Consider the following 72,089-nt stretch of genomic DNA (forward strand, 5'->3'; position numbering starts at 1 on the left):
GCTACCTTTAAACAATTCAAAATTTATCATCTCTGATTTGTGTCATTGTTTTATAGCTCATGAGGAAGTATGTGGTGTTTATCTTTCAATCTTGTTGGGCAACTTTCACCAATGGACTAGTGGCTTCATCCGCTTATCCAATAACTTTGCAAAAAGAGCTGGCAATGGGATTCCCAGTCCCAAGTTAATTAACCTTCATAATGTTACAAAAATAGATACTCCTCGATGGTATGTGATTGTTGGACGGCACCCGAGGATTCGGTTAGTGATACGTCTCCGACGTATCGATAATTTCTTGTGTTCCATGCCACATTATTGATGATATCTACATGTTTTATGCACACTTTATGTCATATTCGTGCATCTTCTGGAACTAACCTATTAACAAGATGCCGAAGTGCCAGTTGCTGTTTTCTGCTGTTTTTGGTTTCAGAAATCCTAGTAACGAAATATTCTCGGAATTGGACGAAATCAACGCCCAGGGTCCTATTTTGCCACGAAGCTTCCAGAAGACCGAAGAGGAGACGAAGTGGGGCCACGAGGCGGCCAAACCCTAGGGCGGCGCGGCCTGGCCCTTGGCCGCGCCGACCTGTGGTGTGGGCCCCTCGTGTGGCCCCCTGACCTGCCCTTCCGCCTACTTAAAGCCTCCGTCGCGAAACCCCCAGTACCGAGAGCCACGATACGGAAAACCTTCCAGAGACGCCGCCGCCGCCAATCCCATCTCGGGGGATTCAGGAGATCGCCTCCGGCACCCTGCCGGAGAGGGGAATCATCTCCCGGAGGACTCTACGCCGCCATGGTCGCCTCCGGAGTGATGTGTGAGTAGTCTACCCCTGGACTATGGGTCCATAGCAGTAGCTAGATGGTTGTCTTCTCCCCATTGTGCTTAATTGTCGGGTCTTGTGAGCTGCCGAACATGATCAAGATCATCTATCTGTAATTCTATATGTTGCGTTTGTTGGGATCCGATGAATAGAGAATACTTGTTATGTTGATTATCAATTTATGTCTATGTGTTGTTTATGATCTCGCATGCTCTCCGTTACTAGTAGATGCTCTGGCCAAGTAGATGCTTGTAACTCCAAGAGGGAGTATTTATGCTCGATAGTGGGTTCATGTCTCCGTGAATCTGGGGGAGTGACAGAAACCTCTAAGATTATGGATGTGTTGTTGCCACTAGGGATAAAACATTGGTGCTATGTTCAAGGATGTAGTTACTGATTACATTACGCGCAATACTTAATGCAATTATCTGTTGTTAGCAACTTAATACTGGAGGGGGTTCGGATGATAACCTGAAGGTGGACTTTTTAGGCATAGATGCATGCTGGATAGCGGTCTATGTACTTTGTCGTAATGCCCAATTAAATCTCACTATACTCATCATAATATGTATGTGCATGGTCATGCCCTCTTTATTTGTCAATTGCCCAACTGTAATTTGTTCACCCAACATGATGTTTATCTTATGGGAGAGACACCTCTAGTGAACTGTGGACCCCGGTCCAATTCTCTATACTGAAATACAATCTACTGCAATACTGTTCTACTGTTTTCTGCAAACAATCATCATCCACACTATACATCTAATCCTTTGTTACAGCAAGCCGGTGAGATTGACAACCTCACTGTTTCGTTGGGGCAAAGTACTTTGGTTGTGTTGTGCAGGTTCCACGTTGGCGCCGGAATCCCTGGTGTTGCGCCGCACTACATCCCGCCGCCATCAACCTTCAACGTGCTTCTTGACTCCTACTGGTTCGATTAAACCTTGGTTTCTTACTGAGGGAAACTTGCCACTGTGCGCATCACACCTTCCTCTTGGGGTTCCCAACGGACGTGTCAACCACACGCATCAGTTAGCCATGGCTTGGGAAAGCAAAGGTGGGGAGGAGTGTCATCTAAATAAAACTAAAATAAAAAGGCACTCCTTCATGGTATGAGATTGTTGGCAGGCACCCGAGGATTCGGTTAGCCATGGTTTGTGAAAGCAAAGGTTGGAAGGAGTGCCACCCAAAAATAAAAATGTCTCATGGGAGCCGCTCTTTGAAGGTTTGTCTGGCAAGGGGGTTAGAGTGCCCACTACCATTCGTTGACAACAACAAACACCTCTCAAAACTTTACTTTTATACTCTCTTTATGTTTTCAAAATCAAAACTCTAGCACAAATATAGCAATCAATGCTTCCCTCTGCGAAGGGCCTTTCTTCTACTTTTATGTTGAGTCAGTTCACCTATTTCTCTCCATCTCAAGAAGCAAACACTTGTGTGAACTGTGCATTGATCCTACATACTTGCATATTGCACTTGTTATATTACTTTACATTGACAATATCCATGAGATATACATGTTACAAGTTGAAAGCAACCGCTGAAACTTAATCTTCCTTTGTGTTGCTTAAATGCCTTTACTTTGAATTATTGCTTTATGAGTTAACTCTTATGCAAGACTTATTGATGCTTGTCTTGAAAGTACTATTCATGAAAAGTCTTTGCTATATGATTCAATTGTTTACTCATTACATTTACCATTGCTTTGATCGCTGCATTCATTACATGTGCTTACAATAGTATGATCAAGATTATGATGGCATGTCACTCCAGAAATTATCTTTGTTATCGTTTACCTACTCGGGACGAGCAGGAACTAAGCTTGGGGATGCTGATACGTCTCCAACGTATCGATAATTTCTTATGTTCCATGCCACTTTATTGATGATACCTACATGTTTTATGCGTACTTTATGTCATATTTATGCATTTTCCGGCACTAACCTATTAACGAGATGCCGAAGAGCCAGTTGTTGTTTTCTGCTGTTTTTGGTTTCAGAAATCCTAGTAAGGAAATATTCTTGGAATTGGACGAAATCAACGCCCAGGATCTTATTTTTCCACGAAGCTTCCAGAACACCGGGGGAGAAACGAAGTGGGGCGACGAGGCGGCGACACGCCAGGGCGGCGCGACCCACCCCTGGCCGCGCGGCCCTGTTGTGTGGGCCCCTCGCGTCGCCCCTAAACCTACCTCTCCGACTATAAGAAGCCTTCGTCGATAATAACTCCAGTACCGAGAGCCACGATACGGAAAACCTTCCAGAGACGCCGCCGCCGCCAATCCCATCTCGGGGGATTTAGGAGATCGCCTCCGGCACCCTGCCGGAGAGGGGAATTATCTCCCGGAGGACTCTTCACCACCATGGTCGCCTCCGGAGTGATGAGTGAGTAGTTCACCCCTGGACTATGGGTCCATAGCAGTAGCTAGATGGTCATCTTCTCCTAATTGTGCTTCATTGTTGGATCTTGTGAGCTGCCTAACATGATCAAGATCATCTATCTATAATGCTACATGTTGTGTTTGTTGGGATCCGATGAATAGAGAATACTAAGCTATGTTGATTATCAATCTATTATCTATGTGTTGTTTATGATCTTGCATGCTCTCCGTTACTAGTAGAGGCTCTGGCTAAGTTTTTGCTTGTAACTCCAAGAGGGAGTATTTATGCTCGATAGTGGGTTCATGCCTCCATTAAATCTGGGACAGTGACAGAAAGTTCTAAGGTTGTGGATGTGCTGTTGCTAGTAGGGATAAAACATCGATGCTATGTCTAAGGATGTAGTTGTTGATTACATTACGCAGCATACTTAATACAATTGTCTGTTGTTTGCAACTTAATACTGGAAGGGGTTCAGATGATAACCTGAAGGTGGACTTTTTAGGCATAGATGCATGCTGAATAGCGGTCTATGTACTTTGTCGTAATGCCCAATTAAATCTCACAATACTCATCATATCATGTATGTGCATGGTCATGCCCTCTTTATTTGTCAATTGCCCAACTGTAATTTGTTCACCCAACATGCTATTTATCTTATCGGAGAGACGCCTCTAGTGAACTGTGGATCCCGGTCCATTCTTTTACATCTAATACAATCTACTGCAATACTTGTTCTACTGTTTTCTACAAACAATCATCATCCACACTATACATCTAATCCTTTGTTACAGCAAGCCGGTGAGATTGACAACCTCACTGTTACGTTGGGGCAAAGTACTTTGGTTGTGTTGTGCAGGTTCCACGTTGGCGCCGGAATCCCTGGTGTTGCGCCGCACTACACTTCACCGCCATCAACCTTCAACGTGCTTCTTGGCTCCTACTGGTTCGATAAACCTTGGTTTCTTACTGAGGGAAAACTTGCCGTTGTACGCATCACACCTTCCTCTTGGGGTTCCCAACGGACGCGTGTTGTACGCGTGTCACCACACTATGCACAAGGCTAATAGTCTATAGTCCCGGATCTCGAACGCATCCAGCTTCTTAGGGAGAAGAGTGACAAGGGCCTTGTTGATCTTGGAGAAACCGTGAGCACGACCACAATGAACAGCTGACTGCCATAATATCCTCTTTTATGACTGACCAGCAAGACTTGAAGAAACAGCCAGTAAACCCATCAGGTCCCGGAGCACGGTCACTTGGCATGTCCTTGATGGCAGCAAGAACTTCTTCCTCAGAGAACTCAGCGTCAAGGTGAGAAAGTTACCGTAAAAATGGATCACTTGCATCACTACCCAGCCCACTACCATGAGTTTTAATCAACGCGGGCACCATGCTACCTATATGCACGCACTGAACTAACTCCTCATCGATAAAAAGAGTGGTATGGTCCTATGGAGTAGCGCTCACGGTTTTGTAAGTGTAGTATACTTTCATGTTAAAAGGCGAATCCACTATGACTCCTTCCCGCTCGGTTTCTCGATGTCTCCCTTTCCACTGCCAGAGGCCCGGCTATAAAGATCGTCTACCGCATAGCAAGACATACCAAACTCCTCATTACCAGTCTCCCCCGCCCAAAACATGCCTCACCGCCTTGCAATTACCTATCTGATGTCGGCCACCACCGCCATCGGAGGAGAATCCTTTGGACGGCGATTCATTCGACTACGACTAGTGGGACGACAAGGAGGTGCCGCAGGAGCAGCATGAGGATGACGCAGGGTGGTCCGACGGGCCGGGGCCAGCCCAGCAGATCCGGAGTAGAATGCGCCGCACTTCAAACTTTGTAGTATAATAGAATGAAATTCGAATGGAATTTTTATCTCAATCCGAAAACAAGTGTTTCCTATGGAAGACGTGGCCAAGCTCGCCTCCCATACGTGGCTGTTCGCGCCTGCGCCCTCTATAAGCCCAACTTGGCAATGTTGCAGGCCATACAGAAAGCCCGATTGGAGTCTCGCTCCCGTTGCTCCCCCCGCAAGGCGACCGGGACGCCCCCGTCCCCCCCTCCTCTACCCCCACCCTTCCCCCCGCCGCCGGGAAAAGCCCGGGAGGTGCTGGTGGCGGCGGTTTCTCCTCCCACCGTGTTCCTGGAGGGCCCGATGGGGCGGGTCTCGCCCTTGTCGCGGTGAGGCGCGCCGGTTCCGGCTCGGTCTAGTGCTACTCCGGCCGTGGAGGATTGTGTGGTCGGTGGCTGCAACGTGGAGTGCTCCCGCGCGGTGCTGCTCGGTCCGCCGACGGCTGGGTCGCCTAGGGTTGGCGTGTGGTGGCGGGATCTAGGCTTGTGGGCCCAGATCTGTGCCTGCCAGGGCCTGGCTGGATCTGGCCATGTTGGTCTGCTCTCGGGCTTGATCTGGGTCCAGAGGGCCCGGATCCGACGACCTGGACATTCACTGCCGTTGGAGTCCGGCGTTCTCGGGGCTCTCCGGTGGTTTTGACGTTGCTTGGGGGCGAGGTTCTTGTTGGCTATCCGGGATGGGTCCCTGGGCTGGCGCATGCTTGCCGGGTTGGTAGCGTGCCCAGTACTGCTGTTGTTACTATGGCGGTAGTCTAGTTTTCCCTTCGACCAGTTTGATCGTGCTAGTGCAGTTGATGGCGGCCTGGGGATGGTGAGGTCACTGGGTTGCTGTCGATTTAGCGTCATTGACGTCTAGATCTGGGTCTGGCCGGGCATTGCCAGCCAGCGTTTGCGTTCACCCTGCGGATGAGTCTAGCTAGGGCTAGTTCATAGTGCGTCTTTCGTTGGGGGTGCGTCAGCGATTATTGCCTTGTCTGCTATACGTCCTCGCGATGGCGACCAAAATTTTGGTCGGGTTTGGACCTCAGCGAAAGCTGTACATGGTTGTGGCTTGTGCCGATGACGGCGTCACCTGCGGGTGCCCCTCCCTTGTTGAAGGTGTCCTGATGATGTCTCCTGTTCGAAGTGATGGACTATGTCCCTCCACCCCAATCTGCTCTCCCTGAGGCCCTCACTTTGTGCTTGCTTCTTTAGTAGTGTCCTGTGGATCACCCCGTGACCTCTCGCTGGTGTCGCAGTCCACTCGCAACGCCTTGGGGAGCTTTGCTAGGGTGGCGTATGGTGTATCTCTTGTCGGTGTGCTTATCCCAATGCCAGGGGAAGATGTGTTCTTGGTCTGGACCTTGCCCGAGCTCCAGGGGTGGTGGCTCTCGGATCTGGGTGAAAACTTTACGGGACCTTTGTTTCTGCCGACGACGATGACGCATTCAGGCCCAATTCACCTTCTTGGAGGCGTCGCCGCAAGACCCCCTCCTTTGGTTCCTCAAGCTCTGCTAGGTGGCTGGCTCGCCTTGAGTTCCCCGTGGGTTGCAGTCTTGGTGCGGTGGAGGTTTGTTGGTGTGGACTTGGTTGTGATTGCTCCGGTTCTGTAGAAGACAAGGCTCCCTCTTCATAGATTAAGCTAGCGCTTCATCCTGACGTTATCTGTTGTGGTTTCTTCTGTTTTTGGTTTCGTTGTATGTTTGGCGCGCGTGTGTTGTAACTTCTAGTGTAACTTCTAGCCGGCTGATGACTTCGTTAATTCAAAACGCTCATTTCGAGCCTTCCATCTGAATCGGGATGGAATTGACCGGCTAACCTTCTACGATCCTATAATACATGTATGATCTCACATGAGTGGCGCCAAGTCCCATTCATGTCGATCTCAGCCTCTTTTTTTTGCAACGTATAGCATCTGAAGATAACATAATGTAGCCCGCATCCATGTCAGCGTGGAGAGGGACGACCGATGAGACCGAGCGCGTCATGACAGGAAGATGGACAGCGATGCGTAGACCGGCTGTCGTCAACAGTTCCACGTACTTCCAAAATGAAACCGTCCTGCGCCATGGGTGGACGACGTTTGTTCTGCTGGGAAAGAAGAAGAATTCGTTGCGTGCGCACACCGTGTCGAGATATCTTTTCGCTCAAAATATAATATATATTCGGAATGTTTATATGTATGTGGGTATTTAATTTTAATTTTTTTTGAAACTAAAAGAATATGATTTAAAAAAATCAAGAGCACTGATGGCTTATGTGACAAAGGGACTTTTCACGGTTAGTTTCCTCGCTTAGACCGAAACATCTCTGTTTGAAAGTTCCTTGTACTTCCATGATTTTGTACTGGTGGAGTAGCCGGAGCAGACCACTAGGCCTAATACCAACAAAAAGCTAAAGATAATGTTCTGTAGGCATAAATTATTGCGTACTATAGGATCTAGAAACAGTTCGTTCGACGGAGCTGCCATTGTACTATACAAATGGCAAGTCATACTTGTTGAAAGAATACAGGTACAGAGTACAATACAACTAATTTTTTTGCGGGTATACAATACAACTAATTGTTAGTCTTGGATACGGTTACACCAACCCATTGGTTGCGTGGCAAGCAAAACAACAACTCAATGATCGTCGGTGTACACAACACACTGGACGCTGGAGCGAGTTTACGGCAACTTTTGCATTTCATCCAAAGGAAAACAGTAAGATACATGCTTCCAAAACCGAAAACCAGCCGCAGATCTTTCTAGATAGTGGGAGCGATGATCGCCGCTTTCTGCTCCCACTTCACGATCGTCAAAAGATGGCGAGCTCGATCGGATGTTTGTCCCAAAAGACACTGTGCCGGTGTTTTATTTGACTTTGCCAAATCTTAAGAGCATCTCCAGCTGCGTCTCCTAAAGCGTCCCCCAAAGGAATTTAGGCGCGTCGGACCAAAAAACCATTCCAGCCGCGTCCCCTAAAGCCCATTTTTGTCCGGCGCGCCCTGATACGGTGTCCGGCGCCCCGAGCCCGTCCCGTCCCACAGGGGACGCACCGGGGACGCCGGACAAACCGAAAAGCGAGGCGGGGAGTGGCGGAGCCGACTCGTCAGCGGCACAATAAATTTTAACCTAACCGTCGCCTACCTCGCGACGGAAGTTATTGGCACGCAGCGACGGTGCAGTTCCCGCAGCGACGCAGCGACGCGTCACGTCGCGCCTAGCTCTGCGTGCCGGTGTTAATGAGCGCCACCGCTCCTCCGCCTCCCTCCGGCCTATAAAAGGGTCGCCTCTCATCGTCCCTCTCACACACAAATCCTAACGCCTCTCTCCCAAACCCTAGCCGCCACCATCTCAACAAGACTCGACGCTATGTCTGGTAGAGGCGGAGGCCGACCTCGCGGCCATGGTCGTGGTCGTGGTCGTGGCCGCGGCAGAGGTGAACGCTCGCCGTCGCCTCCCACGCCGTTGGCTTCATCGTCGGAGATGGACGTGGACGGAGGTTTCTGCATGTTCGCCTCATCGGTAGAACCAACAAGGGCACCATCCTCACGCTGGATTTTCCAGTTTAGGTGACTGGGTGTGCCATCGAGTGTTCTTTCTTAGCAGCGAACACATGAAACCTTCGATGCACGGCCTAGTTAGGTTTAGTTTCTTTGCAAAATTTTATATTTGTGTCCACGACGGTTCAAACTATGTATTAGTTTGTGGAAAACCATGTTCCTAACTGTGTTTTCGTGTAAACCACGTTCCCAATTATGTATTAGTTTGTGGAAATTGAAATAAAAATACAAAAAAAAGTATTTTACATGTTTGGGGGAGGCGTTTGGGGGACGCGGCTGGGGAGCGACGTCCCCCAAAGGCGGCACGAACAAAACACGTCCCTCAAACGCTCAATTCGGCGCGGTTTAGGGGACGCTTTGGGGGACGCGGCTGGAGATGCTCTAAATTCTTAATAGGAAAATGAGATATTACCTAGCCTACCGTTTCGCGTAATACTTCCGTCGTGTCAAAAGGTACCACAGTGCGTGCTAGCTTTGGAGCAACTCCATATCCAGGATATTTACCGTTATGCGTTTAGCATTCTGGAATTCTACGGCGCCGGAACAGATACCCGAAATCCATACTGGATAATTTTCAAAAAGATTTGCGTTTTTTTCTACACTAATAGTTTAGTACAAACATCTACAAAAAAGTCTAAAGCCAAATTAGGTCTAATGAGGTATTAGAATCTAGATATTTAGCTAGATTCTTAGACCTAACCCTGGAACACCAGCTTTGCATCGTTGCCCTCAGCTGCGGACTCTAGAAGCCATTGTGGCCATCATCAGGCAGCCGTGCTCGATGAAAAGGCTCTCGAGGAGCGCATCCTGCAGGTCATGCTCCTCCTTCGCCTCCTTGAGGAAGAGCTTCCAGGGAGTGTCTGTGGGATTCGCCCTCGCTGCCTCCTTTGCCTCGACGAGGGCCTGCAACGCCTCCTGTCTTTTTGTGACACGTTGGAAGATCACCTTGTCGAGGACATCCCAGCCGGGTTGCGCCATGCCCTAAGATAACTGTAGGGACAACGTCGCAGGAAAGCTCCGGCGACATCGACGGTGATGCAGCACCGGTAGATGCACACATGAATGGCGCGTGCGTCCGCAGATTGAGTATCAGGGCGAGCACGGACGCATCGTTCCAAGGGGAATAATAATGGTGAAGCCGAGCCGTCGGTCGAGTAGGCTAAATTAACTTTAGCCCTATTTCACTCACCTTTGTAATATATATCAAAGTTTAAATATAACATTTCTGTCGGATTTAAGTGTTTTCATATAAGATTGAAGGAAGCGCTTTCCCAAATACGACACCACACGGGCAGCGTCTGCCAGTCGACCGATCCAACAGTTTTGGGTGAGGTTATTTGGGCACGACCGATTAGACCGAGCGCGTCAGGAGGTTAACCTCTACCGTGTCAACATCCGGACCGCAACGGCAGAAGTGCTAGCAGATAATGTCAGCATACGGATCGACTGTGCGCTGCCACCGACCGACAGGGATGCGTACACCGGCCGGTCGTCCGCAGAGGCGAGGCGACAGGCAAATATCTACAGTTCCAAATAGTACCAAAAGGGGTGGTCTAGGTTTGTTCTGCTAGAAAGAAAGAATTCGTTGCGCAGCGTCGGGAGTACGTGTGTCGAGATCGCACCAGAGACACCGTATGTTTCCACGGTTGGCCCAGCGCGTCGATCGTGTCCACTCGCTCAGGTCACGCGTCGCCATCCAGACGCTTGTACATGGATACTGGAGTAGAATTTAGGGCCGCAGTACAGACAAACATGTGCTGCCCTCAAACGAACAAGAGACAGATAGCCATATGTGATCGCTCTTCTTTCATGCGCTTCGGCGCCATTTCCTTGATTAGCTGATTTAATCCTATCTACCACATACACATTTATCTAAACATATATTCACCATTTCCTTGATTTTTTCGATAAAGGATGCTTTATTACTTTAAGAAGCAATTACATCCAGCCTCTGCATAACCAGGATGCACACATCCGTTTTGTTGTCTCAAGTCCAAAAAGATAAATAATAAAAACTAGGCGAGATACATATCGGAATGATGAATCATATAACGCCTAAGGTGTAGGTGGGGCATCTATCCGTAGATTATGCTGCCACCCATGTAGGGAAAAAGTATCCCTCGCCGTAGCCTCCAACCGTGTACAGACCTCCGTAAATAGGTCTCGGTTCTCCACTCTCTGAAGAGGTAACCATAAACGGAGAATACCTGTACATCTGTAGATGACCTAGAACAAAGAGCAATATATATAGAAAATTGGATCAATTAATTTGGTACGGAGGGAGTAATCCTTCCTCTCACAGTCTCACCCAAATGCCAAGTATGAGTTTCTCATGTCACGTGAGATGATACGGTGAGCGACGCCGAGTGCTGTATAATTGATCCATCCACAAATATACAAATGCTGGCCATGATGAGGTCAGAAAGTTTTTGCAGCGTCAGTGGAGGAATAAAAAAAAAGTGCCTACGGGGTCATGCTAGACGAAAACCGTGAAATATATACTTTGGCTCGGCGCGCGTACGTGGCCAGATTTTAGACGAGGTGGTGGACTAAAACAGTGCAATTATATGTTTTAGCGGCCGGGTTCCCAATAATGCAGCAACGCTTTCATGTGCAAAAGCAGCGCTACAACTATATATGAGGACTGACGCTGGCCAACAGGTATCTGACGCGTACGTATTTGGCTGCCTATATGAAATAATGCGCCGAAGCATTTTAATAGAGATGCCTAGTACAGCGCAGAACATGGTTTGTCTCCGTGCAGATGATGAGAGAAAAGATAAAACTTTAGATTTGATAGCTGATTCTCCAATCAGCGGATTGAACTGGATGCGCTCCACTATGAAATATTCTTCTGTTTCTTATTAGTTGCAGATGATTTAGACGTATCTAGAGACGATCAGCAACAACTAATAAAAAAATAAGAAGTACCAGTAGCATATGCGCTTTTTTATAAATAAATGTTATAAGACAGAAAAACTAACGTATTCTTCTCGGACCATACACAACAAAACCGATGATAATAGTAGTACCATGATGACCGCTGTGATTTGTGCTCTAACATGTTTGGAAAATTGGCTTAAGGGCCTTCAAAGGAGATTTAAAAACTAGATTATAGTTGGAATTTGTGCTCTGCTATGGGCAGTATGGCATGTCCGCAATGACTATATATTTAACAAATGAAAACATGTTTTTTTGCAGGTTATACCTCTGACTACTCACTGGATTCATTCGTGGTTATGTCTCCAGCCAGAGGAGCAACGCTAGGACATGGATTCTGGGTGCAATCGTTTGGAGACGGTCGCTCGGGATTTATTCAGCCGATGTGGTTGGCAGTTTGATCACAGGTAACATGTTGATACATTGGCGGTTGTTTAGTTTATTTCTCTTTAAGTGGTTGATTCATGTATCGACTTTAAGTGATCCGTGAACTATAACAAGATTATAACAATGTCTCCTCAGATATGCTCTAATAAAAATAATGAATGTCGTATACATCTTGTCGATGCAGAGGCTAGGGTGTTTTCCCCCTTTTCGAAAAAAAGAGACTAGGTGGCCATTACTATCTCCATTTTAAAATACAAGTTTTTAGAAAAGTAAGTTTAACTCTAAAATGGTTTATTTTCAAGAACGGATGTAGTGCTACCGTTCTTACCCACCAATTCGGCGAGCAGATTCTAGAAAACAATACTTCCTCCATTCTAGAAAAAAGTGCTCAAACTATTTTAAGATTTGAATGTGCCTATAATTAAATATAACTATATACATTCTTATCCAGATAAAGTTAAATAACTTTTTTAGGGACGGAGGGAGCACTATGATCTATTCTTTAGCAGGGTTTTAAAAAACATAGATGAAAACATGTGTGATATTTTGACTTTTGTGTATACTTGCTTCTTTAATTTCAAAATACATATTTGATATATTTTGAATAACAACAACAACAATAACAACAACAACAACAACAACGAGGTGAAACTGATAAGATCGTGACCAACTCATGGTTCTGGCACCTGGATAGCAAGCTTCCACGCGGTTCTGTCCATGGCTAGTTTTCTTTGGTGATACTCCAGTCCTTCAGATCCCTCTTTACAGACTCCTCCCATATCAAGTTTGGTCTACCCATCTTCTCTTGACATTATCAACACGCTTTAGCCATCCACAATGCACTGGAGCTTCTGGAGGCCTGCGCTGAATATGCCCAAACCATCTTAGACGATGTTGGACAAGCTTCTCTGCAATCGGTGCTACCCCAACTCTATCCCGTATATCATCATTCCGGACTCGATCCATCCTCGTGTGGCCACACATCCATCCCAACATGCGCATCTCCGCCACACCTAACTGTTGAATATGTCGCCTTTTAGTTGGCCAACACTCACCGCCATACAACATTGCGGGTCAAACCACCGTCCTATAGAACTTGCCTTTTAGGTTTTGTGACACTCTCTTATCACAAAGAATGCCAGAAGCTTGGGGACACTTCATCCATCCGGCTCTGATCCGGTGGTTCATGTTTTCATCAATATCCCCATCCTTGTGCAGGATTGACCCCAAATATCGAAAGGTGTCCTTCTGAGGCACCACCTGCCTATCCAGGCTAACTTCCTCCTCCTCGTGCCTAGTAGTACTAAAACCGCACATCATGTACTCAGTTTTAGTTATACTAAGTCTAAAACCTTTCGATTTCAAGGTTTGTCTCCATAGTTCTAACTATTGACCCCCGTTCAACTATAATCGATTAGGACCACATCATCCGCAAAGAGCATACACCATGGGATATCTCCTTATATATCCCTTGTGACCTCATCCATCACCAAATTAAATAGATAATGGCTCAAAGCTGACCCCTGGTGTTGTCCTATTTTAATCGGGAAGTCATCGGTATCACCATCTCTTGTTCAATTCAATGGCAGAGCTTTCAGTCTCCCCATTGAATAGCCCGTCGAAGTACCCACGCGACGCTCGGCCGGGCATGTCCCTAGAAAACGGCCGAACCGTGCTTTGGCTTGCTTTAAACATCGTGATGTGCAAAATTCCCATACGGGATGGGTTTCCAAAGGCCGACTTGTGGCCCAACAGATACGGGAAAAACCCATTGTTCCAAAATAAACACACCCAAAGTGTTACCATGAAAAACTCAACTTGTTCGTTTGTGTTCTGTAAAAAAGACCAAATTTGATGCTAAAAGTTAGACTTTTTGTGAGGATGCTCATAGTGAAAAGTAACAAAGGGTAGTAACATGCATATGTTACTACTCTATGTTACTATCTCTATAGTAGGTACTCCCTCCGTCCTAGAGTATAAGTCATATTCCCAAAAACTATTTGTCCCATAACCCCCATCTCTAAGGCATAATTTTATTTAATAAGGGAGAGAAAGGGGTTGCATGCACCAATGGGGGAGAGAAAGATAATGCATGCACCAATGAGAGAGAGAAAGGGGTTGCATGCACCAATGAGAGAGATAAAATGAGACCCAATCACCTAGTACCTTGGGTCAAGATATTCAAAAATTGTGACTTACAAATTAGGACGGAGGGAGTAGTATCATGGGTGTAGTAACATACAATGTCATATTAATTATTTGGTAGACTCATTCTTCCTTGAAATGTGTGATGTAATGGTAACATAGCTAGTTACCATGTAATGTCATCAAAATGCTTAGTTGCCATTGCATGTTGTTGATGTTACTATTTAGAGCATCTCCAACAGAGGCTCTAAACTTTGGCGCTGTAAAAATCGTTTGCAGCGTGCTCGATCTAGATACAGCGCGCGGCGGCGACGTAATCTTTGCTATAGGCTCTATTTTACAGCGCAATCAAGAAGCCAAAAATAACCCTTCACCGGAGGCTGTAAATAGAGCTCCACAGACAAGTTTCTTCAATATACATACAACAAACAAGATTAAACAAGCCACAAATAAATCTGAAAAAATCAACTAAATTTCAAGGAAATCAATCCAGAACCATCATTCATGTCCGATTGAAAAGGAAAAGGAGTGCAATCGATCGGGATTGCATCAATTGCCGATTGCTACTAGCAGTCGATCGGAAATCCATCAATTGACAAGCTAGCAGGGTCTGGCCGTGCTCGATTTGCAGGGACGGGTTGGGGAATCCACCAGTTGCTGCGTCAGGTTTTTTTTTCTCGGCCAGAATTTCCGAGATTTCGGCGAAAACCGGTTTTACCGGTTACCACCGAGAAAATTAAATACCAAACGAAATATTATTTATATAATTTAGTCAAATTTTAATTTTATAAATAAATTTTGAACAAAATAGTGAATTGGTTTGACAAATCTCGGCTGGTATTTGGCCGGTATTTCCGAAATTTCTGAGATACCGATATACCGGTACCCACCGATATTTTTTGCCTACCGAGAAAAAAAACCTTGTGCTGCGTCCCCCTACCCCGCGCGTCTCCTCCCTGCTCAGATGAGGTCTGCGGTCGGCTTCCCGTGTCCCGTCCTTGCTTCGGCAAGGCTCGTCTCCCTGCTCCACCGAGGCCTGTGGCCGGCTGCCCGCGCCGCCCTTGCTCCGGCAAGACGCGTCTCCCTACTCCACCGAGGCCACGTCTCCCTTGTTCCAGCGAGGATGCGTCCTCCTTGCTCCGCCGGAACCTGCGGCCGGCTGCCCTGCGCGTCGCCTGCTGCAGGACCGCCCCGCTTGACCCCGCACGCCCCCATCTTCCCCATGAGTGGCTCTCCGGCGGCCCTCCGCCGAGGACGGCGCAACGGAGGCCACGCCCCAATTGCCCATCCCGCCTCCGACACCCGCCTCCCTGCCCCACGGACGGCGAGAGAGGGAAGTTTCAGTGGCAGTTGGGATTTTCGCGCGGGTGAGTTTTTTGTGCGGGCTGGATCAGGAGCGGCACATTTACGGCCCATGATACCGCTTTTTAGCGCCTGCGCTAATTTTTTTTGCGCCCGCTCTATTTTAAGTATCTACTGGAGCTCTTTTCTTTGCCTCCCGAATCCAAAAATAACGGTTATTATAGCGTGGAGCGTTTTTTAGGTGTGATGCTCTTATGTTAAGTCAGTACATCGAACTGAAAAAATACCGATTTTTCTTGAAATTGTCAGAGATTTCCAAAAAAGGAGTCGTTGGGTCCAACAAACATGCGAACTCAGCTGTCCCCGGTTCTCTTCGTTTGAACTGTGTTGCTTATTTATCGAGTACTCCCAACGGTATTTTTAGTTAACTCGGATTTAGTGTAATTTTATTTAAATTGGAGTCAACTAAAAAAGATCACTGGAAGTAGTTACTAGTGAAAGAGAACCGTAACAATCTGCTTTGCAGTTATGAACCTGGAGAACGTTAACACAAACCAAAAGAATCGCGTTTCTTTCGTCTAGAAGGCGCTATCTCATAGCTACGGAAATATAGGACACGTTTGGTGGCTGCATGTGCATGTCCCTTGGCTCGCAATGGGTCAGCAATTTTCGATCCGTTTGGTTGTCTAGACTGACTCGCGTTGTTGCATCGCACGGTTCTCAAAGCAGTTTCGCCTGCATCTAGAGGACGTCCGAACCGTCAGTTTCTCCAGGGTCAGGCTCGTTGTCGCGCCACTTTGGCTCCACTTATGGAATGATTGCACGAGTTGTTGCTTATGGTCATTCTCCCTTAGACTACTCCACACACCCTCTCTCAAATGAACATAAATATAGTCTGAATCGAAATAAGCTCTACACGAAAAAGATGTGTGTCGATGATGCGAACCAATTCCTACAATCGGCTTCGAGTTTCGTCGGTAGTAGATCATCAATTTCGTGTATGAAGGTTTAAGCGTATTTTGCCAAATTCGTCGCACACGCTCAACCGTTTGAAATCCTTTGAGGAGTAGGTTCACCTCACCATTCCGCATGACTTCATGTTGACATGTTTTTATTTTGATGTACATACATTGATAGATAAATAAATGACAAGTATACTGTAATATGTACGCATGTGTTAGTAAGGTTTGGACTACTTTTGCTCAACTTCTGGCTCGCCTCTTCATGGAAGGCGACGTGGTGATGATATGTGAGAAGTGAGAGGTGATAATCCATGGTGGTGGAGTCATGGTGGTGTTCGTTTTCGTGGTCGGCGACGTGCTGTAACCGACGTGACCGATGGTGTCATGGTGATGTTCATCTTCGTGGTCGGTGATGTGCCCATGCTTGTGACCGGCGTGACCGGCGATGTCCTGGTGTTGTTCATCTTCGTGGTCGGCGGCATGGTGATGCTTGTGACCGACGTCACCGACGGTGTCATGGTGGTGTTCGTCTTTGTGGTTGGTGACGTGCCATGCTTGTGACCGGCGTGATCGGCGGTGTCCTGGTGGTGTTCGTCTCCGTGGTCGATGACATGGTGATGCTTGTGACCGGCCTGACCGACGGTGTCATGGTGGTATTTGTCTTCGTGGTCAACGACGTGCCCATTCTTGTCACCGACGTGACCGGAAGTGTCCTGGTGGTGTTCATCTTCGTGGTCGTCAACATGGTGATGCCTGTGACCGGCGTGACCGGCGATGTCCTGGTGGTGTTCGTCTTCGTGGTTGGCGACGTGCCCATGCTTGTGACCATCGGTGTCCTGGTGGTGTTCGTCTTCGTGGTCGGTGATGTGCCCATGCTTGTGACCGGCGTCACCAGTGGTGTCATGGTGGTCTTCGTCTTCCTGGTCGGCGATGTGGTGATGCTTTTGACCAGCGTGATTGTGGGTGCCATCGACGATGTGTTGAAGCTTGTGAACGGCGGTGCCATGGTGGTCTTGTCATAGGTAAGTTAAGGTCACCATGTTGCCATATAGGTGAGGCTACGAAAACCATGCGACCAGCCAATCAAAGTGTCACTTGGGTGCCACCCGATGCAAACCAGCCTATCAGACGATGTACGATTCGTGAACTGGTACTCGTTCGGAACGAGATGGGAGTCCCATCTCGCTGACACAATGAGCCATGAATCTCATGCAACCTACCAAACTCCCCCATAATCCCACTTCATTTCTCGGATCACGGAACTAGGTCCATACAAGCGAGGCGTCTGCTTCGTCTCGGTCTTCACGATCCAAGCACTACAGGAATGGGTTGATATGCTGAGGGCCGAAAACCCTCGGCGTAGCCTGTTTTGGCCGTCGGCATAGGCTGCACCGAGGGCCGCCCTCGGCATATCTCCTCGACGACTACCTCCCTCGGCAGAGTCACTATTGCCATCGACGTAGTCCGGCCCTCGGCGTAGCACGCTACGCCGATGGCAAAACCGTCGGCATACAAATTTTAAAAATTCAAATTTCCTTTTTCAAAAAAATTCAAAAAAATTCAAAAAAACATTTTTTGGCTATGCCGCCTCGGCATAGAGTTTTAAGTTTTTTCAAATTTTAATTTATTTTACACCATTTTTTCCATTTTTTTATTTTTTTACTTGTTAATCTTTTACCCAAGACACTTTTAACTATAAGTACACTTAATCTTAGGTCAAACTACAATCATGGTTAAACTTCCTAGTCGGTCACCCATCGTCATACTACTCCAGCCTCAGCACGCTTAACTTCTTGGTTCCATTCGGATGAGTTTCCGTTAAAGAATTGACGCCTTGGTGATAATAATAGCATATCAACCCTATTAACCATTCGACCATGATGTCACACCTCTTTATTTTTGAATTCCACAATTACTTAAGTAAACAACAATGAATATATAAGTAATAATAGTAATAAATTCAAATAACAATAAAATGATTTTGTTTTTTTCTATTTAATATGGAATAATTAATATCTTCAAATCGAAAAATCTAAATTCCACAAATAATAAGGGAAACTCCCACGTACAGTTTGTTTTGGGGGGGAAGGAGCCCGACAGGGTCCCCCCACTGACTTGGCCCGGGCCTAAGTGAAAGTGAAAAAGTGAAGTGGTGGGCCTACCCATCCCAACCTGGGGTATGCTGGGATTCGCGAAGAGCGGCACCTTACGATGTTCATGACCAATCGGATCTTGACGTACCAGTAGGTACCAGAGGAGATCGCTATGATCGTTACTGTATCCGTATCGAAGAGATGCGACAAAGTGTCGATCAGAAAAATAAGAGAAATCTAAATATAACATCAATATCATCTTTTGAACCTAAAAATTAGAGGAATCCAAATATGACGTCCAGTTTGCCATCAGGCCAAAATGGCCCGATGCGAAATGGCCGTCTCGGGCGCGCTGGTGCACCGTTTGCCAACACGCTAAATGGACAAAAATTAGCACATAAAGTGACGTGTTATAGACTTAAAAACATTTTTCTCAGAATTTATTGAGCGACGAAAAGTGTACACCTAGTTCAAATCCGGCCAGTTACCAACATATTTGGTGGGAGATTGCAGGAAGCCGCATGGATTCCTAGATAGATAGCGCACACATATGACATGAGATATATGGTGTGGAGGCGGAGTCCTACCACTACGCGGAGGTCTCGCGCAATACTAAATGCACCCCATGTAGCTGCTTCACAAAAAAAAAGTTTTGGCACCCCGAAAATAAAAAAAACCATCACCCATGGGTCGGATTGGAAATCCTCTCCTGGGGTCTTCCTTCCCATCCCAGGGACCACGCATGTGCCAAATATGACCTCGTCCGACAAACTATGTGTTGTCATAGGCCATTTCCTACTGATTTCCTATAAAAGCCATAGAACTCCGGATGTGATAGCCCTATTTGTGAAGGTTTTTCCAAAATAATTATCGTATCCTAATTCCGACTTTTGGAGTGGTTACTAGGACACATAAAATAACGTCATGCGGCTCCGCGTGATTTTCTGACTTTGTTTAAATTGCCATCTTGCCAAAACGGCCCCCACGGAGATGTTGTAAGGCATACCGGGCACGCTGGTGCACCCGTTCACCATTGCGCTAAACGGAAAAAATTTAGCACATAAAGTGATGTGTCGTAGACCTAAAAACATTTTTTCCAGAATTTATTGAGCGACGGAAAGTGTACCCCTAGTTCAAATCCGGTCAGTTTCCAACAAATTTGGCGGGACACCGCAGGAAGCCGCAGGGATTCCCAGATAGCTAGCGCGCACATATGATATGTGATATGTGGTGCGGGGGCCGGTGTCCTACCACTACGTGGAGGTCTCGCGCAATACTAAAATGCACCCCATGTAGCTGCTTCACAAAAAAACCCGTTTTGGCACCTCGAAAATAAAAAAACCATCGCCCATGGGTCGGATTGGAAATCCGCTCCTGGGGCCTTGCTTCCCATCCCAAGGACCACACACGTGCCAAATATGACCTCGTTCCGACAAATTATGCGGTGTCACTGGCCGTTTCCTACTCATTCCCCTAAAACCCATAGAACTCCGAACGTGATACCCCTATTTGTGAAGGGTTTTCCAAAATAATTTATGTATCCCAATTCCGACTATTGGAGTGGTTACTAGGACACATAAAATGACACCATGCGGCTCCGCTGGATTTTTTGACTTCGTTTAAATTGCCATCTGGCCAAAATGGGCCCTCCACAGAGATGTTGTATGGTCGTACCGGGCGCGCTGGTGCACCTGTTCACCATTGCGCTAAACGGAAAAAAATTAGCACATAAAGTGATGTGTCATAGACCTAAAAACACTTTTCCTAGAATTTATTGAGCAATGGAAAGTGTACCTCTTGTTCAAACCCGGTCAGTTTTCAGCGGATTCGGCGGGACACCGCAGGGATTCCCAGATAGCTAGCGCGCACATATGGCATGTGATATGTGGTACGGAGGCGGTGTCCTGCCACTAAGTGGAGGTCTCGTGCAATACTAAAATGCACCCCACGAGATTAGCTCCATATATACTGCTCGGCTCGGCTGGGGAACACCTAGCAAAACGACCATGCAGATGCAGGGAAATCATCAGTTTGTAAGTGCCCAAAGATACGTCACGCTTACTCGAGAGTGGAGACACAGAGTTAACGAATGAAGATTCTGTTTGGGTTGTTTCGACCGTCTTCCGACTCTCATGCACGCGCGCTCTATATCTTCTCCAAAGACCATATGTGCATAGCACACCACATGGTCTTCCGGACTGTTCTTTCTCCCGAAACGAATCGTCCAAGATGCTGTTTAATTTGGCGATTGCATTCTGTCAAAAGGGAAAAAAAACAGTAAGATGCCTTCGTCCAAAACGCTAAGCAGAAACGAACGCAACGGAGGGGGAAAAAGTGGCGGCATGCAGATCTTTCTAGTGGGAGTGGCGATCGCTACTTTCCGCTCCCAACTTGACGGTCGCCACAAGATGGCGAGCTAGATCGGATCTCTGTCCCCATAGACCGTACGTGTGGTGTGGCGGTGTGTTGACTTTGCCCACCCTTAACAGGAAAAACCAGGGCTTGCCAAGTACTAGTATCAACCACACCAAAATAGTATCATACTCCTTTTTCATGATTTTTTTTTAAATTTGGTTAAATTTAGATATATGTAAATGCTAATGTCTAGATTCATCTAATTTTTTGACAAATGTACGAGTTAGACCGAGGGAATACTACTTCTACCTCCGTTTAAAATTTACTATCATAATTTTATGTAGATTTAACTATATCTAGACAGATTTTAATGTGTAGATATATCTATATTTTAAAATTATTGCGACACTTTTAACGGATGGGAGTACCACTCACCGCTTCACATAATATACTCTGGTCGTGTCAAAAGGAGCCCATAGTGAATGGGTTTGCTAGCTTTATTCCGTGAAAGCTCTGCATACGGTTCAGAAATGTTAATCGGGATCAAACCATAAACCCGATGGATTTTAAGCATAAATTTTGAAAAACCACCGTTTTAGATTAATGGGCCATAATCCCACCATATTTAGACGAATTTTTTATAGTTTGCGCTAAACTCAAATTGAACCATATTTGACATCGTGTCCAACTAGTGGGACCTAATTGCCAGGGTAAATTTTGCTGAGGTGGACAATGCCCACATGTCAGTCTAACTAAAACAACTAAATACACACAAAAAAATCATAAATTAAGAAGGAGGTCGTCTCCTTCCTCCTACCCCGTGACCCCCCAAGTCCCATTCAAATCGATGGATCGATCTCAGCCTTTTGTGCACCATCTGAAGATAACATAATCTAACCCGCGCGCGTACATGTCAGCGTGGAGAGCGACGACGACCGATTAGACCGAGCGCGTCAAGACAGGAAGATGGATTGCATGGAGCTGCGTTAATCCGTTAGCCTCGATCGTGTCGACATCTCGACCGCAACCGCACAAGTGTTAGCTAGCTACCAGCAAATGTCAACATACCGATCGACCGTGCGCTGCCACCGCGGGAGCACCGGTAGCTCGCCGGGACGCGCGGTCGACGGCGATGCGTAGACCGGCTGTCGTCCGTACGTAGAGGCGTCAAATGTCTACGATTCCACGTACTACGTACCAAAGGGAAACCGTCCTGCGCCGTGGGCGGACGAAGTTAATTTGTTCCGCTGGCAAGAAGAAGAATTCGTTGCGCACCAGCAACGGCCGTGTGTCGAGATCGCTGCCAGTGAAGAGAGTACGCTTCCACGGCCGGCGCGAAAGCTCCGTTGGACCATTGGACAGGGCACCGGCCGGCCCGGCGCGCCGTGTCCACTCGCTCAGGTCACGCGTGGCGGTCCAAACGCCCGTACACGTACACGGATAGAATTTAGGGCATGCCAGATACGGAGCAGTAGTAGAGACAGGCACGTGCTGCCCTCGAATGGACAAGAGAGACAACCATGTGATCGCTCTTCTTTCATGGCCTTTAGAAAGAAGCATATATTCCCCCCCGCTTCAAAAATATGTGTGACAAAATTCGTCTAAATACAGATATATCACGTGTCTAAGTATCTAGACAAAGCTACAACGCTTATTTCAGAACGGGACGATACACCATCCATTTCATATATATAGATGCGTATATACATACGAATCTAGGCAAATATGCGACCGTTAATATGATTCCGAGCATGTGCTCCGACTCAACGCGTGCGTGGCCACATATTCATTCAGGCAATGAAGTGGACTCCTCCTCCTTCGATGTTCCACCCCAGAGGCGATGGGGTCCATGCGGTAGCGCCGTCCTCGCGACGACCCCCGGGCAGATCGGATGCGCCTTTGGGGCTTTGCGGTCGACACGAAGGTGGAGTTGGTGGCCTAGATGGTGGTAGGTGCGAGGATCTGCCGTTAACGGCGGCACCCATGGGCGTTCACCTTGTTGGGGGCGTTGGAGGGGCGTTTCTCATTCCATATGTTCTCTGGGGAAACCCTAGGTTCGGGCTTTTTCGGATCAGATGGTGGCGATGTTTCTACGCCGTCACCCCCGTATCGGCATATGTCATCTTTTGAGACATACATCGGCTGGACGAACAAGTGGATGGCTTCAATGGCTGGGTGCCGTCCTACGCGTGCTTCGTGTGCGGTGAAAAGGTGGAGCGGTGCTGCATTTACCTCATCAAACGGCGAGTCTCGCCGACTTGATGCAGCGAGGTCTCGGCGTCAGGCGTGACTTGATGGACTAGCGCAGGGAAAGGGGTCTGGCATCATGACAACGTTGGCCAAATAGTGGTTCCGCGGATCTCTAAACTGAAGATGGCTCGACGGTTCGACATCGGTGACGACTTCTGGAGCATGTGCATGAGGTGCACGCTGAGGGTCAGCTAGAACAGCTGCGGGATCCTGTTCACCATAAGGTGACTCGGTGATGCCCGGGTTCGTAGATGTTGGGTGTTGCTTGTGTTTTTAAGGCATAAGGTCTTGATTGCATGATATTCATTGTTAGGTTTATATGTTGTGTGGTGTGTTCAGATTATCTTAATGTACGCTCTTGCCTGATTTTTATCGAATCAAGTTTAAATCGAATCATGTTTAAATAAGCGTTATATGATGCATAGGACGGATCTCGACTTTCCTAAAAAAAATTAATATGGTATGAAGGGAGTAGGTGTCACCACTCCCCACTCACCACGTATAGGTATTTCACTCTCAACTCACTTGATTATACGGCGAGCGACACGGAGTGCTGTATAATTAATCCACGAAATATACAAATGCTGGCCATGAGGTCAGGAAGTTTGCAGCGTCAGTGTAGGTCTTCTTTATCAGTGCGTACGGTGTCATGCTAGACGAAATCCGTGGTAAGTTAGGTCCCGATATGGTTTGTCTCGGCGCGCGTTAAGCACAGCTCTTGGTCAGCATCGACAACGGGGCAAGCATGGAGTACAAAACAAGGGCTATATTTCAGAAGCGGTGGTGGATTAACAGTGCGAACGTGCGATTATATGTCAGCCGTCAGCGGGCTCCCAATAATCCAGATATACTTTCATGTGCAACAGCAGCGCTAGCAGCCTAGCACTATATATGGGGACGGACGATGCATGATCGGTGCACCTACTGGAATTTGATGCGTATTTGGTTGCGTAGATATAACTTTTTTTAATGGAGATGCCTAGCACAGCGCAGAACATGGTTTGTCTCCGTTTTTTTCGATAAAGGATGCTTTATTACTTCAAGAAGCAATTACATCCAGCCTCTGCATAATCAGGATGCACACAGCCGTTTGTTGTCTCAAGAGTCCAGAGTTACAAAAATAAAAAGGCGAAATACATATCGAAACGATGAATCATATGACGCCTAAGATGTGGGAGGAGCTACTATCCGTAGACTATGCTGCCACCCATGTAGGGAAAAAATATCCCTCGCCGTATCCTCCAACCGTGTACAGACCTCCGTAAATAGGTCTCGGTTCTCCACACGCTGAAGAGGTAACCACGAACGGAGAATACCTGTGCATCTGTAGATGACCTGCAACAAAGAGCAATTTTTGTCATTAAAGATCTTGACATTTCTACATAGCCAGAGCGTCCAGATAACTGCTAGCGTCCCCATCCTAAGAAGCATTTTAAACCTTGAGTTAATACCATGAAGTCAATTGCCAAAGACATTAGCGACACTAGTCGGCATGGTTTGTCTCCGTGGTGACCAGAGAAAATATAACATGGCATATGATGGTTCATTCTCCAATCAGCAGATTAAGTTGGATCCTATTATATATGTGGGGTGTTATTAGTTTAAAATCGAGCTCTGCTCGAGCATTAGGTCTAAAATATGTTGAATTCCATTGTCTCCGACTGGCCAAGTTAATTTATGATTCCCTAGAAATCCAGTATTTCAAGTTTATAAGTTTATAAGACATGTAGTTTAAGAAAAAAATAGCCATTAGTTTGATCAACAAAATATGAATTATATACCAAATTTATTTTAAATAAAAATTTAATGGTACAGCTTTTATGGCATATACTATCTCAAATTTTGTTGATAAAATTAGTGGTATACTACACGCATGCCTTATATGAACCAGAGGGGGTACTACTATATGAGTTCTGCATATATGAATATTATAGAACACACAAAAGCTAATATTCTCCTCGGACCATGCAAAACAAAAAATGAAACTGGTTATAATAATACTGTATAGTACCATGATGACCTCCGTGTTTTGTGCTCAAACAGAGCAGGTGGCCGTTGTCACTACAGTTGGGCAAGCAGATTCCATAACAGAGTACTAAATCCATACTTTATACTTCTTTGTTTAACGAAAGACGGAGACTTTTGCTCAGGACGGAAAACACAATAGTTACGAGATTTTAAAATATTATTAGGAGCATCTCAGTTTGACGCACCCTTTCATAAAGTTCCTTGCACTTTCATGAATTTTGTACTAGTGGGGTATTGTGTTTCAGAAAGTAGTCAAAGTATATCACTAAGCCTAAATGCCTAATACAAACAAAATGCTGAAGATGTTCTTTTTGAGGACATCTCGGTCCTTCGGAACCGTCCCCTCTTCTTTTGAAGACATATATTATAGCCTACCGTATAATGTAGAAACAGTTCGAGAGAAATGACATCATAGCATACAAATGCCGTGTAAAAAAAAAGGCATACAAATGCCTACCGTAGTTGTTAGGTTGAATACTACTACTCCCTCTGATCCATATTACTTAATACTATATAAAATAGATGTATCTACAACTAAAATATGTCTAGATACATCTATATTAGTTTCAAGTAATATAAACTGGAGGGAGTAGTACTAATTGTTAATTGTTAGTCTTGTATAGTTGGATGCACCTGCACCAAACCTATTGGCTACGTGCCAAACAGAACAACAGCCATTAAGAGCCTATTTGATTCAAATGACTTGTATAGAAAATCTTTCTAAACGATTTTTTCTATGACGCTTGTTTGATTTGTATGAATGATTTCTACAGGATTATATTCTAAGGAATCTTTTATACCAGAAAATCTTACATCTACTCAAAACTCATATCACTTTTTAGAATCATTTGCTTTTTTTTACGATAAAACCAAACAAATTTTAGTTCATATAAGTTCCTTGCCCTATTTTTTTGATAAAGGGAATATATTAATATCAAAAGATACCAATTACACCCAGCCTCTGCAAAAACGTCCCACCCTAATGGCAGTACGGATGCACACAACCAAAAAAGAGTAAAGAAAACTAAGAAATAAAAGTCCCGCTACAGCCTTCTAAACCTAGCAACAGCAATACAATCACCACCTTAACACTGCAATCCAATATTTTCCTATTCGTATGATTTATTTAGCATACGAATCAAACAAGCCTGATTGGTGTACACAATGCACTGGCGCCAGTCTATGGCGACGGTCGACGGTCGACGGAGCAGAATTCTGGTCAATTTTGGTGGGGTACTAGCTAGAGCGTGCATGAAGGCTGAAGCACTGTACTGTGTACTGTTCCTCATGTGTTGCCGTGTCTGCTTTGCCGCCTAGGTAGCTCGTCGCCTCCTGGCGATTTGCAAAAAATAATCCAAAAGTGAAAGAAAGCACAGACTGACCCTCCGGCGAAACTATTTCACTCATCTAACCCTTTTGTGTGGCGCCCCTCCCATAGGCGCCACACATGCCCATGTGGCGCCCCTGATGCCGGCGCCACAAACCCATCCGACGTGGGCTGTCGACGCTGAGCTGGTGATCCCGATCTGACGTGGAAGCATGTGTGGCGCCTTTCTCGCCGGCGCCACACTTTGAAAGTGTGGCGCCCGTGGCAAGGGCGCCACACATCCACTTAAGTTTGGCCGCGCGCGCCCAGCCCAGCCCGACCATCTTCTTTCTCCTCTCTATGTTCTTCTTCTCTCCTCCCAAAGGCGCCCGGTTCTCTCTCTCCCCCCTCTCCCCCCCACCAAATCCATCACCAAATCATCAGATCTGTCTGTGGAGATCGTTCCCAAGTCGTTGCTTGAGGTAATCTCCTTCGTTCCCCCTCTTTTCATCCATTGATTTTGTGTATTTGCTCCAATCTATATGTGAAACCCTAGATGTGGATTTGGTTGATTTGAGGGTGGAGATGGATTTGGTTGGATGTTAGGGTTGTTGAAGTAGGAGAAATGGTAGTGTGCTAGTTTGTATGGGTAGATTGTATTGATTATGGTAACTAATGAACACATGTGTGTATGTGTTGTTCCCATTATGCTAGGGGGATGGAAAGAATTGTTCATGTTCATCATGTGGACAAGGATGCTTTCTTGAAGGGAAACATAGAGCCGGACCCGGAAGAGGTTGACTTGGTGTTTGACCTTAGCCCTAGCTTTGCGGAGGTGGTAGCACAAGTGAGGGTTGAGTTGAATTGGAATGAGCCAAATGATGGTGTTGACCTAGAGGGAAGGCATAATGTGGGGTTTGGAATGCACACCCGTTGGAAGACAATGCGTATCAACTCCGAGCAACGTTGGTCCGTTTACAAGGAGACGGTGGCCGGGTCACAAGATAAGGCTTTGGAGTTGTTTGCAACCAAGACGGTTGATGCTCGTATCGAGCTTGACCTTAACCGGCCCTCCTCCCCCGTTCGAGAGAGGAGTCCTCCACCCATGAGCCAAGAATAGGCCACCCAATCTCCCATTGTCCAATCTCCCATTGCCCAACAACCTCCGTTGGATAATGAGTATGACGAGCATGACGATGGTGATGATGGTTTCGAGATGAATTGCAACAATATCGGTGATTTGGATAAATATTGGACGCAAGAGGAGATGGACCACTCCATTCCTTATTCCCGATGCTATGCGTCGGACTCGGATGATGATGGACCCGAAGAGGAGGTTGACGAGGATGGCTTGACGGCTAAGGAAGCCGAAAGAGCCGAGATCTTCAAGAAGGTAACCGGACGGGATATCCGGGTACCTCAACGCGGGTGGTCAAGAGTTTCTTCATAGACACCTCATATTTAACTCAAAGTGGGCAAGAGATTATGATGAGGATGGGAGGAGATATGGCCAAATGACAAGCAACATGGCCGAGTGCTTCAACAATGTGTTGAAGGGTGTCCGTGCATTGCCCGTGACGGCAATCATTCAATACACATTCGAGAAGTTGAATGTCTATTTCCAGAACTAAACCGATGAAACGGAGAAGGAAATTGCTAGGAATTGCGAGTTCCCTACGAAGGTTGAAGAGTTCATGGAATTTCAGGCGAGGAAGGCGGACTCCCAAACGGCTACATGTTATGACAATGTTGAATGGGTTTACCAAGTGAATGAGCCGGGAGGCACCACACAAGGTGGTGTCCAACACGGAGGCCGGGCTTTCCGTGTGTCCCTAAATACATGTGAATGCACATGTAGGAGGCCCTCTTTGCTTCATTTGGCTTGCTCCCACTTGCTAACAGCGGCACGCACTAGACGTGTCGACTACAATAACCCGCTCACCGTTCGGGAGTCCGAGTTCTCAATCGAAGCCACAAAGAGGACATGGGCTCCAAGGTTTTCTCCTTACTTGGATCAATCACAATGGCCGAAGTATCATGGAGTGCAAGTTTGGCCAGATCCGGAATGGAAGGTTGTGAAACGTGGAAGAAGAAAGACAAAGAGGTATCACGGAGATATGGATAGATGGGGTCATTCGGGAAACAAGTTATTCCAAGAGGCTCGCGAGCCAACTAATTGTGGATCATGCAATAGTAAGGGCCACAATAAAAGGAAGTGCACATCCGGCAAAAAATCAAAGGGCAACGATGCTAGCACAAGTCAAGCATCAAGTAGCCAACAAGCTTCAAATCAATCTCGAAGCCAACAAACCCCAAGCCAACAAACCCCAAGCCAACAAGCTCCAAGCCAACCACGTCAAACTCCTCCAAGCCAAACGCGTCAACCTCCTCCAAGCCAACAAGCTCCAAGCACACAAGCCCAACGGCAACAAGCTCCAAGCACACAAGCCCAACGGCAACAAGCTCCAAGCACACAAGCCCAACGACAACAAGTTACAAGTCAACAAGCTGCAGGGCAACAAGCCCCACAGCAACAAGCTCCTACGCAACAAGCTCCAAGGCAACAAGCCTCAAGGCATCAACCACAATGGCGACAAGCTCCAAGGCAACCAAGGATTCATGTAGGGCTTAGTAGAGGTCGGCATGGTGGCCGTCGCGGTACTAGTATGCTACGATACCTAGCGGGGCCTTATCCGTATGTGTCTCCAAGTTACTAATTGCATTGTACTTTCTATTTTCATATTCCATGACTAACTTTGGTTTTTCAATTTGGTTTACAGCTATGGCAACTCAACCCACCAAGGGGAAGGGGGCATGGGAGGGCAATGAGAAGGAGGAGTCCGTTTGGGAGGAGGCGGTAAGGATGGTGCGGAAGAAGGAGAAGGAAGAACTAGAGAGGAAGAGGCGGGAGGAGATAGCTAAGAAGAAGGAGGAAGATGAGCGTATGCAAAGGGGGTATGAGGAATACCTATTGCGCCACAAGAGGAGGAATGAGAAGCTGAAGGCCGAACGAGACCGCGAGGCACGGATAAAATTCCTGAGGAGCTGCCAACTTGAGCAAATTGCGAGGGAGGGGGCCAATAGGATGCACCTAGAGGCGGTGGCTAGGGAGGCTGAACGCATCAAGGAGGAGAGAGCTCAAGCGGAAGCTGCAAAGACGGAGGAGCGCCACCACTTCTTCGATTCGGTCGTTCAGTTGGCTCGTGACATAAGGGAGAAGGAAGAATTGGCTGAAGAGTGTAAGAAGAAGAAGGCGAGGGGGGAGGGAGCCTTTGCCACGCAGTGATGTCCCTTTGGCTATGTTCTTGTTGTCGAACCTTTATGTTGTGTGAACCTTGATCTTCTCGAACCTTCGTGTCGTTGAACCTTATTGTACTTGAAACCTTGATGTCGTCGAACCTTATTTGTCGTTTGAACCATTATGCTGTGTCAATGTGTGGTACATATTCAGTGCAATGTTCTTGTTGTCAAAACTGTTTGAGTATGGTAGGATTTTTTATGGTTTTAACACAAGTCAATGTGTGGCGCCCTCCACGGTGGCGCCACACATGCTAATGTGGCGCCCGTGGCATCGGCGCCACACATGGCAACATATATCAACTTTTGCGTCGAAAACATCCAAGGGCTCTGGACGATTAGTCCTTAGCCGTTTTGGCGAGGCTCTTTGTGTGGCGCCCGTGCCATTGGCGCCACACATGCTAGTGTGGCGCCCGTGGCATCGGCGCCACACGTAGAGGCTCGCCAAAACGACTAAGTCCCAGACGATTTGTCTTACAGTATGTTTTGGGCAATTACATATCGATGTGTGGCGCCGATGGGACGGGCGCCACACGGTGCAGTGTGGCGCCAGTGGGAAGGGCGCCACACATTGACTTGTGTTAAACCATGAAAAATCCTACCATATTCCAACAAAACTGCCATCATGTCAAAAGCTATGTCATACACACATCATATCAACAGCCATTTCGTACACACATCATAGACATAACATCATCATACGTAACATCGTAGCACATAGTTTCATACAATTTAAGATAGAATTCAAACAACACGAAGCAGCGAAGATAGAGTTCACAACACTCTAAGTTCTAACTATTGGTGTCCGAGCCGGATTCGTCGGTGTGGTAGTGCACGCGGCAGGCTGTGTCGTCGAACACCTTGACGATCATCTCGCCGTCCCCCTCGTACAGGAAGGTGAGCTGGCAGTCGGGCTCGAGGTCGAGGTCACGGGCGAACTTGTCCCACCCCGTGTGCAGGTACATCTTGCCGTGCCCGTCGAACAGGACCTCCACGGGCCAGCGGCAGAAGTTGCAGCTAGCCTCCCGTAGCTGCAACTGCGCCGGCTCGACGCCATCGTCGAACTCGGCGAACTTGTCCGGTAGCCGCTTGATGCCGAGTGGGTCGTCGTCGATGCGGAGGAGGAACTCGAAGCAGCGTTCCTCATGCGAAGACGAGGAGGGTGCAGGTGACGGTGACCGTGGGGCCGTTGCTGCTCCACCGCGGCGGCCCCTTCCCCGGCCCCGGGGGCGCCCAGGACCGCGGCCTCGACCGCCTCGCCGGCCACTGGGACCGGCTACATGTTTACATGTTTGAACCATATTATGACCCATTCCACTAACAAATATGAGTTACTCCATCACAAATACTAGGCATACATTTGGGTTCATACACATACACATATAGGGTTCATACACATACATGTGAAATTTCATATCTAGGTTTCAACAAATCTATGGTTCAAACACATGCATACATGAGGCTACCATCTCCAACACAAACAATACAATATAGAGTGCACAAAAAAAAATCCATGTCTAGGGTTCATGTCCAAATCTAGCAAGATCTATGAAATTAGTGGATGAATGGAGAAGATTCGAAGGGGATTACCTTGAGAAATGGATGGGGAACGATCTCCACGGACAGATCTGGTGATTTGGTGGTGGATTTGGTGGGGGGAGAGGGGGGAGAGAGAGAGAGCCGGCCGCCTCCCTGTGAGAGAAGAAGAAGAGAGGGAGAAAGAAAGAAGATGGTCGGGCTGGGCTGGGCGCGCGCGGCCAAACTTAAGTGAATGTGTGGTGCCCCTGCCACGGGCGCCACACTTTCAAAGTGTGGCGTCGGCGAGAGTGGCGCCACACATGCTGCCACGTCGGATCGGGATCACCAGCTCAGCGTCGACGGGCCACGTCGGAGGGGTTTGTGGCGCCAGCACCAGGGGCGCCACATGGGCATGTGTGGCGCCCATGGGAGGGGCGTCACACAAAAGGATTAGATGAGTGAAATAGTTTCGCCGGAGGGTCAGTCTGTGCTTTTCTTTCATTTTTGGGTTATTTTTGTGCAAATCGTCTCGCCTCCTGGTGAGGGTAACGACTTTCCGATGGAGTTTTGTGCTCGAGGGACCCGTGCACAAACACTTTTTACATCTTTACAGTAGTAGGAAAAGTAATAATAAGCTATTGATCACAAGCTGGGCGTGGTGCCGTATTAAAATTGGCGCAGGCCCCAGCCACGTGGACATGACAAACTTGCACGTAAAGTGCTACTTCCTCCTTCACAGTTTATTAGGCGCGCGCGTACCCCTAGGTCACCAATTTAACCTATATAATTTAAATTATATAATATAAAAATTATATCATTAGAAAATAGAACATCTGAACTTTCTAATGATATAATTTTTATAACATATAACTAATGCTAACTTGATCAAATTTGCGACCTAGGGGTACGCGCGTGCCTTATAAACTGTGAGAGAGGGAGTACTCAAGAAATCTTGGAACAACACTCGTGTCAAATCAGAAAGTTGAAAAGGGTGATACACCTCGCCTGCTGCCACTACCACTGGTCCGTGTCTATCTGCCGGTGCTGTGACCCAAACCAAGGTCGTCGATGGATTAAGAATGATTTATTTTCGATAATGTCCGTTGTATCTATTATATATTAAAAGTAAAATAAAGGTGTTTTTCGTGGCACCAGGTTAATCTACAGATGCTAATAAGAACGGCTTAACCCGGCGATGGCAGCCATGGGCATCTGAGGATTGCGGGCCTGATGTCGGCTGCTCATAGAGAGAAACTACTGCATATGGTGAGCTGTGAGCACGACGCAACGCGAAAGAAGGAATCGTGTTGGTCATGTCGCTGCTGGCGACGCTGAAGACTGAGTGCTCCTTCCAAAGCATAAGACAGAGAGGCTGCATGGAGACACGGGCATGATCGTCGACAAAGAGTAATTAGCTACGCGGTCGACTATATATGATCATGAGTGCAAGCCAGGTCCGGGGCATGTCACTATCCTACCATTGCTGCTCCTGAAGCTAGAATCGCTAAAAAAAATTACTTACTAGATAGCCGGTTTAGTTTCACGAGGAGGAACTGCCACTGGTAACGCACGGGTATTATGCTAGTTATTACAAAAGGTTTCAGCATTACACCAGCGGCTGCATTATTTACAGGACATATAAATTCAGTTGTATAAAAACAACAACACAAGTAATCCTCATAAAAACTGCAAAGGCGCGTAACATGATGGAGGGTCAATTCGAAGATTACGCTGCCATTTGTGTTGGATAAAAAAATATTCCTCGCCATACATTTCAACTGCATAGGCATCTTCATAAATATGTCACGATTCTTCATATGTCGTGAATATGATCATGAACGGAGCAAAATCATACACCAATAGATAACCTGCACAAGAAAATATTTGTTTACATTAAAACATTGTTATTTCTAGATAATCATAACGACCAAATAATGGCAAGCACTCCCACCTTAATAAGTATTTTAAACCTATGATCCACGACATTTAGCTAGTTTCCATGTATATTAGCAACGCTACATGACGTATATAAGATAAAAATTATTTATGATTGATCATACATATCTAAAAATTTGCACATGAAGAATAAGCGTTTGATATCTCGTCATGGTGCGAGAATACACACTTTTCTTTACTTCCGTGCCAAATGCTTTTGGCTAAGTTGCTTTTGGCGAGTATTACAGACCTACGAAGGTAGCACAAAAAAACATGTCTTTAGTTGAATCTTCATTTTCCAAATTTTATTTTTATTCTTAACTGACACCTCTACATGGAAAACCACACATATATTTCATCAAAAATTGTCAGTCTGATGCGTTAATTGGACCAAAAGCCAACCTATGACAAACTAGGTCTATTCTAAGCGTCACATTTGGTGGAGGTCTCCAAAACCTTAGCGATTGTGTCGCTGTTATGACGAACAATGTTGTACTTATCTAGATATTGTTCTGAGAGCATCACGGTCTTATACTCCCATAATCTAATTTCCAAGCCATCATTAATTATGAACGATCTATATGGAAAGAAGTATTTCCTCGTCGCCAATGGACCTTCCTGAAAATGGGAGTTCCCAGGTTTGCAATAAACTTGGGACATCGCCATTAGCCTATATATTTTATTTTCAAAAGAGTTTGCCACACCCCATCTTTGATAAGAATTTTAAACCTAGAATAGTTGTTGTTCTTGGCCTCAAGATGATGAATAGCAAATCCTCCTTGATCTTTGGGGGGGCGGACTACATTTTGTTTAGCTAGTCGATATTTTTTCTTTCACTGTTACTTTTGTCAAAAGAATCTTAATAAAAAATAATCCAATCTACGTAAAACTCATTTGAGCAACTGGAAGAAGGAAATCGTCCCTATGAAGTACTATACTACTTAGTACAGTTAATGTGAACTAATCTTTCTCCAAGAGAAGAGATAATAATTTTCATTTCAAACTACTCAATCTAATTTTAACCTCTCCTCGACGTGTTTTCAATCAATAATTGTGATTCTTCGCTGATATATCAGATGTCTAAATAGCTGATAGGGAACTGGCCTTGAGTATAGAAGAAAAAAGACGTGGCAAAGCAAGCAACACGAGTAAATAAGTTAAATTAAACCAGGACGGGGCTCACTGTCAATCCACAGGGAGAATAGCCTGCCAACATTCGAGGAAACTATTGGCATGCAGATTTGACAAGCTCGTCCCACGCACGAGCTCTTGATCCCTCGCAAAATGTTGCTCGCCGCATTGTTTTGCAATTTGCCCACGCTTCTGAGAAAATCAAACGCAGGGGGGGCAGTAACTGGACAAGTCACTCACCAGGATAGGTAGTCGGCAAAGGCAAACACGCGCGCGCGTACTGTGTATATCTATCCAAGATCGAACGCTGTGGTCTCATGATGATGAGTACGTTGAGAGGCACAGCGGAACAGGGTCGCGTCGAGAGAGAGCAAAAGTAAATGGGAGAAAGCTACAGCTCCTCCGCGTAGCTAGCAAGCAGCTTCCTTCCTTCATCTGCTGGTAGGATTCGCTGGACGGGATAAGGAGGACTGGAGGAGGGTGTGTGCAGAGTCTGCCCTTCCCAGGTGGGTGGACGTAGCTGTAGCCTATAGCGTCGCCGAGGTCGGCACAAAAGAAGTCTGAAGGCACCCACCGGTGCCACTGAGCCAGCTAGCCGAGCGATAGCACGGACGGCGCCGCCGGATTGGCGAGTGAGTCCAGGCCCGACCGGGCGAGCTAGATCTGCTAGAGACTAGAGTAGGAGTAGTACTTGACTGGCCAGTGAGCTCTCTTCCTTCACGTACTGCCAGTCAGGTCAGCTGCAGCCCAACACCAGCTCCATCCGACCGCGATAAATCTGCCCCCCCGTTTGCTAGCTACAGAAGGGGAAGGAGAAGGGAGGGAGGACAGCAAAAGGCTACGCAAGTACAGCCGTAGCTGTTAAGCCGCGTCGTCGTCTTCTCGAGGCGAAGCAAACCGCCACCGCCGGGGGTCACGTACGCGGGAGAGGAGAGGAGAGGAGAGGATGGCAGCCAGGTCCTCGCACCCGCCCAGGCGGGCGGTTGCGGCGGCGCCGCCTCGCCCATTGTCTCGGCTCGGGGAGACGCGGAGCCTCCCGGAACCCTCGGAGATGCCGAGCAAAGCCAGGAAGCAGAACCAGGTGCGTGAATACAGTAGAACGGACGTTTTGTCTGGTCGGGGGGATTCGGATCGATCGGTGGCTGTTCGATTGGTTTGTGACTGTAGCTGTTGCTCCGCTGTGGAGTGCAGGTGTGGCGCAAGACGGTGCTGCGGAAGTGGCTCAACATCAGGTCCTCGGATTCCGACTTCAGCGCCGACGAGGGCGACACCGCCGACGAGGCCGACAGCGAGTCAGAGTATGAAGGTGCGTCATCAGACACCCTCTCCTAGCTGCGGACCTCCTCCAATTCCGCCCCCTCCCCTCCCGCCCCCTCGAGCATGAACTCCTTAGCTAATAGCTACCCCCTCCGCCGTTAAGTTCATTTTTGTTCATACCATAAAGTTAATCAAGAGATGAAAAGCTCAGCCAATGCATCCGGCTTGGATTCTAATCCGGGTTGTTTATTTCCAGCATTCGTCTTCTTTTCCCAATTTCCTTTTTGGGGACGATTTGGGTGGATTGGTTCTTCCAGCATCACCTGACCCGCTTAGTTTAGTTTAGCCACAAATTTAGTCCCCAAGAATCGGTAGAGAATACGACTTAGCGGGCCTTTTCCCCTTTTTCTTTTGTCTTTTTGGCTATGGGATTTGGTTTCTTGACATTACTTCCTTTTCTAGATCTTTTAATTTCTCCAATGTGTTGTTGTCATGTCCTGTCATGTCCTAACACCTAATTAACTAATCATCTTGTTTCATTGTATTCCTCTTTTTCCCTTAAACACACTAGAACAAACGGCTCTTCCATTAGGTACAGAAAACCTTTGAGCAGATTCTGTGCTTTTCCTAGTGAGTTCAAATGATAAGCTCTGCCTTTACAGTCTAACTTTTTGAAGTGAAAAAATTGAAATAATAAGAAAAGAAAGCTCTATCCGTATTGCAAGAAATATAGTTGCAACATGTGTCTGGTTACATACGTGGAAGACAGCCTCTTTGGCCGCTTTCCTTTTTAAAATAATTGCTTCCTTTCAGAGAGTTACCTTAGTTTCTCGACTCCAACTTTGCATATTGATATGATCAACCCAAGTCAAATAGTTTACTTTGCTGGATTCGATTTTGTGCAGAGATGTGCGGATGGGAGAGGCTGGAATATGACCAAGACAGGAAATTACGTGGATTGGGTGCCCAGACAACAGGTAATTTGGCGCATTTCGTAAATTACATTTTGTCTTCTAGCACATGGGCTTCATTTCTAAATGAATTTTATTTGAAATACTCAAGAAGTATGCATGTTGGTTTTACTACCAAGATATGCACATCAAAATCAGGTGCAACCTTAATTGTTCTTGAATATCCCTTTGTCCGTGACTATTTAGTTCTTGAATCTTGATACCAACTTTCATCCTTCTATTATAAATTTCCTTTAGTTTTTCCGTAGTGTCCATTTCAAATCTGCCTGTGTCTGTTGGTTTGCTTATGGACATAGTTAGAACTAAGAGATGCAATTTCATTTTTTACCTCATATACTTGTGGCAAGTGACAGATTGCATCCACTACAATATTAGTATCTCTTAGGTGTGACACTGTGAGTCTGTGACTACTTTCAACCCCACTTTACTATTTTTTCATAGGTAACAAAAATAGATCCACTTGTTAGGACGACATGGCAGCTGACTGCGCAATTAACTCGGACGTGTACTTTTCAGAGGCATGACAAATAATGTCAAACTCCCCGTTTATCAGCATTAGTAAAATTCATGAAATTGTGTCAATTGTGCTGACCTGGTGCGGCTAGCTGTGCCACTGTGCTCCTGCGTCGTATCAGATACACCCATAGCTAGTACGAGCCTAAGTTCTACCCCTAGCCAGCTTCCATGTCTTCCTAACACATGGGTCTGCCATGTTAATTTTTTCGGAAAAATAATAAAACAGTGTAAAAGACATCACAAGGTCACAACTTAGGGGGTAAAATGTGGGAAACAAATATTTAATAGGTTAAATGTTATCATAAGATCACAAATACTAGGTGGAAAAAACTGGAATTTACTCGTGAATTTAAGTACTACGGTTGACAAACTAAGATATATACTTGTCAGCCCTTTCACCAGAATTTAGTGAGACTTTTCTCTGCCTCTGGAATAGTCTTGTTCTTGAGAAGGCCTACTTAGCTTTTCTTATGTGGTGACACGACCTATGAATATTGCAGACAGCCAAATGGGGGGCGTTCCATACGGATTTAATCGAAGGCGCAAATCAGAGACTCTTCGTGCTCAATATATTGATGTCAACGAACTAAGGCATGTACCTATTCTCAGTTTTTTTGCATTTTCTGGAATTCAACTTGCTAACTGTTATTTTCTTGTGTTAATTTAAGTCAAATAAATACTGCTGGTTGTTCCTTCAGATATCTGTCTTCCTTGCAGCAGGACTTGACTCAATAAAATTTACTATGTTTGTTATGTTACTGTATTTTTTTATAAATTGTTGGTTTAATATTCAGGGTCTGCGTAGGAACATGGAATGTTGCAGGGAAAGTTCCACCTCAAGATTTGGATATTCAAGAATGGTTGGATATGAAGGAGCCAGCTGATATATATGTTCTTGGGTAATTTGTTAAACCTCCAGTTATATATTTTGAGAACGGAATCTCCCATGTAAATCCATACAAAAAATATTAAGTTGACCTATTGCTTCATTTATCTTACATCCAAATGTTGCATGCGCCCATGATTTTGATCGCCTGCTCTTTATTATCATTATTTCCTTTCCATTTCTATGTGATAAGACTAGCAACACTTTTTTCATTTATGAGATGATTTTTTATTAAATTTCAGATTTCAAGAAGTTGTTCCACTAAATGCTGGGAATATATTTGGTGCCGAAGACAACCGCCCCGTTTCAATGTGGGAACATATCATTCGTGAAACACTGAATAAGATTAGTCCAGATAAACCAAAATATAAATGTCACAGTGATCCTCCATCTCCATCAAGGTTTAAGCCATCTGGTGACACTCTTGCGATGGAAGATGAGCTTAACAGCGATTCTGACAGCGAAATCGGTGGGGAAGTGCACCCATGGGACGAACAAGATTTAGTTGTTGATGATGATATTCAGAGCAACACACATGAAAACTCCACTTCTGCTCCTGATGAAACTATTCTACGAGACGACAACTTTAGCAGGTTGCCTTCACTGAAGACTTTCAATCGATCTCATAACATCAGTTTCAAAGATTACACATCTCATTTAGAAGAGCCTGTCAACCAAAAGATGTTAACCAAAACACTGAGTCACTCAGAGAGGCTTGGATTGATTTGGCCAGAACCGCCATTGGATATGTTGGCTCAGTGTCTTCCGGCCAGCACACAGTCACTTCCTTCAGGGAAGGCGCTAAAAACATATTTGTCTTTCAAATCAGTTGATGGAGATGCATGTGCTTTTCCGGAGGATAGTATACTTCATGGTTTAAACATTGACAGTGTCGTAGCTAAAGGGAAAAGACCATACTTTGTAAGGATAATAAGCAAGCAGATGGTTGGAGTATTTCTTACAATATGGGTACGAAGAAGCCTGCGGAAGCACATTCAGAATGTGAAAGTATCAACTGTAGGAGTAGGTGCTATGGGCTACATTGGGAACAAGGTAAATTTCTGTGGATCAGATCACTCACGACACCGAGTTCCAAAATGCATGCACATATTGCACGCAATCAGATGCATGTTTGGAAAAAAAAAAATGCATGTCAGGTTAGGGATTTTGGGACATTTCTATTCCTTCACTGGTTCTATGGTTTCTACCACCTACCCAAATACTGCGAGGAAAGGAGTGCATTTTTTGTTTAAGGCCGAATGCATTTCACCTTAACCTGTTCTTGTATTGATTATGGAGTACCGTGCTAATGTTTCTTATTTCAACATGTTCCAGGGATCAATAGCAGTAAGCATGTCGATTTATCAGACACAGTTTTGCTTTATTTGTTGCCACCTGACCTCTGGAGAAAAGGACGGGGATGAGCAAAAAAGGAATGCTGATGTGCAAGAGATCCATCGAAGGACAATATTTAATCCAGTTTCCAGAGCGGGCACGCCTAAGACAATATATGACCACGAGTAAGTGAAAAAACCTATCTTGTCTTTCAAGAATTATTATGTGCCACCCTCCAAATTCCTGATGCTATGTGAACCTCCACTGGTTGCCACCATGGCATGGTGTGCATTTTCTCAATGATTTAGTATATACAGATCAAGATGTTCCCTTATATATACTAGACATACGCTGTGTGGATATAGGTTTGGCTCTAAAAGAAAAGAAAAAACTTACTATAGTATCTCTGTTTAAAATAGCCGGCTAGCCCGGCTATAGCCTTTCACGAGGTCCGCGGCTATAGCTAGAGGCTTTAGAGGCTAAAAGAGAAATAGCCGCTAATAGCCCGGCTAAGGCTATTTAGCCTTAATTTAGCCTCATAGCCGCTAACTTCCCGCTCAATGGGTCCAAAATTTTGGACCAAAAATTTAAGTCGACCGGCCCATTTGCTTGGCGAAATAGCCACCAAGCTCTAGTTATGTAATTATGGGCATAACTAGTTATGTAATTATGGGCATAACTATGTCCTAAACTACGTAATGATGTTGTAACTAAGTATAAGTTTGCATTTTAACCTGAATGCTGAAACCAGCACATAACTTTTTCAGTTACAAAAAGATGCACAACTTTTTTACCATATATCAATGACCATGTTTGCATCTATGTTTTAACAGTTCTTTTTATACTTACTAGCAGCCATGTACTTAAAATGCACATTTTCGCATCATACGTCACGTGTCGACCCGACTTACTTTTTACCATATTCAATTAATTGGGCCCTAACAAGGAAATGTAGACAACTTAAGAAATCAGAAAAAACAATGATAGTCAAATAAATTCAGTGACGTGTACGGAGAAATCTATGTACTGATATTGTTAAGTTCCATATTTAGTCTGCAATTAGTGTTGAATTTGCGAACTTAATATAGTAAATTATCACTGCTTTTGCGTATTAAGCCCAAATTTGCAAGGTCCAACAGAGAATATGAGCCATTACATTGAAAGTAGATGGATGGTTGATATCATGTGCTTCCAGCAAACTGGTGTTTTTGTATTGGTACATAGATATGCATTTTAACATATTTTTTGAACAATATATTTTCATATTTATGCTAAGGAATAAATGATGAAGTGCATACCAGTGGCATAACAAAGTATAAGTTTGCATTTTAATTATACAGAGAGAATGTTGCTTTTAGCTCTAGGTTATTCTAGTTTAAGGTTGCTACATCAAAGTTTACAGATATCTAATATTTCGTATTGTTTCAGGAGGATTTTCTGGTTAGGGGATCTCAACTATAGGATAAACTTATCATACGAAAGAACACATGAATTCATCTCCAACCATGACTGGAATGGGTTATTCGAGAAAGACCAGGTAAACTTCAGCAGCATATATTTTTAATACTCCTCCATAATTTCTAGCTCACTTTTCCCCCACTATGATAGCTAAGATTAGAACTGAGGAAAGGACGTGTATTTGATGGGTGGTCCGAAGGAGTTATCAGCTTTGCTCCAACATACAAGTACAAGTTTAACTCGAAGAAGTACATAAGTGATGAGCCAAAATCTGGGAGGAGGACACCTGCATGGTATGCAGTCTGATCACCACATATAAATTAGTGCCAAAAGAACATATATTAGCTGCACCTGGACAAGCCACCGTTTCTTCATCTGCTAGCTAACATAAAACTTTCTTGTCTACCTCTGTAGGTGCGACCGTATTCTTTCCTATGGCAAGGGAATGAGGTTGTTGTCCTATGAGACGGTTGATATGAGGCTATCTGATCACCGCCCCGTTAAAGCCGTGTACACGGTGGATATTGAGGTTTTCAGTCCCAAAAAGTTGCAGAGAGCTCTCACCTTCACCGATGCAGAGGTTGAGGATCGACTCTCCTCTGAGGACGAATGCATCGCCGGAATTTACAGTCTTGGACTGTCATAACTTTAAGGTTAACCTTTGGGCCGTTTGTGTAGTGAGGTTGGTGCTTTTGTAAAGTCCCTCAACCCCGAGATACAGATGCGGCTGCTTAACCCTTGTCCAGCCATGGCCTCTTCGCTATCAGCTGAGACCAGCTGGGGGTAGGTAGTCATGTACTTTGCATCCATGCATCCTCTGACCATATTATGAAACCAGGGTGTGCCATGATGCATCTCGTTGTTTCCTTGTCATGTGCAGGAGTTAGTGAGGTTGATGCCCTCTATATGATCTACACCACTTGTAATTAACAGTTGAACACCGTAAACTTCCAGGCATTTTTTTTGAGTGGTCCAGGCAGATATTTTCCTTGTCAAGCTTAACCGTCTTGTTACATTCTCCCCTGTAGCCTCTAGGCTTCCGTATCTTGACTATTAGATGACCTAATGAGAGCCAGAATGAAGGAACACTATCTTGACTATCGATAACCCAAGGCTTGTCGATCGCCACACCATCCCGATTACAATTTGGCCGCCTGCTTGGAGGCCAACCAGGCCCTAGGGAGCCAGAATTTCGGGGACTGATGCCCGCACGTCTTGCTGGGCAGCATTAGCCTTAAAGCTTAAAGCTGCTCGTAACCAGACCTCTTAGAAACTGCTGAATCGGCCGTTTAGGAGCCATCTCACGGTGGTTAAATTGGAGAATGCGGTGTAGGAGCTAATGCAAATCATGGAGAAGGAGCGAGCTCAAGTGCTGCAACAAAATTGCGGCGGGAGCGGGGCGGATCCAGCCCAATTCAGGGGCTCGGCCTTTTCTTTTTTTTTCTACATTTTCTAGCTGATACTCCGTATATGGGTTGGACCAAATCTGAGGGTGTAAGGGCATCTCCAACCGCGCGACCCAAACCAAACGGACGCGCTGGACCGTCCGTTTTGGGCCGTTTGGGTCGCCGCCCGGACACGCGGACAGCGCCCCGCGTCCGCGTGTCCGTTTGGGTCGCGCGCTGCGCCCAACGCGCGGACGCATCGCATAAACCGGAGAAAAACGAAAACAAAAAAGAGGCAAATTTAAACGAAATTTCATTGAACATATGCCCTATTTTGGGCAAATTTAGTACATAGCCCTATTTTGGGCAAATAAAACTAACAAAAGAAGCCCCTATATGGGCTTTTAAATTTAAACTAAAATTTAAACAGAAAATAAAAAACCCTCTAGGGTTTGGTCGGCGGCGCGGTGGCCGCCGGTGCGCCGCCTAGCCCCTGTGGGCGTCGTCGGCGACGTCGTCGACGTCCCCGGGCGGCGAGGCAACGGTGGCTCGACCGCGCGGGGGACTCCGACGAGGAGACCACGGGGCCTCCTCCCACGGCGAGTGGGGTCCGGAGCCACCCGCGCGGCCCGGAGGCGCTGCCGCCTCTCTGCCGCCGGCGGCGCTTGGCCTCTGGGCGCCGCCTCCTCCGGCCGGCGGCACTGTCCTCTGGCGGCGCCGCTGCTCGTCGGCGCGGCGCCCGGCCTCCTCCCGCCGCGCCGCCTCCTCCTCCTCCTCCCGTCGCGCCCGGAGGCCCGGGCGTAGAGCTCCCAGCCCTCCGCGTCCTCCACCTCCCGCCGCGCCGCCCCCTCCATTTCGGAGGTGCGAATGGCCGCATGGAGTTGCGGCCATTTCGCCTCCTCCTCCGCCGCCGAGATGATCGGGGGCGGCGCGGAGGTCCGGGTCCTCCTCCGAGGACTCCGGCTTGGGCTCGATGAGGAGAGGCGGCGGTTGCGGCAATGCCGCACCGCCGCGGGCGGCCTCTCCGATGTGGAGGCCGCCGCGGTTCCCTCCGGCCCGCGCCGGCGGCCGACGCCGATCGCCGCCGGCCTCGTCGTCATTGGCTCCGGGAGCGAACCGTCGCTTCGGGGCCATGGCGGCGGTTTTGTTCGGGAGTGGAGTGGGGGCGGAGTGGAGGGCCAGATCCCCTCCAGTCCCCATTTAATAGACTCCCTGGTCACCGACGGGTGGGCCCAAGGGAGACGAGGCGACCAGCGCGCGGACGCGAGCGGACGGCGCGTGCCATCCGCGGCCACGCAAACCTAGCCCAGATTTGGGCCGGGTTTGCGTCGTTCCGGACGCCGCGGCCATCCGCTTTTGCGGTGCGTCCCCGCGTTGGGCCGGGTTTTTGTCCGTTTCGACCCATCCGGACGCGCGGGCGCGGGATGGGTCGCCCGGTTGGAGATGCCCTAAGGGCCTCTCCAACGGGGGCACCCAAACCCAAAAACGGACGTCAGATAGGTCCGTTTGGGTAAAACCTGCTCCCAACGTGCGGACCCATATTAAAAACGGACTGCTGTGGCGTCTGGCACGACCCAAAGTCGGACCAAATTTGGGAGCAATTTGGGGCGAGCCGGACGCGTGCGGGCATCTCTGGTTATCCGCGCGTGTCCTCCCATACCCCACATGCCAGCCACACTAATTAATTCACTCAGACTCCCACAGCCTTCTCTCTCCTCTGTCTTTCTCTTTCTTTTTCTGCCATAGATGTTGGAGAAGCTCCCCACCGGAATAGGGCTCGCCGGCCAACCGCCGCCGTCGAGCTCGCGTGGAGGCTCCCCGTTAAAAACGAACCCTTTTTTTCGTCCATGCCGGAGGTCGCCACGGCCGAAACGGAGCACGGGCGCGGGAACGGATGCCGGCCACTTGCCACGCCGTCGTGGGCGGAGCTCGCCGCGACGGGCGCGAGCACGGGCGGGCATGGGCGGGGACGGAGCTCTGGGCGAGGCGGGCATGGGCGGGGACGGAGCTCTAGGCGGGGACGGAGCTCTGGGCGAAGCTGGAGGCTCTCCTCGCCTCTGCGCCGCGCCGCGCGGGGCTCGCCTGCCGGACGCCGCCGAGGACGGGCACGGGCACGTGCGGGGCAGGCCGCGTCGGCCAAGGGCGGGCACGGGCGGGGGCGGGCGGGCACGGGCGGGGCGGGCGGGCACAGGCGGGGGCGCCGCCGGCCGCGTCTGCCACGGGCGAGGCGGGCATGGGCGGGGGCAGCGCTTGCCCCGACGGCCACGGGCGGGGCGGGCGGGCACGAGCGGGGCGTCGGCCACGGGCGGGAGCGGCCACGGCGGGGCGGCGCCGGCCCGATCGGTGACGGAGCAGCCGGGTGCGCACGGCGCGCCGAGCCGGCCGCGTCGGCACAGCGAGCGAGCACGGCCACGGGCGGGGCCGGAGCCGGCCGCACGAGCCACGGGTGGGCGAACCTGGCCGCGGGCGTTACCTGCCAGGACGCCGCCGAGCTCGTCGCCGGAGCACGGGCGGGGCAGGGCCGAGCTCGTTGTGCTGTGCTGTTTCTTGACCAAGTAGTACTAGTACATGGCTAGAGAAGAGGAACAGTGATTTGAGTCACTGGGGAATAAAAAAAGCCACGGACGTCCTCGTCCATCCGCGTCTCCGGAGGTCGACCCAAACAGCCAAAATCGGACGCGAAAACGCGTCCGTTTGGATCACGCGGTTGGAGATGCCCTAAGAGCTGCACCTTGCAGCTCTCGTTCTTCTTCCACCTCTCTCACAAGAACTCACACCGGAAAACACAACACTACGACACACGCACACACACTCAGCCAAAGGAGGAAGAACACCATGTCTTTGCCATGACTCTCTCTCAATGGCACACACGAAGACTACTGTACATTTTTCCCTTGCCCGCAGGCCTCCTTCTCTCATTCATTTGTTCACTCTTAAATAGGCAGTACAAGGTAGCAACTTGACCACAACGGCCACTAACACCACGCACTAACCACTAACTTAATTCGCTGCTGATCCGGAGGACTCAGCCTGCATGCACCACATCTAACTAACTTGGACGCTGCTAGAGCTAGTCTCACGCTGTGGCATACTCATCTTATCTACTTATCCTCACAACTAATTAAACAAAGCACTTTCAGCTTGCATGTACCTACAAGACCACATCTGTTGTGTGTACATGCCGCAGCCTACCAAGCTAACTCGACCAAACACATGCATGAACAAAACTTAAACATGATAAACTACTAAACAACAAGGTTAGCTCCAACAGAGGGTGGGGCCGCCCCACCCTTCCACCCACCTGGCTCCGTTAGGAGAAATCTAGTTACCGCTCACCTAAAATCAGGCCTCTATTTGTAGCCTCCACTCTCAAGGCATAAATCTAAATCCACAATTTCGCTCTTTGAGCTCCTTCCGCTTCCGAGTTCCATGGAGATAGCGCGAGCTTCTTCACCGGCTACACCCACGAGCATGACATTGGTGGTGGTCGGTGGCTAGCTGGCTTCTCACTCTTTCCCAACCTGCGTGCTTTTCTGGTGGCTGCAAAAAACCTCAAACCCTCATGTGATGTTTTACGGCTTCTTATTCAGAAGAGGAAGTTAAGAAAGATGTATTTCAGATGAAGCACAACAAGACACCTAGCCCACATGATTTTCCTGCAAAGTTTTTTTTTTTTTGAAACTTCTGGAATACTGTTAAGGATGATTTATTGGAGCGGTAAGGCGAGCTGCATGTCGGACAACTTGAGCTTTCCCGCATCAATTCTGGGGAGATTATTCTACCACTAAAAATTAATGGCGGTGAAAGAAACAGTTTAGGCCAATATGTTTTCTTAATGTTTTTTTTTTAAGATTTTCACTAAGGTGGCCACTATTAGACTCAGTTCGATGGCTGATCATGTGGTCAGGCCTACTCAGACTGCTTTCATGCAAGGTAGATACATCCTAGACAGTGTAGTAAGCTTACATGAAACATTCCATGACTTACACCGCAAAAGTTGAATGGGGTAGTTCTCAGAATCGACTTTGAAAAATCTTATGATAAGGTTAAGTGGTATTTTCTGCAACAAATTATCAAAATGAAAGGTTTCTTTGAAGAATGGCATGCTATAATTAATAACTTTATTTTTGGAGTAAATGCCGCTATTAAAGTCAATGATGACGTTGGTAGATATTTCTAGACAAAAAATGATTTTTTAATAATCCGAAATTACTATTTATTTCCAGGAATAGCACGCGTTTTCAAACCTTTTCACTTTTGTGACTCTGGGGACCGATTGGTCAGCTGTGGGCCGATCGGCCAGCTACCGCCCAATTGCATGTGGCAGGCGCATGCCGACCGACCAACACACCCTGTCAGCCACTTGCTGATCACTGCTTGTGCAGCGAAGAGTGTCGATCGCTGCTTCTATAGGAAAAAATCCGACAACGTGGTGGGAAAATATGGCGGGAGAGTGGTGGCGGGAAAATATGGCGGGTGAGCTGTGGCGGCAAAAAATGGCGGGAGAGCGGTGGTGGGAGATACTCGGGCGGGAAAATGTTTACCGGGAGATCGTTGGCGGGAGATATGTGCCCAAAAATATTTGCGAAAGAGATGAGAGGGAACCCTACACTAACCCTAAACCCAACTATGCAAATCATCGGCAGCAAGCCTGTCGGTCGGTAGCAGGCCGGTCGGCCGCTAGCTGACTGTTCGGCAAGCTATAGGCCGATTAGGTCTGCCATCTGACGCGGCAAAAGCGGCCGACACCCTGTCGGCCTTTTATAGGACGATCGGTCAGCAGCTGTCCGACCGAGTCACAAAATTGAAAAAAAAAATGAGAACGCGTGCTATTCCTAGAAATAAATAAAAAATCGTATGATTAAAAAAATCGCAAAAAAAAGGTTAAGGCAAGGTTATCCCCTATCTCCAATGTTATTTAACATTGTGGCGGACATGCTAGCCATGATTATTGAGCATGCGAAAGCTGATGATCAAATTTAAGAAGTGGACTATCTATTCTTTAATATGCCGATGATACAATCGTCTTTATGGAACATGACTAAGAAAAAACGAGAAATCTGAAATTAATATTAACAACATTCGAGCAGTTATGAGATTTTAAAATAAATTTCTATAAGAGCGAATTTGTCTATTTTGGCGGGGCTCAAGACGATGCTAACCTATATGCCAAACTTTTCGGATGTGGACTGGAAACTTACCATTCAATTATCTGGGTATTCCGATTCACCATTGGAGGCTCACGCTTCTTGAATGAAAAAATTATTACAAAAACGCCTTAGTAGTTAGAAAGGAAAATTACTATCTCTAGGTGAAAGTTTAGTTCTTATGGTGATCGCTTCGAGACAAAGTTGAGTAATTGGATTGGTAAAATGCTTTTGTATGGTGATCGCCTAGTTCTTATTAACTCGGTTTTAACTAGCCTCCCCACGTTTATGCTTTCTTTCCTCGAGATACCGAAAGGAGTTCGGAAGAGGTTAGATTTTTTTAGGTCTCGTTTCTTTTGGCAAAGCGGGCATAAGAAGAAGTATAGATCGACAAAGTGGAATATTATATGTCAGCCAAAAGATCAAAGGGGCTTAGGTATCGAGGTTCTAGAGTTAAAAACAGAGCTTACTTAGCAAGTGGTTATATAAGCTCTTGAACGAAAATGGCATGTGGCAAGATCTGCTGCATAAGAAATACCTACATTCTAAAACTTTATCTTGGATTTCAGCAAAGCCAACTGACTCTCCATTTTGAAAATGATTAATGAATGTTAAAGAAGACTTCTTCGCTAGAGGATCTTTTGTTATCGGTAATTATTGTAATACTCGGTTATGGGAGGATATCTGGTTAGGGGATAAATCGCTCGCTGATGAATACCCAACCCTATACAATATTGTCTACCATAAGCAGGTAACGGTTACAAGTGTCATGGACTCAACCCCACTAAATATAGGATTTAGAAGGAAGATGGGTGGTAATAAGTGGGATCGGTGGATCCATATTTTACAGCGACTCATTTTGGTTCAGCTAACTGATGTTGATGATGTATTTAGATGGAACTTGACTACTTCGGGGTCTTTTTCTGTCAAATCTGTAGGGATTCGTTGCATAGAAAACAAAAAATTTCCTACCGCGAGAACGCAATCCAAGCCAAGATGCAATCTAGAAGATGGGAGCAACGAGGGGATGAACGAAACTAACCCTTGAAGATTTCCAACGCCTATAAGAGTAGGCTCTTATTGCTGCGGTAGACGATCACTTGCCGCTTGCAAAAGCGCGTAGAAGATCTTGATCACGGTGCCACGATCGGGCAGCACCTCCGTACTCGGTCACACGTTCGGTGTTGATGAAGACGACGTCCTTCTCCCCGTTCCAGCGGGCAGCGGAAGTAGTAGATCCTCCTCGGAATCCCGACAGCACGACGGCGTGGTGGCGGTGGTGGTGGAGATCTCCGACAGAGCTTCGCCTAAGCTATGTGGGAGAGAGAGGTAGGAGGGAACCGCTAGGGTTTGGGAGAGGGGGCGCCGGCTAGGGCAGCCTTGAGGGGTGCGGCCATGGTGGTGTTGTGGTAGCCGGCCAGCCCCTCTCCTCCCCTCTTTATATCGGTGGAAGCCCGAAGGTTTAGGTCAAAGTGTCCGAATAAGACCCCAACAAAAACCTTCCATGTGACCAAACCTAGGGGGAGTGGGACTCCCCCCTTTCCTTGGTGGGGTGGCCGGCCACCATGGTGGGGAGTCCACTTGGGACTCCTCCTCCCTTAGGCTGGCCGGCCAAGGTGGGTGGAGTCCCCCACCTTCCATCCTTATTTCTTCCGGACTCTTCTAGAATCTTCTAGAACCTTCCAGAGAAAATACCAGATCATTTTCAAACCTAGAAAATGACTTCCTATATATGAATCTTATTCTCCGGACCATTCCGGAACTCCTCGTGATGTCCTGGATCCCATCCGAGACTCCGAACAAAACTTCGAACTCCATTCCATATTCCATATATACTTAAACGACATCAAACCTTAAGTGTGTCACCCTACGGTTCGTGAACTATGTAGACATGGTTGAGACTTCTCTCCGACCAATAACCAATAGCGGGATCTGGAGATCCATAATGGCTCCCACATATTCAACGATGACTTAGTGATCGAATGAACCATTCACATACGATACCAATTCCCTTTGTCACGCGATATTTTACTTGTCCGAGGTTTGATCATCGGTATCACTCTATACCTTGTTCAACCTCGTCTCCTGACAAGTACTCTTTACTCGTACCGTGGTATGTGGTCTCTTATGAACTTATTTATATGCTTGCAAGACATTAGACGACATTCCACCGAGAGGGCCCAGAGTATATCTATCCGTCATCGGGATGGACAAATCCCACTGTTGATCCATATGCCTCAACTCATACTTTTCGGATACTTAATCCCACCTTTATAACCACCCATTTACGCAGTGGCGTTTGATGTAATCAAAGTACCTTTCCGGTACAAGTGATTTACATGATCTCATGACCATAAGGACTAGGTAACTATGTATCGAAAGCTTATAGCAAATAACTTAATGACGTGATCTTATGCTACGCTTAATTGGGTGTGTCCATTACATCATTCATATAATGACATAACCTTGTTATTAATAACATCCAATGTTCATGATCACGAAACCATGATCATCTATTAATCAACAAGCTAGTTATACAAGAGGCTTACTAGGGACTCCTTGTTGTTCACATAACACACATGTATCAATGTTTCGGTTAATACAATTATAGCATGATATGTAAACATTATCATAAACACAAAGATATATAATAACCATTTATTATTGCCTCTTGCGCATATCTCCAACAGTCTCCCACTTGCACTAGAGTCAATAATCTAGTTTACATTTGTAAAGATATAACACCTTGGCCTTCCGATGTTTTATCATGTTTTGCTCACGGGAGAGGTTTTAGTCAACGGATCTGACACGCTCAGAAATGTATGTATTTTGTAATTCATTTGCGTCTTAACGCATCACTCATTTCCAAATGAGTCGGCATTAAATATGTTTGGTCTTCTGGTGGAACCTTAATTCCGCGGTCTGAAATATGTCACTAATATTATCACACACAATATAGCTTCAAAGTTCTGACTCTGTCGGAACTACACCAAGTTCTTAAAGAATCTCTTGACTTAACATCCTTTGTTATTGTCAAAACAATGACATACTCTGCCTTCTTTTGTAGAATCCGTCACAATATTTAGAACTCTTCTAAATCTAGCATAGACAACTTCTAGCTCATTGTGCTACCTTTTAAACAACACTTAGTTTAATTTGAGATTGAAATTTTATTTTCATATGTGACAAAAAATATATCGGTGCAACGCTTTACAGCGATTTGTTTGTCATTTCTCCATACAAAACTATATATATATCCTTGGTTCTTCTTAAGTACTCAAGAATATTCTTACTGTTTTTCAATGATCATCACATGAATCATTCTGGTACATGCTCATAACATTTTTAAGAGCACATGACATATGATTGTGTACATATTATTTGTGATCTATAATCACTCATGTGTTTTTACTCATTGAGTGTCAGATACACTCAAGTCTTGTTAAAACTTCACATGACAAGAACATTTTCTTAATATTTCTATATTGAACTACTTCAATATCTATTCTATGTACTTTGACTTAAACTTATTATGTGTTTAAATCTATCTTCATAGATCTTGTCACTAAATTTGTTTCAGTCCATATCTTTTCATTGAAGTTAATTTCTCAATGAAACCTTTTTAATCAAGTATATAATTACATCATTTATAACCAACTATATGTCATCTACATAAAGTATTATAAATATGTCTCAGCGCTCCCACTTAATTTCTTGCAAATGCAAGCCTCTTCATCGTCTCTGATGAAATCAAAAACTGTTTGACTATTTCATCTGGTGAAGATTCCAACTCCGCGATACTTACTTCATCCAATTGAAGTTCGTATACCTATCTAGTATTCTATGGACTAGCAAAACTCTTGGTTGTATCTTGTATACACCTTTTAATACACACTTCTGATAAGTTATGTATTTTGCCATCCTACTAACATATCTCATAAAAGAAATATGTAGTGAATACTAGAATAATCCACATAGACTACAAGCATTGCTACGGAAGATCTAATCTTATCGTAGTCAACTCTTTGAACTTTGTCGTAAACAACTTTTCGACAAGTCGAGCTTCTTCAAGGATATTTCATCCAAGTCCATCAAATTTATAGATCCATTACTTTCAAAAAGTATTCATTTATCTTGGATTTCATGGCGTATAGCCATTTTAACGGAGTCAGGGCCCATCATAACTTCTTTGTTTATAGTTGGTTTATCATTGTTCAAAATCAATCCTTTGTCCACAAATCATTTATTTGATCACAAAGTAAACCATACCTAGAAGGTTCAATATGTACTTCGATCTCCATGACTAAAACACTTTGTAGTCATGGGAGCCATGATCGTCGTGGCCGCTTCCGGAACCAATTCCGATGCTGCGCTATTCTGATCATTATGCTCAGGTTCATAAACTTTATCAAGTTCTATTGTCCTCCCACTCAAAAACTTTGCTAGAAACAATTTCTTGGAAATAAGAAACATTGACAAACACTTTTGTCTTTGTCTCCATAGTGGGAAGAATTCCCAATCAATTCTCTGGGATAACCAACAAAGACATTCATCCGATTTTGGTTGTAAACTTTTTTACTTATGCTATGCATACCAAAATTTAAGAAAGGACTATTAGGGTTCATACCCATACCATAACTCGTATGGTGTCATTTCTACGGATCATGATGATGCTCTATTCAGTATAAAAGCGGTAGTCTCTAAAGCATAATCCACAAAATTATAATGGCTTTATTTTATTTTATCTCATCATTAATCCAACAAAGTTTGGATACATCTCTTGGATACTTCATCATCACTATGATACTCCAAGAAACGTGAGTTGTAGAAAAATTTCATAACTCTCTTAGATGTTCGCTAAAACTCGTAATTCAAATATTTCCACCATGATCCAATCATAGATATTTGACTTTTCTATTACGATGATTTCCACTTCATGCTGAAAATTATTTGAATCCATTCAAATATTTTAAACTTCTTCCTTATCGAATATATCCACATATACTCAATTCATTGTTGAAAGTTTTCATGAAGTAGAAGAATCTCCCGCACACAACTATATCCAGTGAACCACATACATCATCATGTATTTTTCCACTAATTTAGTTGCCCGTTCAACTCTTGGCCTATGAACGGTATTTTAATCATTCTCTTTAGAAAAGATTTGCAAGCGCCAAATGATTCAAAAATCAAATGACTCCAAAAATCCATTTACATGGAGTTCCTTCATGCGTTCCTTTCTAACATGACCTAAATGGCGGTTCCATAAATAAGTGGAATTCAAATCATTTGCCTTATGGCATTTTAGCGTCAGTGTTATGTATGTGTGTTTCACCATTAAGATTTATAATAAATTATCCATCATACATGGAGTAATGTCATAATTTGAACAACTCATTGTTTTCTTTTGACCAGAGCAAAATAACAATTATTGAGTTATTTATTATAAATTCTAAGGGCTAGATAGAATGCCAACGACGAACATAATAACACTTTATTTTGTTCCAGATGTGTATTCCTATCATATTCCTTGTCAGTCACTTAGGCCATTGTATTCTTGTATTGTGTTTTTTTGTATGACACTTCATACCAACCAATATGGTACTAATACCCAAGAATTTCATTGTGTGACCTAACTAGGAATACAACCATAACATGTATATCATTTATATACACCTGAGCTAGACTTTCTAGTCTTTTCTTTTCTTTCTGCCAATAATCTTTTGTAGTTTCTCTTTTAGCTTTCCTCATTATTCAGAAAAACACTTCAACATTAATAACTTCTAGGTTTGTTGGTCAAATACCAATAACCTTGAGATTCTTACTTTGAAGTTGATCATCATATGACAAGTGTTCCGGAATTCACTATTAGTAACCTTGTAATATGATGAACAATTTCACTCATAATTTTATCCATTGTATCATGATGACTTTCTGAGACCATGTCTGTACATGCTAGGCTCATAAAGTTTAACCTTAGTATTCGCATGTGCAAATCTGGCTTGCACCCGTTGTATGCACACGTAGAATCTATAACACCCGATCATCACGTGATGCTTCGAAACGACGAGTCTTAGCAACGGTGCATACTAAGGACGATTACTTCATGGATATGCGAATATCGTTAGTGCCCCAATAGTTGGAGGATTGGGACGCCTTGCGTCTTCAACCTTCGTACATTCCCATAAAACTTATGAGTTTATGTAGTCTCACTAGATTATATTCTATCATCTTGCAATAAGGTCTTAGATATCACATATATCTCATACCTTGATTATTTCTGAAAAATAAATTTTCAGCTCCTTACTTTTCAAACAGATTTGAATGGAGACAATATAACTTTAGGTACTAATTGAAAACATAGCTTTTTGAATCAACAATGTGAGGTTTACTAAAAGTTTGCAATAGGACTTAATCAATTCTTGATTCTTTAACAATACGGTACCAAACCGTAAAGTTTCTTGTCAGATTTTAACAGTATTTCTATCTCAATTACAAGACTAGCGCATGGTAGAAAACGGATGCCAATACTACAAAATTAATTCAAAATACTACTAAGACTATGTTCATGATAATTAGTTCATGTTTTAATCTAATTACTAATGAACTCCCACTTAATACAACATCCCTCATAGTTGTTAAGTGGTACACGGTCCACATCCACTACACCAAAACCGATCATCACGTGAGATGATGTAGCTTCAATGGTGAACATCAACATGTTGATCATATCATCCATATGACTCGTGTTCAACCTTTCGGTTTCCGTTGTCCCGAGGCCATGTCTGTACATGCTAGGCTCGTCAAGCAAACCCAAGTATTCCACGTGTGCAACATGGCTTACACCCGTTGTATATGAACGTTGAATCTATCACATCCGATCATCACGAGATGCTTTGAAACGACGAACTTTGGCAACGGTGCATACGAGGGGAGAACACTTTATTATCTTGATATTAATGTGAGGGATCATCTTATAATACTACCGTCGCGTTCTAAGCAAAATAAGATGCATAAAGGATTAACATCACATGCAATTCATATGTGATATGATATGGCCCTTTAGTCTTTGCGCCTTCGATCTTCATCACCAAAGCATAGGCATGATCTCCATCATCAACGGGCATGATCTCCATCATCGTCGGTGTAGCGTCAAGGTCCATGGCGCCGTCTTCATGGTTGTTCACCTCATGTAGCAACTATTACAACTATTTTGAAATACTACTCAACATGAAATTTAAAGACAACCATAAGGCTCCTGCCGGTTGCCACAATACAATAATGATCATCTCATACATATTCATCATCACATTATGGCCATATCACATCACCAAACCCTGCAAAAACAAGTTAGACGTCTCTAATTTGGTTTGCATATTTTACGTGGTTTAGGGTTTTCGAGATAGATCTAATCTACCTACGAACATGAACCACAACGGTGATACTAGTGTTGTCAATAGAAGAGTAAATTGAATCTTCACTATAGTAGGAGAGACAGACACCCGCAAAGCCTCTTATGCAATACAAGTTGCATGTCGAACGAGGAACAAGTCTCATGAACGCGGTCATGTAAAGTTAGTCCGGGCCGCTTCATCCCACTATGCCACAAAGATGAAAAGTACTCAAACTAAAGACAACAAGAGCATCAACGCCCACAAAACCATTGTGTTCTACTCGTGCAACCATCTATGCATAGACACGGCTCTGATACCACTGTAGGGATTCGTTGCATAGAAAACAAAAAATTTCCTATCGCGAGAACGCAATCCAAGCCAAGATGCAATCTAGAAGATGGGAGCAACGAGGGGATGAACGAAACTAACCCTTGAAGATTTCCAACGCCTATAAGAGTAGGCTCTTATTGCTGCGGTAGACAATCACTTGCCGCTTGCAAAAGCGCGTAGAAGATCTTGATCACGGTGCCACGATCGGGCAGCACCTCCGTACTCGGTCACACGTTCGGTGTTGATGAAGACGACGTCCTTCTCCCCGTTCCAGCGGGAAGCGAAAGTAGTAGATCCTCCTCGGAATCCTGACAGCACGACGACATGGTGGCGGTGGTGGTGGAGATCTCCGACAGAGCTTTGCCTAAGCTATGTGGGAGAGAGAGGTAGGAGGGAACCGCTAGGGTTTGGGAGAGGGGGCGCCGGCTAGGGCAGCCTTGAGGGGTGCGGCCATGGTGGTGTTGTGGTAGCCGGCCAGCCCCTCTCCTCCCCTCTTTATATAGGTGGAAGCCCAAAGGTTTAGGTCAAAGTGTCCGAATAAGACCCCAACAAAAACCTTCCATGTGACCAAACCTAGGGGGAGTGGGACTCCCCCCTTTCCTTGGTGGGGTGGCCGGCCACCATGGTGGGGAGTCCACTTGGGACTCCTCCTCCCTTAGGCTGGCCGACCAAGGTGGGTGGAGTCCCTCTGGGACTCCACCTTCCATCCTTATTTCTTCCGGACTCTTCTAGAACCTTCTAGAACCTTCCAGAGAAAATACCAGATCATTTTCAAACCTAGAAAATGACTTCCTATATATGAATCTTATTCTCCGGACCATTCCGGAACTCCTCGTGATGTCCTGGATCCCATCCGAGACTCCGAACAAAACTTCGAACTCCATTCCATATTCCATATCTACTTAAACGACATCAAACCTTAAGTGTGTCACCCTACGGTTCGTGAACTATGTAGACATGGTTGAGACTTCTCTCCGACCAATAACCAATAGCGGGATCTAGAGATCCATAATGGCTCCCACATATTCAACGATGACTTAGTGATCGAATGAACCATTCACATACGATACCAATTCCCTTTGTCACGCGATATTTTACTTGTCCGAGGTTTGATCATCGGTATCACTCTATACCTTGTTCAACCTTGTCTCTTATGAACTTATTCATATGCTTGCAAGACATTAGACGACATTCCACCGAGAGGGCCCAGAGTATATCTATCCGTCATCGGGATGCACAAATCCCACTGTTGATCCATATGCCTCAACTCATACTTTCCGGATACTTAATCCCACCTTTATAACCACCCATTTACGCAGTGGCGTTTGATGTAATCAAAGTACCTTTCCGGTATAAGTGATTTACATGATCTCATGGTCATAAGGACTAGGTAACTATGTATCGAAAGCTTATAGCAAATAACTTAATGACGTGATCTTATGCTACGCTTAATTGGGTGTGTCCATTACATCATTCATATAATGACATAACCTTGTTATTAATAACATCCAATGTTCATGATCACGAAACCATGATCATCTATTAATCAACAAGCTAGTTATACAAGAGGCTTACTAGGGACTCCTTGTTGTTCACATAACACACATGTATCAATGTTTCGGTTAATACAATTATAGCATGGTATGTAAACATTATCATAAACACAAAGATATATAATAACCATTTATTATTGCCTCTTGGGCATATCTCCAACAAAATCAATGTATCATGACTTGCTCAATGACCATATTGTTTATCTTAGAAAATATATTTGGAAGATGAAAGTCCCATTAAAGATTAAGATATTCATGTGGTTCCTTCATAAGAAAGTGATCCTTACAAAAGATAATTTGCATAAAAGAAATTGGCAATGATGTACTACATGTTGCTTTTGTGATAAAGAGGAAACAGTACAACATCTCTTTATATCTTGTCCGTTTGCAAAAATGATATGGATGATTGTGTTTATGACTTTTAATATACCATCACCTTTGAATATTACAAATATGTTTGGGAATTGGTTCAAAGGGGTGACTAAAAAAGATAAAGGACACATTAGAGTTGGTGTGTGCGCTGTTCTTTGGGCGATATGGAAGGTCGGAAATGACTTTGTGTTTAGCAAGAAAATTTTCCCATCATTCAGGTTATCCCTATGGCTACCCCCATTGGGTCCATATGTGCTCCTATCTACAGCCGGCAGAAGAGCGACAAACTATGGATATTGGGTGCAACCGACTGGCAACGGTAGCATGGGATTTCTACAGCCATTGTGCGGTTGGTGTGCTGATAGACGGCTGACATGTTGATGCAGATGCGCTCCATGTTGCTGGTTTTTTTTAGATGGCTCATTTTTGTTGAGACCTTATGTGACCCATGATTTTGTAATAAAGCTCGGAGATAACATGTTGTACTGCTGAGTTATTAATAAAATAAAGCTGTATGCATCAATTGATGCAGAGGCTGGGGATGCCCCATTTCGAGAAAAAAAGTGAAAGTTTAGTTTACATAAATTCAGTACTCACAAATATGGTACTGTATATGATCTTCTTCTTCTAACTGACTAAAGGAGTCTTACATAGATTAGATTATTTTCGATCAAGATTCTTCTGACAGGGAGATAGTAAAAAGAAGAAATACCGGTTGACAAAATTGAGTGTTATTTGTCATTCGAGAGATCAAGGTGGGCTTGTGTTTATGATCTCTCGAGGTTAAAAACAAATCCTTGATTGGGAAATGGCTGGCTATGTTGTTAACTAAGGATGGCGTCTGGCAAACACTGTTGCGGAGAAAGTATGTTGGCTCATAAGCGGTTTCTCCGGTTGTGTGGAAATCTAGAGATTTTCATTTTTGGGCTGATATTATGGCAACTAAAAAGCACTTTTTCTAATATGGCTCTTTCTCCATCAAAGATGGGTCGGAGATAAGGTTCTGGGAGCATAAATGGTTGGGAGCAACCACCCTTCAAATACAATATACGAGTATATCTTTGTATAATATGTACGACATAAAGGTGATACCTTAGCAAAGGTGATGGAAATATCCCCACCAATTATGGCGTTCAGGCATGATCTTATTGGATCCCGGTTGGCATCTTGGAATGAACTACTTCAGCGGATAGCTTCAGTCCAGCTGATGCATGGGTCCAATGAATTCCTTTGGGGACTTATCAAAAAAGTTGTTTTCTCGGTAAGCTCCATGTATAAAGCATTATTCAAACCTTTTCAGTCTGTATTAAATAATAAATCTATTTTAAAGATGAAGATACCTTTGAAAACTAATGTTTTTTTGCTTGGTATCTCGGGCGTGGTGTTATTCTTACTAATGATAACCTTGGAAAATGTGTGTTTTTTTTCATGAAAGCGATACAATAAAACATTTTTTTTCAGTATCGGTTTGCTAGGTCTATATGATCAGTCATTCAGTTATGTTCTACCTTATATCCGCCATGAAGCATTGCAATATTTTTGGCAATTTGCTAAACGGAGTGGATTCTAGGTTTAAGTTACTTATCAGGGTGGGAGCGATTGCCATTTTGTGGTCGCTTTGGATATGTAGGAATAATAATATTTTTAATGATAAAAGTTCTTATCTTATGCAGGTCATCTACCGATGTATGAATTTTCTCCATTCATGGTAGCCGCTTCAGCGTATGGCAGATCGAGACCTCTTTACGGAGATGTCTACACAGTTGGAGGATACGGCGAAGAAGTTTATTACCCAATATGGGTGGCTGCATAATCGCATGATAGCATCTCCTCATGCCTAGTTTACCTTCGGTCGTTGTGGATGAATTGTGTTGGCTTTCTTTGTTGCTCACGTTTTATTTTGGATATCTTTTAACGGCTGTGTGCTCTTAGTTATGAAGAGGCTGGGTGTAATACTTAAAACTCTTTAAGTAATAAAGTGTTCTTTATAAAAAAGTTGTTGGTAGGATATGTATGCATTTGATGGAGCTTGTTACTGGTGTGTATATTTAGGTGATATGCAAGCATTTCCATAATTTCCATGATTACAATTATTATTTAGTTGCGCGCTAAAGATTGTATGTATAGTGCGTAGAACATTGTATACTAAGATCCCATTGTTCTCGCTAGCAATTAAGGTTATATGCAATCAATTTTTCATGCTTACCATTGATCTTGCTAGCAGTTTAGCTGGTATGCAAGTGATTGTCATGCTTACCTTGCATACTATAGTTGTGATTGCTGATGATCGATGTGGGATTTTAGATTCGTGTTAACCTATTGTAGGACTCGTGCCAGCTAGCTCTTCCAATTTGTCTACCCCTCAGTGTTGCCTGACATGTCGTGGATGAAACCTAGAAATATTTTCCGGATCCAGCTATTTATGTGCACAAACTTGCAATGATGTGAAAATCTTCTACATCAGATTTCGTCTTGAAAAGGTTGGTTCGATGTTCATGCTATCCTTTTTTTTGAAATACCTAAATGGGTTAGAAAAAGGTTAGATTACTTTCGATCAAGATTCTTTTAGCAAAGTGATAGTCATAAGAGGAAGTATAAACCGACTCAATGGAACATCATCTATCACCCAAAAGAACAGGAAGGATTAGGAGTAGAGGTACTTGATAGTATTAAAAATAGTGTCTATTAAGCAAGTAGTTTTTAAAACTCTTAACAGAACAAAGTCTATGGCAAAAGCTAAAGCTCATACGAAATACGTATCTACATTCTAAAGTGTTGTCTCAAGTAAAATGAAAGCCTACAGATTCCCCTTTCTGGCGAGGACTAATGAAAGTAAAAGATCAGTTCTTCGATAGAGGGTTCTTCAGGGTAGGGAATGGTGAAGATACTCGTTTTTTTTGGAAGATTCATGGTTGGAGGACAAACCGTTAGCGCAACAATATGCAACATTGTATAACATAGTTCATCATAAACAAATTTCTGTTGCTCATGTTATGTCACAAGTGCCGCTGAATATAGGTTTTAGGTGAGCGCTTACAGAAACAAGAGCAGAAAGATGGTTTCATCTTGCCCCCCATTTGATGGATGTGAATCTAACATCACAACCAGACGATTTTGTTCAGAAGCTAACAACATCTGGTTCATTCACTATTAAATCTTTATATCTTGATCTTATGAATGACCACACAAGATTTTTATGTAGATACATTTGGAAGATGAAAGTTCCTCTGAAGATTAGGATCTTCATGTGATTCTTGCATCGTACGGTGTTACTTACCAAAGATAATTTAGCTAAGAGAAATTGAAAAGGTAGTTAAACATGTTGTTTTTGTGCTCAAGATGAATCAATGCAACACCTTTTTATATCTTGTCCGCTTGCAAATTGTGTGGAGACTTGTTTACATGGCTTTTAATATTATTCCATCCGCCAACATTACAAATTTGTTTGGAAACTGGTTAGCGGGTGTTGAGAATAAAAATAAAGTACAAATCTGAGTTGTTGTTTGTGCTTTACTTTGGACCATTTGGAACATACAAAATGATTATATCTTTAACAATGCAAAATCTACTTCTTTTATGCAGGTAATACCGTTGGCTACTCATTGAATCCATATGTGGTCCTTCCTATAACCAACGAAGAAGCGAGATGATTTGATTACTGGGTGAAATCGAATGGAGATGGTTGCTCGAGATTTATACAGTTAGTGCAACTGACGTTTTGATCTTAGAATAACATGTTAATGCAATGTCATATCATGTTTTCTAGTTTCTTTACATGGTTGATACATGTATCGACCCAGTGTAATCCGTGATGTAATCTACTCTAAGACTTGGATTTTTTAACAAGGCAATACAAAGCTGCATGCATCAACCGATGCATAGGCTGGGGCTAGGCCTCCATTTCGAAAAAACAAACAACGGTATCCTATTATCGAGAACCAAAACGATAGTACTATATCGTTTCAAACTCTCAGCAGTACAATCATGCATACATTACAACAATGGAGGTGCTATCTCCAATCTAGTACACTCAAAATCAAGTTCTCCATTTTACTTTTCTACAATATACGAGATGTGTTATACTACCTCTATCCATAAATAGATGCCAAAAGTTTGTCTAAATTTGAATGTATCTAGACACGATTTAGTGTATAGATACATCCAAATTTAAATAAATTTTTGGCATCTATTTATGGACGGAGGGAGTACATAAATTTTTCATCGAATATACTTGAACTAGTGATACAACAACACTGACACAACCAGCGGTCTTAGCAAACCCAACATACAAAATGGAGCTTTATCCTCGTTGCGTTCAGGCTATAAACAAGCAACAAAATACAGCTCCCTTCTTGAAGCTGAACCTTATGATGTTCCGGAATGAGTACTGATCCCGAAACGGGTTTCTACTTCTTCTTTGTAATCTTCTTCTTCCTTCACATCTTTCCTGTCCTGTCCCAGCAGCCAGGGGATGTGCGTCAGTAACTCTGCACATGCTTATGTGCAGCAGAGGCCCTCAGGGAGTTCCTGAAGCCATGTGTTTATTCACAAAGATAGGACGGCAGGCTTCTTCTGCCAGTACTGCTCGAATCTCTGCCTTGCGTACTCTTGGTAATCGAAGTCGATATCGTTGACATGATCCTGTAAGAAAATGGAAGTTAGAAAGTCTCTAGAGATGTGTTTAAAGTTTAAACCGACACGACTGTGGAACCGGGTTATGAACTCACCGATATTATTCCCCAGAGGCCCCAAAAGAGATGACTGGCGAGTGTGTACTTCTCAACAATCTGGAGCAGATTCTCCACTTCTTCGGTTTCAGCTTCCTCACCTGCTCAACAGTATTGTACTAATTAGTGCCAAAGAGATCATCAGATACTCAAACCAAATAATGGAGTTTATACTTACCAGAAGTGCTCAGGTAGTTCTTCACGAAACGTCTCTGCTCATCAACATCTGACAGATTAGAAAATAGGAAATAAGCTATGCTGCAGGTTGAAAAAAGAAGTACAAGCAGAACTTGCATGCATCAGTTGTTTTGCAAGAATTGGGAAATGCAGTACCTGGATATTTACTGTAGTCCAGTATGTGAGGTTTTTCTGAATGGTAGTCTGCTGCCATTTCGCAGAAATGGTTGGCGATATCATACGCAACTGGATTGAAGCTTGCATACTCGTAGTCCTGTAGTAACCACAAAAGAGGAGACAAAATAAGCTAAAACCAACTTTCAATATATATTTAGGTTATCTGACAGTTAGTTATAAGGTGGGATAAAATTTCAGATTTCCCTAAGCAACTGCCATGAGAGGTTGGTGTACACAGCAGAAACTACAAGAAACGAAAGCATCGATTCTTCATGCAGTAGTACGTAGTCTACAAGACTAAAACTCTGTTTTTAGAAGAGGCGTGACACCTTAGAATGTCGACGGGTAAGGGAACAAAACTGAAGGATAGTTTGGATGGAAGAAAAACTTGGAAGTTGTACCTACCAACGTGCAAGAGATTCCCCATTTGCATATTTGTACATAGTTGGCACACACCAGGCTAGAATGCTTCTAATACAAGGAAATAAGTAAGTTTTATAAGGAACTGTATAAGTGGATGCACAGAACTCACAATGATGGTCAGCATGTTGGTCTCTTCATCTATCATGATGTTGCCATACTGAAGATCGTTGTGGCAGAAACCAATCAAGTGGTGGTAATCCCCTGAGAATTCTTTCTCCAGTGTGTTGATCTCGTTCTCCAGGCTATCCAAGCGTAGTTCGTTGGCTTGGTCAGTTGGGCAGAGGTTCTTGGCAGTTTTGAGCCAGTTCCTTGACAAACGCAACCAGGTTAAGTACCAATGTCATAAGTTGTAACTTGCAGTTATCTCTAACTTATAAGCTTGGTAGACAATTTATTCAAAAAAAAAAAAAAAACTGTCCTTACTTCAGTCTGTCCCAAAGGAGCACATGCTTGGGACCAGGCATATCAAGGTTATGGAATTCCCTCAGTTTTACAGCCACCAGAGCTGAAACTTCAGGATCGCGTAGGTCGTGAGCTGACAATGTCTGAAAAAAGGATTGCATTAGCTTGTGTTTACTAGCATAAAAGATGTACAGTTTAGGTTCTGGCCACCTTGATAACTTTAGGCAAAAAGTTCTGATAGCATTGAACTGTATTCCATTCCCAAGCCTTTTCGTTCTCCCGATCGAGAAAACGGCATAAGATACTCTCTTTTATGAGAGCGACACAAATAACGAAGTGAACTGAAGAATAAAGAAAAGTTTTGTGGCACACTCTAATTTTTAGCTGTAACACAATTCACAATTTAAAGGGGACCTACAAAGGGAACAGGACCATACATATATATTGCCTAAGCTACCTCGTTCTAGAACTTCGCCACCAATTCGGCTAGTTCTGTCACCTTAGTGATCTGTCCTACTTCCTGAAGTCCAATCAATTGCTTTCAGGCTATGGCTTTTCCAAGAGAGACATTCCCTTTCGTCGCATGTCCAATTATATGTCATCGACTATTTGACAAATTCAATAACCTCATGTTTTCATTTTAATTTCATTTTTGTTTTTCAAGAAGCACTATACAACATCATCACTCATTGACTTGGCACCACAATTTTATTGACGTGACAAGAAATAATCAATGGAATAGAGATTTCAACTGATCACATAGTAAAGTGAACTGAAGAATCCAGAACGTGCTACGGCGGCCTCTCATCCTTTGGCCATAGCATGACTCACATTTTAAAGGGGCTTAGAAAGGGAACTAGACCATGCACACTGCTTAAGCTACTTCATTCCAAGCTAACTTTACCACCAACTGTGCTAGTTCTGCCACCTAAGTCATCTGTCTAACTTTCTGAAGTCAAATCAATTGCTTTCAGGCTATGGTTTTTCCAAAGAGAGGCTCCGCACCTTTCGTCGTTGCCCAATTATATGACATCGACTATTCACAAATTCAAGTAATTTTTAAGAAGCACTACACAATATCATCAGCTATTGAATTTGCACCACGAATTTACTGACGAGACAAGAAACAGTCCAAAACATAGTGATTTGAACTGATGACATATCTTTGTAACTTCGAAAGAGAAACAACTATACACACACATGTCTACGAGATATCGCTAGGGCAGAAAGAAGGGAGTAGCTTTTAGACTAAGTCGCATGGGACATATAAATTTCCTGTTAAATGGGAGTTCATTGACTAATTTGCTTAAAGAAACATTTTCTGAACTGACGGATAAGACTAGAAGTATCTGAAAATATTAGATTGCCAGATTCCCACGGCAGAAAATTCAACGAACGAGAACCACGCTGCAATAAATTAGTGAGCCCCATACCAGTAGAATCTCATAAAGTATCAAGAAAGCAGCAGTTTAAGTCAAGCTTACGTACTCCTACTTCAATTTGACAAGAACAAATTGTACACTCCCGGATCCCAGTTAACTTTACCAGCACTGAACTTCCTAAATTTGACCAAACAGCAGCGCATCAAAACTAACAGAACAATTTACTGGTCCTTAGAAAAACAAAAGTGGCAACAAACGACCAGAAACTGGGGCAATTCAAGAAATCCTCATAGAAACAGAGGAGACCACTGCTGAAATGGCCTTGGTTAAAAACGAGAAATAGACGCGGTGTGTATGTGCACGTACCCGTGCGTGGATGAACTCCTCGACGCGGCCGTTGGGGAATCGGCCGAGGAGGCGGGGGCCCTGGCCGTGGCGGGACATGCACTCGAAGGTGCGCAGCTCGTCCTGGCGGTCGAAGAAGAGCTCCACGCCGTCGCCGTATACCCGGACCAGCACCTTCCTCACCTCCCTCTCCTTGAGCGCCTCGCCGCCGCCGGTGAGCCAGCGCACCTGGTACACCTCGTTGGTCATGGCGCCCTTGAGCGGCACCACCTCAAGCGCCCGGCAGTCCGCCACGTTGGGCCACGCCGCCGCCAGGTCGTGCAGCAGGCGCCGCGCCTCCTTGGGGATCCTCGCCGGCTCCGCCGGCCTCTGCACCTGGCTCTGGTTCTCGATCGCCACCATCGTCGCTAAATCACGTTTTATGATGTTCTCTTTCGGAGCGCGCGGGCTGGAGAGACGCGAAGCAAGCGGGGTGGATTGGAAATGGAGGATTTGGGAATTTTCACCTTGTTCTTTGATGGTATTTTCGTCTTCTTTTCTGATTTGGGTATTTTGTCTTTGTGGAGCTTAGATTATTAGAGACAACAAGAGAAGCGTTGCAACAGCAAAGTTTTTCTCTTGTCTGTCGTATTTTGGTATGGTTTCTGGTTCGGGGTTCAAAATGGGGGGCGCGTATAAATAGAGTCCGTTGCGGCGAATTTTCCAGATGCCCCCTCCGTGGTTTCTCTCCATTCGGTACAAGGACGTCATGATCAATCGCTATCAACCGGCTCTTGGGCAGACCGCGTTGGGTGTTGCTTAGGCTGGTGCCAATGCATCACCCCACTATAGCCTCGTCACATCAGATTTTACCCTCACTCTCACCCTACTCTCACCCCACGGTGCCAGTGCACGGGCTATAGTGACATCTCTCACTTCCTCTCTCCTCCTACCGTCTCCCTACCGCCCCCACTAGCACCGCTATCGCCTCCCTCTCGTCCCGCTCTCGCCTCCAACGCGGGCTATAGGCGGGCGGTACCGCCCCCTACCGCCGGGCGGTGGAACCACCGCCCGCCGCTAGCGTCTCGCCCGCCTCTCGCCCCGTCGCGGGCGGTATCGCCTCCACTCCAGCCTGCGTTGGCACCAGCCTTAGCAACAAAGGGTCCAACAAAATCGTGCTATACCGTTTTATATAAATTTTTAAATCACACGTGTCACTTAAACATTTTTTTATGTTTTTTTAGAAACCACATTTAAAACGTAGACACTCGTATACAGGCTCAATCCCTCATACACTCACCTATATACATGCACCTCACACATGTTCGCGAGGAGTTCTACACCATCCTCTCGTGGCGGTTGTGCTTCGGACACGGTCCGGCATGTGGCAAGCGGACTTCGTGGCGATGCTAAGGGCTAAGTCCAGAATTCGCCGGAAGGTAGTGATGGTTGAAGTATGCACGAGGTGGATTTCTCTGTAGGTTCGTCTCTACCTCTGATTGCGAGCGGAACACTCTTCTCGTTCCTTCGAGTGGTGCAACCGAGAAAATGAGTTTCCTCTCCTAAGAGGACTTAGATATCCTCTCCGAACAGAAGAGGTTGTCAACAACCTCGACGGCAAGCTGGTGAAGATTTTGCCACCGAGCAACAAGTGGACCATCCATGCAAAGCTCCTATGGAAAGATACATGCACCATTCCAAAGTTCTACGAAGCGGAAGTTCCCATCATCACACTGCATCGTATCGACTAATCCACAAGCACCCGACCATCGTCCATGCTGAAAAGTACACCTTAGCAAAACTCGGGTCAGGACAGACTTAGGCCATGCCACACAAAAAAACCCATTGCTGAATCCACGCAGCCCAACCATTGGGCCTATAAATCAAGCCCGATCCCGACCAAACATGGAAATGCCCTACTCAACTCCTTCCTAAATAAGTCATTTTGTAAGCAAATGCCTGGCTTGACGTTCATGCTCGAGAGTTAGGCCCAAGCCTGGCTCTACATGCAAGCCCCACCCGGCTAGGTTGAACTACCCATGCCCAGATTTATCGAGGAGGTCCTTGACACTATCTCTAGCATCAGTGACCTCGAGTCAAAAAATGACCATGTGATGGCCAAAAAGCGTCCTAGTTATCCTGCTTGTTGAGCTAGTAGGGTCTATAACATTAGCCCGCCAACGTTTCACGACGGCGCACACAATTTCATAGAGGTAACTGGACGTGGCCAGTCGGTGGTTCCGATTCCTGAAGTGTGAATACTGAATTTTAGTGCTACTAAATATTGAAAACTGAAGGCTAATAGTGCATCTGAAACCTAGTTTGAATTGGCCATTTGTAATCCTTTGAATTGGACAAGATTTTGTTTGTATGGTTGTAATTATATATCGAATGATTGTCAATGCACTTATGTATCCAATTGCACTGAAATTATTCTCAACGTTGTGCCTTGAATCTTCACTCGATATGTAGTGAATATGCTTTGTATTTTGACTGAATGTGCACTAATGTATGTTTGAAATGTTGTATGTATTTTACTAAATTCATAGAGCAGTGAACATGGACTAAGTTGTCCTTGAAATGTTATTTGTATTGAATGTGCAAGGGAGAATGCAATGAATAATATGATGTGAATATGCACTGGGTTGTCCTTAAAATATTGCAGATAGTTTTATTAAAATTTCACTGAGTTGTCATCATAATATTGTATGAACTTTTTATGAATATGCATCAAATATGGCATGTAGTTAGACTGTTAGAGTGATACTGCACCGATATATCTTCAAAATGTTATATGTATTTTTTTATTGAATTAGTAGGAAAATGCACGGTATTTGGTTGTTTGAAGTGAAAATGTACTAAACACGCATTGAAATATTGTCTAAATTTTGGTAGTCCATTGGTTACTTTCTAACCTTATCTATTGATGCATGTAAAATGTATCCATGAGCTTATCTATTGATACATGTAAAATGTATCCATGAACTTTGAAGTTTATCATATAATTATCTCTCATAACTATGTAATATGTGAGTTTCAAACCATGTTTCACATTGATTTTTGGGATTTTCCGCAAAGTTTTCTTTATTTTGTTTTTAACTTTGCATAACATAACCCCCGTATCTTGCGTTTCTTGAGTTTAATGGATATTCGGATGTAAATTGAACCCCAACTTTTTTGGGACGCCAGTTTTTTCTAAAATTTAACAGAGCGAGAAGAAGAAGGGCCATAGTGGACTAGATGGGCGACTAGGAGGGCCAAGGTCGCAGCCCACCTTCTAGGCCGCACCATCGAGCCCACTGGACACCTTGCTGGCTGATATTCCTCGTTCTTCATGCCCACATAGTCTTATTGACCTAAAATCATCTATATATATGCTGGAAATTGTGATGTTGCGAGGATCCGTATGCAAAACACAAAAACACCGGAACAGAGGCAGTCATGCAAAGATTAGAGGGGGAAACACCGCCAGAATCACCCCGGACGCTCCTTCGCCTCCATCAACATCAACATCATCACCATCACCGTCATGATGAAGAGGGAGTATTCTACCCCTGGACTATGGGTTTTTGGAACTAGCTTGTATCATCTCTCTCTATGTACTTTACTAATAAAACCACATGTGCTACCTTATAGGATTGTGCTCATAATTGTGTTACCCCTATGGTGGATCATTTGTTAAAGAGATGAGGTATGATATGCAATTGTTAAGCATGTTCCTAATGTAATTATAGATGCATATGTTACCATGCTCATGTATTCTACGTTCTGATCAAACTTTTATGCAAGATCCCATGCGGGAATGTGTGTGTCTGATGGAGTATTCTGGTAGTGCCATGCGGATAGTGACACAAAATCTATGGGCTACTAAGATTTTTTACATTTCCTACCTCACTAGGAATAAGTGAAAACATATGGTATTGTTTATCTTGTGACAATATCGGTGTCCTTATTTGCTCAAGTTAGTTTATTGTTGTTCAGTATCATGTCAATGTTTCAAAGGTGATACTCTGCTATATCCTGAACTTGGTTTGATGAGCTTTCCGATCCAAGGGAGTATTAGTGAGATATGTGTTCTCATCTCTATGCTAGGACGTGATGTCCATATGAATGTGTATCAATCGGTACAATTAATATTGTTATTACTTTTAACTTTCTATTTGAAGCTATATTCGTGACACCATGTCAATGAGAGAGAGGTTAAGTGAAACCATGACCCCGCTCTGTTTAAACCATAAGAAACACCTTTTAAATTATTTTTTCATGATTTTTAATTTTCATCTTTAGTTATATCTGGAAAAAATACTTGGCACCACTTTATTGACTTGCTGCATTGTGTTGCCACTCCCACAACAACATACCTATTTTCTGGCACACACCTTTGTTTTAATTTTTAATTTATTAATATTATATTTTGTCTTTCTTACAAGATGTGTATGTGCCTAACAAACACGTCGGTGGAGTTGGGGACACAAACTATTTACTTCAATTTGTAGGTTACTCTAAAAGTATAAGGAGATATAACCACTCTTTCCACAATAGTTCAACATAAATCCTCCAAGTCACCTTTGTGGGAAAGAATAAGGTTTCTACATTATTCTGCACTTGGAGTCCTAGTGAGTTAGCTATACGCTTGTAATTTTGCTACCATCACCTATGCATTAACTAAACCTATTTTCTAAAATTATCTCTAAATGTGCAATGATACTAATAACATGAAACCTTATGATATTTGGTTGCTTCAGTTCGTGGCTTACAAACCTTATTATAATTTTTGTAGAAGTTTGAAACTTTGCTTCATCCATGTCTTTACAAAAGCTGTGTTAGTATAAACTATATTGTACTTAACTCAAGAAACTAGAGCAGACATCATGAAAGTTGGTGGACCAAATTTCTTCGAAGGACTAAAGTTCGGTGCTCAATCAATCACAACTTAACGACTTCCTTCCAACCAAACTCCCAGCTAATCTGCGTTCTTCATGCACGTCTTCAGTGGTTTGTGCCAAGGGCCAGGGGGGGGGGGGCAGCTGATTTTGACCATCAGTGTGTCACCGGGATTTCTTCTAACTAGAAGTTCAATAGTTGTTGGTCAGGATCGCACGACTAGTGAATCGGAATTTGAAGACTGGATCCAAGAAGTTGTTATTCTTTGGCGATGTTGCACGAGGCACATAAATAGTTGTTTTCATATGGATGTTCTCCCTTGTCGATGCCTCCTTGTACGGCCATACAAGAGTGAAATGACACATATGCTGCCTAGAGGGAGGGGCTTGAATTGGTGGTTTAATTTTTTTATGATAAATGCTTGAACAAATGTGAAATAAAACTAGTGTTTAATTTGTCAAGCACAAAACCTCTATAACTACGATTCACCTATGTGCACCAACAACTTATGCTAAACAATACGAGCAACTATGTGATAGGAAACTATATAACTTCAAACACGATGACTATGACAAAGTAAATTGCATAATTAAAGAGCTCAAGTATAGAAACCAAGACACGCAGAGACGATTATGTATCCCGAAGTTCACACTCTTGCGAGTGTTACTCTCTGTTGGATCGATGTGCAGGCCAAAGCACTCCAAACGCCACAAACGCATCACCGTATTTTCTCAAGCCTTCCCACCAAAAGGGAAGTTCTTGACCCACTAAGGGACCCTTGAGGGAGATCACAAACCCTTACAAGCTTGGGAAATATTTGGAATTTAGTTGGATGCTCCCAAGAAATCACCATGAAGGCCTCACACTTGAGGAATCTCCACTACTTAATTGAAGGCCCCAAAAACACCATTAAGATCACCAAGCCGTCTAGGGTCTAATGACCCAATAACAACAAGCTCTGGGTACAAGCACCCGAGTGAAATACTCACGTAGTTTCACCTCCAGGTATCATCACAGAGAACTCAAACCGATACGCCACATAAAATGGAAAGTACCTCCTTCTAAATTTCACCAAAGCTACAAAATCTATTGAGGAATAAGAGAGGAAGAAAAAAGAGGAGAACAAAAAATTTCTCCAACATCTAGATCTAATGGGTTCTCCTTACAAAGGGGGAGATTTGATTGATGAAGATATAGATCTAGATCTCCTCTCTTTTCTGTTGAATAGGTGCAAGAATCATGGAGGAATTGGGGAGAAAGGAAGCTCACGAAGTTCAAGAATGGAAGTCAAAACGTTGTACTTTGATGGTTCTCTAAAAATAATTAATTGGGGAGAAAGGAAGCTCACGACGTTCAAGAACATTCAATGTTGAAGCTCTTCGAGATAGCTCATCTTGAACTTAGACATCATTTCTTCTTTCTTCATCATGATGATGTCTTGAAGATACCCATGAGAATGCACTCCATCTTCTTCTTCAAGACATAGTTATCACTTGATCTTCTTCATTTTGTTATCCTTGCAACCTTGAAGACAACATATGGTTCAAGCATTGCCTATGGACAAATCCTACAAACATATTTGAATGCAAACATTAGTCCATAGAGAGTATCATTAATTACCAAAACCACAAATGGGGGCACCATGCACTTTCAGAGGGGTGGCAAGGCTGATTGATCTTTCTTTGGTTTGGAACACGTTAATTTTAATCCATTGTGATGTTCTGTTGCACTCAGTGGTCTGAGAAAAATGGTGGTGTCTTCGAGCACGTGGCCTAAAAAATGTAAAAAGTAGTTGATAGTTCCGTGTTTTGAACATTTAGGTTGTTTCTTTCCCTTTTTTCCTTTGAAAAAGTGTGTAGAAAATTTATTGGGGGGGGGGGGATTTAATGAACATTGTTGAAGAGGCAATAAAGTTGGTATTCATTGAACAAACAAGATCGTTACATGTTGTCATGTCAGTGGCAGGTATAAGGCTACCCACAGCGGATGTCAAATGCCAGTTCCATATTTGCCTTTTGGCTTTCAAACTATTTTCCTACGTTTGTGAGGATAGTTCTAAATTGAGGAAAAGAGGTAACTAGATCAAAGGATGTGTTGATACCAAATTGAGAATCAATAAAATTATAGTTTCTTGCATGTTGCCTGTGGAGTAAAATGTGAGGATATGAGGCACTAGAGGAGAGGAGAGAGAATGGGAATATTTTTGTTACTTCTTTCTTTCATATAGTGGGACCTATGGTAATGGTATTTGGTAACCATACTCACTCCTCACTCCGTTTCATAATACTTATCGTGATTGTAACTTAAATTTAAATTAAGATCATAACAAATTATAAAATAGAGGAAATATCGTTGAAACAAAATTAGAATTTCACACCACCACATGATGGTAATGTTTCAGTTTCTTCAATGCATTTCTCATTTTTTTCCTTTTATTTTTTCTAGTGCATATCCGATACAAAGAAGAAGGGAGGTGCTTAGTGAATCCACCTCACGTAGATCTGTGAACCTTATCGCATCAGCATATATGCATACACTCTCTCCGTACACAAATAAGTGGATATTTAGACTCAAAGTTTGTCCACAAAATATTTTATTTCAGTTTTTCCTAATTTATTTTTGAACAGGGAAATCGCTTTTCTCTCATTTTACCGGAATCAAACCCAATAACATTACACATGCTCTTCTCATTTTCTACATGCATTGCAGATGGAGAAATTAAAAGGAAGGGAGATAGTGGGTGGCACATTC

General features: G+C 44.6%; 2 protein-coding genes across 2 annotated transcripts; one reads left to right on the plus strand and one right to left on the minus strand.

The window, feature by feature from the left end:
- Positions 1-34,762: 34,762 nt before the first annotated feature.
- LOC127343606 (type IV inositol polyphosphate 5-phosphatase 3) lies at positions 34,763-41,642 on the plus strand. Its single transcript, XM_051369757.2, has 10 exons — positions 34,763-35,319; positions 35,430-35,544; positions 36,401-36,472; positions 37,483-37,573; positions 37,777-37,881; positions 38,111-38,921; positions 39,204-39,388; positions 40,632-40,740; positions 40,812-40,954; positions 41,076-41,642. The coding sequence occupies exons 1-10, from the start codon at positions 35,185-35,187 to the stop codon at positions 41,305-41,307; spliced, it is 1,998 nt and encodes a 665-aa protein (XP_051225717.1). The 5' UTR covers positions 34,763-35,184; the 3' UTR covers positions 41,308-41,642.
- Positions 41,643-61,048: 19,406 nt separating this feature from the next.
- Positions 61,049-65,111, minus strand: LOC127343607 (probable choline kinase 1). The gene is made up of 7 exons (XM_051369759.2): positions 64,497-65,111; positions 62,770-62,891; positions 62,456-62,654; positions 61,903-62,020; positions 61,748-61,795; positions 61,570-61,670; positions 61,049-61,483 (listed from the first exon to the last, which is right to left on the minus strand). Exons 1-7 carry the CDS (start codon positions 64,875-64,877, stop codon positions 61,388-61,390), a joined length of 1,065 nt encoding a protein of 354 aa, XP_051225719.1. The 5' UTR covers positions 64,878-65,111; the 3' UTR covers positions 61,049-61,387.
- Positions 65,112-72,089: the final 6,978 nt, after the last annotated feature.

Source organism: Lolium perenne, chromosome 3 (genome assembly GCF_019359855.2).
Source record: "Lolium perenne isolate Kyuss_39 chromosome 3, Kyuss_2.0, whole genome shotgun sequence".
NCBI classification, from domain to species: Eukaryota; Viridiplantae; Streptophyta; class Magnoliopsida; order Poales; family Poaceae; genus Lolium; species Lolium perenne.

What these genes read in the sequence shown, in the direction of transcription:
- LOC127343606 (XM_051369757.2), top strand. Translation starts at nt 35,185, where the DNA reads ATGGCAGCCAGGTCCTCGCACCCGCCCAGGCGGGCGGTTGCGGCGGCG. An exon ending in ATTGGGTGCCCAGACAACAG is followed by an intron (nt 36,473 to 37,482) that starts GTAATTTGGCGC and finishes TGAATATTGCAG; the next exon opens with ACAGCCAAATGGGGGGCGTT. An exon ending in ATTGATGTCAACGAACTAAG is followed by an intron (nt 37,574 to 37,776) that starts GCATGTACCTAT and finishes TTTAATATTCAG; the next exon opens with GGTCTGCGTAGGAACATGGA.
- LOC127343607 (XM_051369759.2), bottom strand. Translation starts at nt 64,877, where the DNA reads ATGGTGGCGATCGAGAACCAGAGCCAGGTGCAGAGGCCGGCGGAGCCG. An exon ending in CCAACATGCTGACCATCATT is followed by an intron (nt 62,021 to 62,455) that starts GTGAGTTCTGTG and finishes TGGTTACTACAG; the next exon opens with GACTACGAGTATGCAAGCTT. An exon ending in GCCTCTGGGGAATAATATCG is followed by an intron (nt 61,484 to 61,569) that starts GTGAGTTCATAA and finishes ATTTTCTTACAG; the next exon opens with GATCATGTCAACGATATCGA.